Source organism: Thamnophis sirtalis, unplaced genomic scaffold (genome assembly GCF_051295495.1).
Source record: "Thamnophis sirtalis isolate CommonGarterSnake01/CBP01778 unplaced genomic scaffold, rThaSir2_p1.2 scaffold_13, whole genome shotgun sequence".
Classification (NCBI taxonomy): Eukaryota; Metazoa; Chordata; class Lepidosauria; order Squamata; family Natricidae; genus Thamnophis; species Thamnophis sirtalis.
The window spans coordinates 30,806,712-30,876,633 of NW_028261393.1; the positions used below are offsets into that span (position 1 = coordinate 30,806,712).

General features: G+C 49.2%; 2 protein-coding genes across 4 annotated transcripts; both read right to left on the minus strand.

Moving 5' to 3' along the window:
- Positions 1-11,452: 11,452 nt before the first annotated feature.
- Positions 11,453-29,657, minus strand: NT5C1A (5'-nucleotidase, cytosolic IA). Of its 2 annotated transcripts, XM_014061365.2 has the most exons (6): positions 29,322-29,656; positions 19,361-19,528; positions 18,911-19,040; positions 17,933-18,055; positions 14,374-14,558; positions 11,454-13,999 (listed from the first exon to the last, which is right to left on the minus strand). In XM_014061365.2, exons 1-6 carry the CDS (start codon positions 29,433-29,435, stop codon positions 13,634-13,636), a joined length of 1,086 nt encoding a protein of 361 aa, XP_013916840.1. In that variant the 5' UTR covers positions 29,436-29,656; the 3' UTR covers positions 11,454-13,633. The 2 variants fall into 2 exon arrangements, with proteins under 2 accessions (XP_013916842.1, XP_013916840.1); XM_014061367.2 differs by lacking the exon at positions 17,933-18,055 and having other exon boundaries at positions 11,453-13,999; positions 29,322-29,657.
- A 5,184-nt stretch (positions 29,658-34,841) lies between these two features.
- On the minus strand, positions 34,842-53,875 carry HPCAL4 (hippocalcin like 4). Of its 2 annotated transcripts, none has more exons than XM_014061364.2 (4): positions 53,768-53,875; positions 39,092-39,261; positions 37,896-38,111; positions 34,842-37,461 (listed from the first exon to the last, which is right to left on the minus strand). In XM_014061364.2, the coding sequence occupies exons 2-4, from the start codon at positions 39,251-39,253 to the stop codon at positions 37,264-37,266; spliced, it is 576 nt and encodes a 191-aa protein (XP_013916839.1). In that variant the 5' UTR covers positions 39,254-39,261; positions 53,768-53,875; the 3' UTR covers positions 34,842-37,263. The 2 variants fall into 2 exon arrangements, with proteins under 2 accessions (XP_013916839.1, XP_087584560.1); XM_087728434.1 differs by lacking the exon at positions 53,768-53,875 and adding an exon at positions 53,243-53,282.
- Positions 53,876-69,922: the final 16,047 nt, after the last annotated feature.

The window sequence follows — 69,922 nt, forward strand, 5'->3', positions numbered from 1 at the left end:
TGGGAAGTAGGAAGAATGAGGCAAAAAGCTTGACAATTAGAAAGGGCCAGGAATGAAAACGAAGGGAGAAGTTGGGGGGTTGGTTGGTTTTTCTTCTCCCTACGATAAAGGAGCCGGATTCTCCCTTCCTGCCATTTGTTCTTTGCCAGGGAATTCAACGCTTTGCCTGCAAGGATCGTGGGAGAAATGGGGGATTTTACGGGGAGAAGGGCTCTGGTTCATCTCAATGGGCAGAAAGTAAGAGGGAGGGACCCTTCCTCCCTACCTTCCATCTACCTTATTTTATTTTATTGAACTCCGTGGGAGGAAAAGCTCTCCTAGCCCCGCTCTGAAGTGAAGGAGTACATTCTTCCACGCTACGGCAGCCCTGAAGGGCCGGGAGATATTTGGGCAGCTCTCGTTTCAGTTCTACGGGCGAGGAGATGGGGGAATCGGGAAGATATTCCCTTCCTCCAACTCTTCCCCAGCTTGCGCAGGCTTCCTCCTCCGTTTCTTTTGCCCCCCCGATCCCAGCTGTTTCCCTTCTCCGTTCCTCCAACTCTTCCCCAGCTTGAGCAGGCTTCCTCCTCCGTTTCTTTTGCCCCCCCGATCTCAGCTGTTTCCCTTCTCCGTTCCTCCAACTCTTCCCCAGCTTGAGCAGGCTTCCTCCTCCGTTTCTTTTGCCCCCCGATCTCAGCTGTTTCCCTTCTCCGTTCCTCCAACTCTTCCCCAGCTTGAGCAGGCTTCCTCCTCCGTTTCTTTTGCCCCCCGATCTCAGCTGTTTCCCTTCTCCGTTCCTCCAACTCTTCCCCAGCTTGAGCAGGCTTCCTCCTCCGTTTCTTTTGCCCCCCCGATCTCAGCTGTTTCCCTTCTCCGTTCCTCCAACTCTTCCCCAGCTTGCGCAGGCTTCCTCCTCCGTTTCTTTTGCCCCCCCGATCTCAGCTGTTTCCCTTCTCCGTTCCTCCAACTCTTCCCCAGCTTGAGCAGGCTTCCTCCTCCGTTTCTTTTGCCCCCCGATCTCAGCTGTTTCCCTTCTCCGTTCCTCCAACTCTTCCCCAGCTTGAGCAGGCTTCTTACTCCGTTTCTTTTGCCCCCACCCGATCTCAGCTGTTTCCCTTCTCCGTTCCTCCAACTCTTCCCCAGCTTGAGCAGGCTTCTCCGTTTCTTTTGCCCCCCGATCTCAGCAGTTTCCCTTCTCCGTTCCTCCAACTCTTCCCCAGCTTGAGCAGGCTTCCTCCTCCGTTTCTTTTGCCCCCCGATCTCAGCAGTTTCCCTTCTCCGTTCCTCCAACTCTTCCCCAGCTTGAGCAGGCTTCCTCCTCCGTTTCTTTTGCCCCCCCGATCTCAGCAGTTTCCCTTCTCCGTTCCTCCAACTCTTCCCCAGCTTGAGCAGGCTTCCTCCTCCGTTTCTTTTGCCCCCCCGATCTCAGCAGTTTCCCTTCTCCGTTCCTCCAACTCTTCCCCAGCTTGAGCAGGCTTCCTCCTCCGTTTCTTTTGCCCCCCCGATCTCAGCAGTTTCCCTTCTCCGTTCCTCCAACTCTTCCCCAGCTTGAGCAGGCTTCCTCCTCCGTTTCTTTTGCCCCCCGATCTCAGCTGTTTCCCTTCTCCGTTCCTCCAACTCTTCCCCAGCTTGAGCAGGCTTCCTCCTCCGTTTCTTTTGCCCCCCCGATCTCAGCAGTTTCCCTTCTCCGTTCCTCCAACTCTTCCCCAGCTTGAGTAGGCTTCTTACTCCGTTTCTTTTGCCCCCCCCGATCTCAGCTGTGTTTTTTTTTTTTAAACCAAAATGCTTCGGCAGTGAAGCCCTTTCACAGAGCAAAGCAGAAGAAGGGAGGGGTGTGTGTGTGTGTGAAAACGGAGCCACAGCCGCGCCGCCGCCTCCTCCCCTTCCCTTTCTGCTGGACTTCCAAGCCCAGAGAAGGCGAGGAGCTGCAGAATCCGGGCTTCCTCTCACCTCCTGCTTCTTCCTGGTCGCTTCGCCCATAGCCAGGGGTGGGGTTTTCACGAAGGCGTCCTGAAACCCAAGCAGGGAGAAAAGGGAGAAAAGGAGCCCGAGCCGCCGAGCCAGCCCACTGCCCCGAGGAAAGTGGTGGTCCCAAGCTCTCCCTTTACCGGTAGTTAATCTGTGTAAAATATTTTACGTATACCCCGCCCACTTTTATACCCCGCAGGGGGGCGCTGTGCATGTAAAAAATGCATATAACCCGCGGGTTATATGGGTGAAGGGCCGGGAGATATTTGGGCAGCTCTCGTTTCAGTTCTACGGGCGAGGAGATGGGGGAATCGGGAAGATATTCCCTTCCTCCAACTCTTCCCCAGCTTGCGCAGGCTTCCTCCTCCGTTTCTTTTGCCCCCCCGATCTCAGCTGTTTCCCTTCTCCGTTCCTCCAACTCTTCCCCAGCTTGAGCAGGCTTCCTCCTCCGTTTCTTTTGCCCCCCCGATCTCAGCTGTTTCCCTTCTCCGTTCCTCCAACTCTTCCCCAGCTTGAGCAGGCTTCTTACTCCGTTTCTTTTGCCCCCCCCCGATCTCAGCTGTTTCCCTTCTCCGTTCCTCCAACTCTTCCCCAGCTTGAGCAGGCTTCCTCCTCCGTTTCTTTTGCCCCCCCGATCTCAGCTGTTTCCCTTCTCCCTTACTCGTCGCGGGTTATATGCGTGGGCGGGGTATACGGAAAATATTTTACACGATCCCGAAAACCTGCGGGTTATTCGCGTGGGCGGGTTATTTGCGTGGGCGGGTTATATGGGTGAAAATACGGTAAATCACATAGACATAAATAAGGGGTAAAACGCACAGAATTGGAAGAGGAAATTAAGAGGAAAGAGCTGGAGTTAACAATGAATCCAGGCGATACAAAGGTTAAGGAAGCAATCACCATATTAAAATCTCAATTTGACATGTTGATCTCTGACCAGGTAGCCACTAGTTTGTTATACGCAAAACACAATACTTTTTGTAACGCAAATAAACCTGGCAGATGGTTAGCTTATCAGATTAGGAAAAAAAGGAAAACTCGAAATATATCTAAACTGACTTACAGAGGGAAGGAGGTGTTTCAACAGGATGAGATTCAAAAGGTATTTCGGGAATTTTTTACAGAGTTGTATAAGGGGGATAAAATTAATGGTTTAGATATAGACAAATACTTAGACAAAGAGAAAATACCCTTAGTTAAAGAAGAGCACAGGCAAAAATTGAACCAACCAATAACCTTCGGGGAAATTTTACAGGTAATTAAGCAGTTAAAGTCAGGGAAGGGACCAGGTACAGATGGTTTGACAGCGGCTTACTATAAAAATTTACAGTCAGAAATGGTATTACCTCTTAGAGAATTATTTAATAAGATTCAAATGGAAGGTAAGGTGCCTCCATCTTGGAAGACAGCATTTATATCCTTGATACCCAAAGAAGATCAAGATACTACCCAACCAAAAAACTATAGACCTATCTCATTACTTAATGTAGATTATAAATTTTTTACTAAAATACTAGCAAATAGGTTAATGCTGGTTATTCAACAATTGATACACGCTGACCAAACAGGTTTTATACAAGGGAGACAGATGAAAAGTAATGTTAGATTAATTATTAATGCATTAGAATATTTGGGAAAGAACAACCAAATTCCTGCTGCGTTCATATTTTTGGATGCTGAGAAAGCCTTTGATCGAGTTAATTGGCAATTTCTGTTGAAGATATTGCAAAAAATGCAGATAGGAGACAGTTTTTTACAGTCAATCAAAGCAATATACCAACATCAAACAGCTCAAATCATAGTCAATGGAAGCGTAACAGACTCTTTTCAAATTGGAAAAGGTACAAGACAGGGCTGTCCTTTGTCCCCACTATTGTTTATTATAACTTTGGAAGTGTTGTTGAATAAAATATGGGGCTTGGACGGTCTAAAAGGAATTAAGATTAGGCAGCAAGAATACAGAGTGCATGCTTTTGCGGATGATTTGGTCATAATATTGGAACAACCGCAGGAATCCAGTATGGTTTTAATGAATACGATTAATCAATATGGTCAACTGTCTGGTTTTAAAATAAACTTAGGGAAAACAAAAATATTAGCTATAAATATGAATACTAAACAAAAGGAAGAATTAGGAGGAATGTTAGGATGTGAGGTAGTCAAAAAGGTCAAATATCTTGGAGCTAATATCTTAACCTCAAATGGGAAACTATATAAGTATAATTATGAACCACTTTGGTGGAGTATACAGATAGAGATGAAAAGATGGGAGAAATTGCACTTATCTTTGCTGGGTAGGATAGCGGCAGTGAAAATGAACATCTTACCAAAATTTTTATTTCTTTTCCAAATGTTACCGATACTTAAAAAAGATGCGAATCTTTTAGAATGGCAGAAGGGTATCAATAAATTTGTATGGGCAGGAAAGAAGCCGTGGGTAAAGCTGAAAATAATGCAAGATGCACGCGAGAGAGGAAGCTTGAAACTACCCAACCTAAAACTATATTATGATGCAGTGGTGCTATCTTTAATTAGTGATTGGATTCATTTAACTAATGATAGGATATTGAATATTGAGGGATATGATCTGGTATATGGTTGGCACGCCTACCTGTTATTCAACAAAAAACTGGACAAGAATTTAAAAAGTCATATTTTAAGAAATGCTTTACTGAGGGTTTGGAAAAAATATCAACATAAACTAAACAACAAGATACCCATGTGGGCAATTCCTAGACATGCAATTGAAAATATGAATATAGCACAAAAACAGGATAGAACTACTTATAGACAGCTCCTCATCTTGGAAAGGGGGGCACTACAACTAAAACCCTTAAAGGTATTGAAAGAGGAGAAGGCAGTTCAAACATGGTTCCAATATGGGCAATTACAGGCCAGGTGGAAAACAGATCAAAAAATTGGTTTTATCCAAGTGGAGGATAATCTATTTAAACAAATAAGAGACCAAAGTTTAATGCACATAAAGAGGATATATAATGTATTAATACAGATGGATTCGGAAACAGAACTAGTTAAAGATTGTATGGTAAAATGGGCTCAAAATATTGAAGAACCCATAATGTTGGATACATGGGAAAGAATTTGGGTAAGAAACGTGAAATTTACACAAGCTCAAAACCTGAGAGAAAATTTTTATAAGATGTTCTATAGATGGCATTTAGATCCTAAAAAGCTGGCTTCTATGTATCCGAATTTACAACCCAAATGTTGGAGATGTGGTTCTCTCGATGCTACATATTTTCATATATGGTGGACTTGCCAAAAGGTTAAGGCATTTTGGATAAAAATATGGTGGATTATGCAAAATATCTTTAAAAGAAGGATAAAGTTTACTCCTCAGTTATTTTCGCTAGGTATAAGTACTGACTTTACAGTGGTAGAGACTAACTTGATTCTGCACTTAATAACGGCAGCAAGACTGTTGGTGGCGCAATACTGGAAGAATGAAGACCTGCCTACAACTCAAGAATGGACATTGAAAGTTACACATTTAAAAAAAAAAAAAATTAGCCGAGATGTATTGGTTCTGGGAAGTCAGGGTGGGAGAAGGTTAGGGGCTTGGGGGGAGGGTGGGAGAGAGTGGAGTTTACTAAGTTGGAGGAGGGATGTTGGATGATTGTACATGTATACTGTTATTTTTTTCTTTTTTAAGTATACTGAAATGGAATTATAAATACCATCAACACAAAAGGGATTTTGCTCAGATGCCGAAACACATTAAGTGAATCAGAGGAAGAGTGGGAAGTAGAGGATAGAAGAAAGATAGGAAGAGAGGGATAGGAAGGAGGGGGAAGGGGGAAGATGAGGTGTATAAGGAGGAGTGGTAAAGGGAGAGAAAAGAAGGAGAAAGGAAGGGGAAGTAGAGTAGAAAATGATGGAGGGAAGTCAGGATATAGAAGAGTTGGAAGTAGAGGAGAGAAGAAGATAGGAAGAGAGGGATAGGAGAAAGGGTGAAGGGGGAAGATGAGGTGTATAAGGGGGAGTGGTAAGGGGAGAGAGTAGAAAGAGAAAGAGGAAATAGAGTAGTATGGAAGCGGAAATACACCAACGAAAGGAAGAGTGGGAAGCAGAAGGGAGAAGAAAAGTGGGAAGGGAGAGATAGGAGAGAGGGCAAGGGGGGAAGATGAGGAGGATGAGGATAAGGAGGAGTGAAATGTAGAGAGAGGAGAAGGAGAAAGGAAGGGGAAATAGAGTAGGAAAGGAAGAGGGAGGGAAGATAGGAAATAAGAGAGAGGTAGAAGAAAGAGGTGTATGGAGAGTAGAAGAGCTAATAATGGGTGTTAATCTTTTTGGGGCGTTGAGGACAAGAGGAACTGATGTAATCATTATTTAATACTACATGATATTGGCTATGTATAGTATACATGTGATTGTATGTTATGAAATGGAAATAAAAATATGTTTAAAAAAAAAAAGAAGAGCCCTGCGCATCTATCTGAAGCACACGGCGCCCCTCAGGCGTTCAGAGGCCCTCTTTGTCTCCTTTCAGGTGTCTACCCAGGGAGCCAAGGTTTCCCCGGCCACCATTAGCAGGTGGAGCAGAGCGGCCATCTCAAAGGCCTACGAGGCACGGGGACTTCAGGTCCCAGAGGGCATCACCGTGCACTCCACCAGAAGTGCAGCCACCTCAGCGTCCTGGGCCACCCAGGCTTCCATAGAAGAGATTTGCAGGACTGCCGCCTGGTCCTCTCCCTCGCCTTTCATCAGGCATTACCAGCTAGACCCTTACGCCTCCACGGAAGCGGCCTTTGGGAGGAGGGTTCTTCAGGGAGTCTTAGACTCTCAGGGGGCTCATTGATCCCTCCCAAGGATATCTAGCTTTGGTATGTCCCATGTGTGACTCCTCCCATGCCTCACTTCGGAAACTGTCAGTTGGTCTTACCTGAACTGCATGTTTTGAAGTTGGGATGGGAGTAGTCACTTCCCCCCTGTTTTTAGGGCACATTGCACCAGGAGCCTAAGTTAGTTCAGTGGTCAGGCAGGGCCAGGCAGGAAGGATGTGTGTGTGTTTTCTATCTGTCCCTTCCTTCCAGGTGCTCTGCCATGAACCATCGGTTAATCTGGGAGGTCAGAGGAGGAATGGAGGTGTGGCCTCAAGATTTACCTCAGTCTCCAGGGCAAAAGGGTTAATACCCATGTGTGACTACTCCCATGCCAACTTTGAAACATGCAGTTCAGGTAAGACCAACTGACAGATTCTTGGATCAGTGGTGTCCTCTGGATGCCCAAGAGAGGTTGTCAGCCCTCTTCCAGAGAAAGGTCTCTATTGGTGCCTGAAGACAAGCAAGATGGCCTCGATGGGGCACCGGTTGGTCCGTTCCATCCTCAGCGAAATATCGCTCTAAATCCTGCCCACGGTCACAGAATTGTTGCAGAAAATGACAGGCTTCAGACTTCTCAGGATACAGGAAAAGTTTATTTGGCAGCCAGGTTCAGAAAGCTAGCCCATGGCTAGCATTGCAAGTTCTGAACAACCTTCATTATCGAAGCACGCACTCTTATACATTCTCAAAGGCAGCGTAACACAGAAATACTTAACTCATTTCCTATTGGTTACCTTGAGGAAAAGCCTTATAAGGAGATGGGGGTCTTACTTCTCCTTTTGTTACAGGTATGGACTACGTGTCATTAACGAACTTTATCTGAACCTTGTGGTTTGGACTTTTGATATAGGGACGTTGTCAGGCCTGCAGCGGTTCCTTTAAGAATCTTTGGCCTGCCACACTCTCTCTTCTAGCTTCATCTTTAGTATGCGTATTCATTAAAGGGGGGAATAGCAAGGGGTAGAATGTGTTGTTTTCAAAATAAAAAATTTCTTCCTAGAAGCTCAAGGTTATTCCTTGTCTCTGAACCTTGGCACCTGACCGGAACCAGCTGGGTAGAGATGCCAGCGTGGAAAGAGAAGATTGGACCATGTGATGGATTTGTGGGTGTTGGGACAAGATCATGAACTTTTAACTGGGTGGAATCCCAGGAAGTTCTTCAGAATTGGGATTCCATAGTACGATGCCAAAATGTCTGTTTTATTATATTGGAACTTTAAGGATAGCTCTGCCTTGGACTCTGATTTAATTCTGCATGATATTTGGAACGCTGACATGTTGGCTAGAACATCTTGTGGTTAGAGAATTTCTTTTAAGCAAGCTTCTAACTATCTTTTTTATGCCATGTCTTCATTCTTATATTTTTAATCCATATTTTATTCTACTTTACTAGGATTTAATCCGTCAGGTCCCGGTGATTGATACTCATCAAGATCAGATAGATGTTCTCTAACCATTTTCTTGCTTATTAATTTCTATTTCTATTCTGTCTTTTATGGTTATGTTTTTGGTCAGTTAGGCTATAGTTTTTTTTGCATGAAGACTGATAGAAAGTATGAGTTAAGCAGTTCTGCTTTCTCTCTGTTGCCTGTTACTTCCTTGCCATCTTCTCTTTTAAGTGGACCTATTGTTTCCTTGACTTTTTTCTTGTTATTTATATGTTGAAATAAACTTTTTAAATTATCTTTATTTTTGTTGCAAGTCTTTATTCATTCTGAGCTTTGTTTTCCTGCCTTCATCTTTGCAAATTCGGGCTATCTGCTGATATTATTCTTCCTTAGTTATGTGTCCTCTTCCCATTTTTTGTACTTTTGTACTTTTTGTCTTTCAGTTCATCATAGAAATCTTTGTGCAAACATGCTGGTTTCTTCTTGGATTTCTTGTTTTTCTTTTTCAGTGGTATTGTATTGTACTGGCCTTCTATGATCATATTTTTCAGTGTTTTCCACACTTCTTGAGTTGTTTTCCCCTTTAACAATTTGTTAATTGTTTAGCAAAAAGTTCATCTATTTCTTCTGCTTGGTGGGTGGGCTGTAGTATACGCCTATAACAGGGATGTCAAACTGGTGGCCCGTGGGCCAGATACGTCACATGGTGGCCACATCCACCCCAGCTCTGCGAAGGGGAAAACGTCATGAAACGTCTCATGATGGCAACATGATGCCGTGAGTTTGACACCCGTGGCCTATAGCAACGTCATTCTTTTTTCCTTTTATATTGACCCCTATGGATTCTAGGTTTTCATCCTTGGTTTTGTGGGTTTCAGTACAGATGTCATGATCTTTTATGTATAATGGAACTCCACTTCCTCTTTCGTTAGGTCTGTTTCTTTTCAATAGTTTGCATCCTTCCATCCGTACATTCCAGTCATGGCTTTCCTCCCATCATGTTTCAATAATGGCAGCTATGCCATGTCTGCCTTCATGTACCCACACTTCAAGTTCCCCCCGTTTCTTTCCTAAACTTTGAGCATTTGTGTCTAGGCATTTGAGTCCTTTGTGTTTCTTTTATCTCCTATTTTGTAACTGGGTTTTCGTCCTTCCCATCATCCTTCATTGTGTTTTCTGTTTTTCTTTTTCTTCTTTCTCTTTATTCCCTACCTCCTTATATGATTGGCTACCTCGTGGTTTTTGCTTGGAATAAGATTCTAAAGGTCTTGAAAACTGCCCTCCCCTCCACCCTCTCAATTTAAGTTTAAAGCCCTTCTGATAACATGAGCCAGTTGTTGTCCAAATATGTTCTTTCCGGTTAACTTGTGAGGTGCACTCCAACCCTTGCCAGGAGCCCTTCATATCATCGTGAGGGTGAAGCTATGGCACGTGTGCCACAGGGGGCACACAGATCCCTCTCTGTGGGCACATGCACCATCACCAGCCAGCTGGTTTTCAGGTCTCTGCTGCGCATGCGTGGGGGGGAGGGTGCATGTGGGAGACACATGTGCAGGGATGGATGGTTGTGCACATGCGCAGGGGGCAGGGTACGTGTGAGGGAGTGCACATGCATGTGTGGGAAGGGCGGGGGAGCAGAGGGGTCACACACACATTGCATTATTTCTGTTGAAAAGCAAGACAGTTGTTAAATGAGTTTTGACCCATTTTACAATCCTTCCTGTCATGTTGTTAAGTGAATTGCTATGGTTGTTAAATTAGTCACATGGTTGTTAAGTGAGCAAAGTCAGTGGGTTTCTCACTGCAGGTCAGAAGGTCATAAAAGGAGACTATATGACCCCGGGACACTGCGACCATCATAAATATGAAGCAGTTGCCAAGTGTCCCAATTTTGATCGCATGACCGTAAGTCATTTTCTTCAGTGTTGTTGTAACGACACTGAAGAACGGCCATTAAATGGATGCTTCTAAGTAGGGGAGAACCAGTATTTTTTTTGTTACACAGGTCCAGAGCCTTGGAACGGAATTGAGGAAGAAATGACATTTCTTTTTGCTGCTTTGCAAAAACAGCTTCTGGCCTGTTAACTGCCCCTTCCTGTTTCCTCCCTCCCCCCACACTTTTGCACACACACCCTTCAATTGGCCCTCTATAAATAGAGGCCTCCTCCGGGAAGGCATGACAAGCAGGTAAGCTGTGGCTGGAGCCAAGCCTATTCTTAGCGCTTTGGCAGAGGGAGCTCCGTAGCCCCAAGGCGCCACCCTCCCCTCCCCTTCCCTTAAGCCTCTGCCTCTTCTCCTTTGGGGCGCTGGGACAGCCTCCTACTCCTGTCCAAAGGCTCCGTTGAGAAGATTTCCATGGGCACAGACTGAAAGTCAGCAGGGGGGAGTCCTGGGCATCCAGAGCATTGGCCGCCCATGAAAGAGCTGTGTGTTTGGGTGCTTGTTCCAAGGCACCCGGCTCTCCCCCAGGGATGGGGAAGCCCAGCCCAGCTGTCTCCTGCTGCTTGGTTGGGCTGCCTCCCTGTCAGAGATCACCCTGCAAACCTGCTGCAGGCGAGCCAGGATCAGGACGCTAGCAAAGCAGGGCGCAGGCTGAGCCCCAGGACAGCTAAACTGAGCGGTGCAAAGAACAAGCGGCTGGGGGGTGTTCAGAGGAAGTTATTGGGGCACTGATGAGGAGCCCAAGGATGTGGGGGTCCCTCGATTTCAGCCAGATGGAGGACCCAGGCTGCAGAAGAGGAGGATGGGGCCCTGGGCACCCCGCTGGCCCCAGAATCAAAGCCAAATGTTGCCTGCAGACATCACTAAAAGGGATGGAGCTTTGGTGACCCCTTTATGGCGATTGTTTTGATCCTCTTCTGGAGCTCCAGCTATAGGCAGTCCTTGACCTGCAACCATCCATTCTGTAACCATTCAAAGTTACAATGGCGGCGCACGAATGGTGGTTATGACCCGTCCTCAGAGTTCTGGCCATCCCAGCAGTCCTGCTTTCTTGTGATCGGGGTGCTTGGTAACTAGTACACATTTACAACCATTTGCAGCACCTTGCAATGGGGAAGCCAGCAGGGAAGGTAACCCCACCCACATCCCCTCTGCACTCACACCACACCAGGCACGTGGTCACTCCCATGCATCCTGCCCCACACGCTGTGCCTCTGGGCTGTGCCTCTTCCCTGACCTACACCCCCCTCTTGTCTCCCCCTGATCCCCCCCCACCCTGGCTACACCTCTTGCACATTCCCCATGCAACCTCCACAACCCTTGCTGCGCCTCTCCTCTGCAGCCCCTCGCACCCTTCCCCACCCGGGAGCAACCATTTACCTGGCTTGGGATTTGCAAGTATCTGCCAGTTTCCCCACTGATTTTGGTTGTGGAAAGCTGGCAGGAAGTTGCCTAATCTAGTGACCATGGGATCCAGTTAACGACAGCAATCTGGACTGCAGATTGCTTTCTGACTGCATAACTTAGTAACGGAAATGCCACTTCCAATTGCTGTCATAAATGAAAGACTGCCTATTGGCTCAGGTAAAAGCTGCAGCAAAATCCCCCTCCTTACACCATACAGTAGGCTTTCATAGGCTGGGCTTCACACCAGATGTTTGGCTTGCTGCAGCCGGGGTTCCTATGATATACAGAATCACATTTCAGCTAACTGGCCTGGGTCTGCAACACACCCAAAGACATAAGAGAAGGACCAGGGGCCAGGGGCTGTGTGGATGCAGCCAGAGGACTTACACCAACCAGTTTTGAGGAAAGATTGGTGGTTGAGGTCTTAGTGCAAGATTGCGGAAGGACAGCCCATTCCCAAGATGCCCTGAGAAGAGGAGAATCACCATGAGGGGCACATTCGCTGTCTTCAGTGCCAAAAGAAGAGCTTGGACTTTGACCACCATAGTTGCACCTGGGAGAGACGTTTCTCGGGAGAATAGCTCAGGTTTTGTCTGTTGGGAGGCAATATCCCCCCCCCCAATTCTACATGCTCCTAGACCTTATGTTTTAAAGATACATTGGCAGGTGACCAGGATAGTGAATAAGATACAAGGGAAGGTGTGGTAACAGAAGGTTTACTACAGATCCTTCCATCGAGTCAGGCAGATGTGACGGTGTTTCACTCACAATCATGAAGATGAAGAAAAATTATTTCTGCAAAAGGAAAGAATGGGGCAGTGAGTTCCATGGGGAAATTGTTTCTTGGATCTTTTCCCAAGAGTAATGTGCAGTCATACTGAAAGTGGAAGAAACTTCATTGAGGACACCTGCTTTGGGCAGGGGGTTGGACTAGAAGACCTCCAAAGTCCCTTCCAACCCTAGGATCCTTTGATTCCATTCTGGTCTGATGCTGTGGATGAAAAGCTCTCAGGAGCCCTTGGAGGGAGGCGATGGCTTCCACTTTTTAAATTTAATATATTTAGAGTGAGCAACTTGTTCAGACTACCTTCTGAGTTTCCACATTGAGTCGGGATTTGAGCTGTGGCTGTCTGCTTCTGGTCTCAGCCTGCAACCTCAAAGCTTGGAAAGGAAAAGAAAAAAGGCTTTGTGTGTTCTTCTCCTTCCCCCAAAGGGTGGTCAGTGTTGTAAAGGGAGCCCTCTCCCCCTTCTTGCTTGTGGAACACTGTGTGACTCTCACATGGAGCCCGAATTTACCCAAGGCCCATTTTTGCATTCAAAATCAGAGCCAAAGCCCACTTTCCCCACTTTCGCTCCTGCCTGGCTCACAGGAAAGACTGCATCCTGAATGACACGTGAAGTCGCTCCATGTGCTTGGCAAACAAGGCAGCTTCTGTGGCTATGAATATGCTTATAACCTCAGAACTCCTTTCCTGGCAGTGGCACTTTGGAGGGGAGGACAATGAATGGCCCCCTCCCCCTGTGGCCAGAAGGGACAGGAGGCAGGAGAATTTCTCTCAAATGATGAGCCTCTGCTGGCTCATCACAGGGACTTCCCTCTTCCCAAGCAGGCTCCCCTCGGCTGAATGCTTCAAGCTGGTCTCTGCCATGTAACCAGCAACAAATGGCCTTTTTGCAAACAAGAGAAGGTTGCAAGCAGGTCTTTTGACAAGGCTCCCATGGGCCTCGTCAGCAATTCCTGCATGCTGTACTTGTGAGAGTGTGACATATGTAAGTTCACCTAGCATAGGTCACAAGAAAATGTCCCCAGATGCAAAATGATCCCATTTTGGAGGAAGAGAAGGCAAGTTCTATCTTGAAGCACTCTTGATTACAGGAGGGACACTAAAAAGCCCCTGCAAATGCTCCAAGGGCCCTGCAGGAGTGTGTGGGACACAGCTATTGTTCTGGTGGGGAAGAGCATAAAGTGCAACATGTACAGGCAGCAGCAGATCCTTCATGGACCACCCCAACACCTTTGCTTCTAGTCATCCTAGAGGTTGGCGCTCAGCAACCGAGACGTCCTTCTCAACCAAGCGCTGACCCAGGCCAGGCCATCCCTGGGCACTACTTGGCGTCCTGAGCTACCTTTCTTTGTCCTGAGAGCTTGTACTTCTGGGCAACCCCATAAGGAACATGGGCGGCGACAGTGCCCATTTCTTTTGCTCCCTCCACGTGAAACATCTGGTCATCAAAGAAGATATGTGGTCGGATCTTCTCCAGCAAGGGGCCTTTGGGTGCGCCGGCCAAGAAGAGGGCCTCGTCCGTTTCTAGTCCCCAGCTCCGGAGAGTCTTTAGGGCTCGGGCCCCGGAACTGGCAGCACTTCGAGCCGTGACCAAGTAGGTGCGGATGGGGCATTCCAGGCGGAGGCCTTTGGTGTAGAACTTCTTCTGAAGCTTCCCCAGCACTTCTAGGAAGCCCTTCAGTGGCCCCTGGACAGAGGAACACACAGCATCAGCCCCAGCATGTGGCCCACTCCCCAGGTAGTCAGGAAATGGGGACCAGCTCAGGCACATCACCCTCTGGAAGGCCCCGGGGCCAGAAGCTTCCCTGCCCTCACCCCAGCCATGCCCAGATGGCCTCCTGTTCTTTGAATTTGCCAATCCTTCTTTGGGTCTAATAGAAGCTGTTACACTGAAATGGTGTTGCTGTCTTGTTTTGTTGGCATTTAGAATGTTTTTTCTCCCTTTGTTCTATCTAATGTGTTTGTTAGCAGGGCAGACATAAAAATAATCCTCTTGCTCTTGGCAAAAACAATAATGAAAAGGTTGATTTGGTCACAATGCCACCAGTCCCTGAGTCGCACCTGAGCAAGAGGCTTGTTCTCGTAAGTCTTCTCGTGCTCAAAGAATTTGTCTAGGCCGTGAGCCTTCACAATCTGCTCCGACTCATCTGAAAACAGCACAGCATCTCCATCAAAGGCAACACGAAGCTGCTTCTCTGAGACTTGCACATCTTTCTTGGGGGTGAAAATAGTGGCAGCTGCGATCCCTGGGAAGGGAGGGAGGGAGGGAGGAAAACATCCTTCAATTCCTGTCGCCCGATGCTCTTCAGTTGGAGCAAGAATAAGGTGACCAGATTTTCAGATTGGTAAAGAGGGACACCTTTGACCGGAGGGTGGGGAGGCTTGATTAAAAATTTTATATGGACCAACAAAAATTTTCATAAGACGCAAAAATAGTATTGTAATATGTTTTTTTATTTCAACATAACTACAATTTACAAATATAAATTGTAACTGTTGCCAAATATCAAAATTTTGATCACATGACCATGAGGATGCTGCAACGGTCGCTAAGTGTGAAAAGGGTCGCTAAGTGTGAAAAATGGTCATCAGTCACTTTTTTCAATGCCATTGTAACTTTGGTCACTATACCACCTTTCTTGCCACAGTTCTTAAGTGAATAACTGCAGCTGGTATTTTGTATTTTGGATAGAATCTTTTTTAAAATAGTCTAAGACAATTTAAAAAAAGAATCCACACAGAATAAATTGAAGTAAAACATTTCAAACTATTCCACACAGAATAAATTGAAGTAAAACTATTTTTAAAAATTCTATGGACAATATATTTCAAAGTATTGTGCATAGAATTTTTAAAAATGGTTTCACTTCAATTTATTTTGGATAGAATCCTTTTTTAAAATTGTCTTAGACAAATTTAAAAAAAGATTCTATCCAAAATACAAAATACCAGCTGCAGTTATTCACTTAAGAACTGTGGCAAGAAAGGTGATATAATGGGCTTAGTGACCAAAGTTACCATGGCATTGAAAAAAGTGACTGATGACCATTTTTCACACTTAGCGACCATTTTCACACTTAGCGACCATTGCAGCATCCTCATGGTCACATGATCAAAATTTTGATGTTTGGCAACAGATTCATATTTATGATGGTTTCAGTGTCCTGGGGTCATATAATTACCTTTTGACAAAGTCAAATGGGGAAACCAGATTCACTTATGTTACTAACTTATCAGCTGCAGTTATTCACTTAAGAACTGTGGTAAGAAAGGTGATATAATGGGCTTAGTGACCAAAGTTACAATGGCATTGAAAAAAGTGACTGATGACCATTTTTCACACTTAGTGACCATTTTCACACTTAGCGACCGTTGCAGCATCCTCATGGTCACATGATCAAAATTTTGATGTTTGGCAACAGTTACAATTTATATTTGTAAATTGTAGTTATGTTGAAATTTAAAAAAAATATTACAATACTATTTTTGCGTTGTATGAAAAAGTTTGTTGCTCCGTATAAAATTTTTAATCAAGCCCCCACCCCCAGTCAAAGGTGTCCCTCTTTACTGAAAATCTGGTCACCTTGCTTTTTAGGATGCTGTCTAGATTTGCCATAGCTTTCCTCCCCAGGAGCAAGCGTCTTTTAATTCCTTGGAATTGGGTATGTCTATTTTAATGAAAAGAAGGACCGAGGTATTGTATTGTGGTTGCTGCAATTAATATACTTAATAACTCCATTTTTATTCTTTATTTTTAATAATAATTTTCATAACAGTTGCTCCTGTTTTTGTAATTACTGTTTTATATTATTATTTTAGTGGATTGTTGTCACCCCTGAGAGTCATTTCTATTGAGATGTACACATTTGAACAATAAATGTATTTATTTTCATATTTAAGGAAAGCCATCATCTATAAACTAAGCAAAGGTGTAGCTTCCAAGATGTGCCCTTGGGATCTTGAAGTTGGTGGGAATCTACTCAGAGATTAATTGAGGAAAGCTTAATAACAGGGAATTCTTAACTTAAATCCACACAGAATAAAACTATTTTAATAAATCCTATGCACAATAAATAAAATATTATTTTAAAATACATTAAAAAGGAAAAGAAAAAAACCCACTTACCAGTAGGCAGACACTCCAAGTCAATCCAGAATGATGTAGATGTTAATACAAAGAACTGAGCAAATTAAAATGGTTAAATAGTCCCAGGGAAATAGTTTTCAAAGAAAAAAGAGCACCATTTTTCCCACACAACACGAGCAACCTCCAAACTCCATGCCCCTCCACTCTGGAAAATCCAGGAAGTAACAGTTGCTTTCCTCTCTAGCCAGGTGTTTCCTGCAGCTCTATGGTAATGGTTCATTTTTTCTTATAAAAGTGAGTAAGGGCGGGGGTGTGTGTCCGTTTTCTTGCTTTAAAGTTTTAATATCTTCAATGAAAGTACTGAGACAGAGAGAGAGGTTAGTTAGACAGGGTGTCTTTTGTCTTGCCCCGGTTAGGATTTCTTGCCCCGGTTAGGATTTCTTAAGCAAATCCACTGGGCTTTCAACATACATGAAGCCAGAAAAAAATCGGGACTTTTTTAAAACGCAGAGGGACACGTGAAAAATTGTTATAAAGCGTGCTTGCCACGCTGAAATCGGGACGTTTGGTCACCTTAAGCAAGAAGTTCACAGACTTCAGTGAGGTCTATTTCAGGCTTATCTGTGGATAACTATAGAGTTTGGGAAACAGTAAAAGGAATTTCCAAATCTCATTTATAATGGCAAAATCTCTGAATGATGTGTGAGATCAGTTGTCTCACTTTCTGTATCTTCTCCTTCCATCCCTCTGCCATCCTCCCCACCACTTCTCACATCTGGCAGGAGGATTCCCTAAAAGTCTCTTTCCTGTCAAAGTGTCCTCTAGATGTGTAAGCTTCTGACTCTTTGGGACTTAGCAGCTGGCCAATGCCTTTGATCAGTCTTGTGCCACTGAGCCAACAAGATCTTCACATTCTTTCGACTGGCAGAAATCACAACCTGATTCTAAGCAACCTGATTCTGATAAAGCAATCAAACTTCAGTTAAAGGTTACTTTGCCCCACAAAGGCCTCTCTTACATGCTAAGAGATTGCAACAGATGCTTCACCTCTGTTTCTGTCAGGACATGGAAAGCTAACAAGCACATAATGTGTGTGTGGGGCTGGGGGATGACAACCACTAAATCTTTTTCTAAAGTTCTGGTTCTTGGAGACTGCCTAGACAAGTCCCTGCAGTTTTCATGGCAATTCAGAAATTGGTTTGCCATTGCAAACCACCCAGCTGGCTTTGTGCCTAAAGTAGGACTAGAACTCACAGTCTCTTGCTTTCTGGCCTGATGCTCTAAGTGCCGCACCAAAATGACTCTTTATAAACCTAAACAAACGCATCTAAATGGCTCACAAGACTGTAGGAGTAAAATTGCAACGGTCATGATTCCTGGAGTAACAAGTGGTAAAGTTGGCTTTGCTTTGGATTTTAGAAAACGTGTGTCCCCACAGGTACCTACAGACTCAAATCTGTCTTATCTTCCCACTCCTTCAGTCCAAAAGGTCCCCAAACTTCTGCTATGCTTCCACACAAGAGCATCACTCACCCTCTTCTATGGCCTCACTCACTTTCTCACAGTCCGAGGATAAGTAGAGGTTGGTGTGGTAGGCCTTTAAGTAGCAAATGGGGCTAGTCCCACCAGTCATACAAAACCTCTCAATGAAGAGATCTGGGAGGAAAAGAAGAGATGCTTCATTGGTAAACAGGATCTAGCCATCCCCAGGCTTCTTTGTGGATCAAAATCCCTGGCCAGCACGTCTGGAAGACACCATGGTGGGAAGGGAGAAGGATCCTGGAAGTACCTGAAGAGTTGCCAAAACTGGCCGTATTTAATGTAACAGCACAAGCACTAAAGGAGACAGAGAGTTAATCTGGGCAGAAATTTGGCAGTGCAGTTCCAAAAGAAGAATGCCGTATAATGGTACCTTGGTACTCGGCTGCTTTGAAACTCATCAAATTTGGTTCTCAGTGCATTTTGATGTGAAATTTGTGTCCCAATACTCATCATTTGTTTGGTACTCAACACAAAAGCTAGAACCTACCTGTCAGTGTTGGCTGCCTTGTGACTCATCACATTTTTCCTTGTGGGAAAAATTTGTTTGGTACTCAACATTTTTGGTATTCATCATGCCTCCCGGAATTAATTATCAATGAGTACCATGGTTTCACTGTATATTAAAAACCTCTGAGAGGCTGTGTGCTGAAAGCCAGGCTCCTTAGTAGTTGCTCCTGAAAAGAGCTGTTCCTTGGTGTCCAAGACACTGTTTCCTATTGAGCCAGCAGAGTTGTGACACATAATGTGAAATGAATATAAGGCAGCCCATTTCCAGAGAATAAGCTCCCTAAGGGAGTGAAGAGGTAGAGTTTCCTCCTGTCTCGGTGGATGCACTGATGAGAGATGCAGGGCTGTACAAGTGGACAAGCCTTCCAAGCATTGAGCCCACTGCCCCATTTGGTGGACATCGGTGAAGGGATTAGTGGCTGGGTGGATGTTGGCAAGGGATCTTGCCTTCCGGTTACTTACTGTAATGGTTGATGCTGTTGATCAAGCGAACGCCCACTTGCGCATGGTTGTTGGTCACAAGGACAATGTCAAAAAGTTCCTCACTGTCTGGGAACAGTTCCCGCAGCTGGATGTTGACCGATTCCAGAGCCTGGGAAACCAGCGAGAGAAAATGGTTGGACCAGAGGGGTAACATGTTCACTTAAGGGATCGTCAGATAAGAAGGGCTCAAACTGTCCGTGGCTGCTTACTGACGTTGGCCCAACTAACAATCTCCAGCAAGTATGGGAGTCCTGCTCTCCAAGGCCCAGAGAGGGCCTGCAGATGGGTGGAAGAGCAAGATGGGGGAAAGCCCCAGATCTTACCTCTGAGGAAATGGCCAGGAGTGCTGACTTCTCCCCCACCCCACCCCCAATGTGGACCAGCATCTGCAACGTTGGCATGTGTGAACGTGAGCCAAAAAGACCATACCTTGACAAAAGGGAAAGCCGCTCCGGGCAGGAAGGGCTCCTCCTCATGCTCCAGCTGATACTTCACGTAGGCCTCCACGCCCTGCTCGGTGTAAATCTTCTGCTCTTCTTCCATGCGGAAGAGGGCTCGGGAGGACACAGCAATGGTGATGGCGTGTTGCGGCTTTGGCTGCAAGAGAAGAGTGGTGGTTGCATCCCCCATAAGAGAGGGCAACTGTCCTTGATGACTGGACCAAAGGGACTGAGGGTTCCCCCTCGCCCTTGAAGGCCAGAGGGTCAGCCAGGCCAGCTTCTCTCAATGACTCATTTTCATAATTAGCTACATTTCCGTTTGTGTCACTTCCATATTAGTTTGATAGCTTTGTAAGGTTCTGGTGACCCCTGGAACCTTACACCACCGGCTAGAGGGAGAGAGCCATCCTTGCCAATTTCACATAACTTCAAAGATTCTCTTGCTGTGAAAGGCCCCAGACTTCCTTCCCACCCGAGACCCCTGCAACACCCAGTCAAGGTCAGCCTTGCAGCCTCCTGAGCATAGCAGGGCCATGAAGTCACGGTGCCTCGTTTTGATAGAAATCTTGAGGTGTTTTTTGTGGGGAACGTCTGCATGAAACCTGGCATTGGGTACAACTGAGAAACTGGTTGCCTGCAGGGTATCTCTGCTGTTGTTATTAAGGAGTTCCCAGCAGCTTGTAAGAGATTTGGATATTATCTTGCTTGATATCTATGTTTTGATGTTATGTATTTCTATCTATTTTGGGGGCTAATAATAAAACTTCAAATCCCTTTAGTTACTGGAGTGATCATTGTTTCTGGATCCAAAAGAACCAATTGTCTGGGTGCCTAATTACTGCCCTGTGTGTGTGTGTGTATAAGCTTCTGCTTATATTAAGGTGACCAGACGTCCCGCTTTTGGCGGGACACCCCCGCTTTTTGATGCATTTTCCCGCGTCCCGCCCGCTTTTTAAAAAGGCACACTTTTTTTGGCGCTTGCAGCTCCCGCCCATCAGCTGCTGGGCTGGCTCATCGTTCTGTTCTATGCTACCACCTACAAATTTAAGCCAGCCCAGCCTGCCGCTCACTGATTTGATTGGCTGGACTTCAGCCAATCAGTGAGCTGGCCAACCAGCTCACTGATTGGCTGGACTCCTTAGCTGAGGACGCATGCGCGAGTCTCCATTTTATTTCGTCTTTGTTTTGGGCAGCTGCGCTTACTCACTGGTGGTGAGTAAATCATGTTTTGTATTAAATTTGGTACCGTGGGAATCGGGAGGCGCTGGGCTGGGGGAAGGAGACAGCCCCCTTGCGGAGTTCGCAGCCAGCCCCTGTGCTGTGCTGGAACGGGCGGCAAAACCTCTGGAACCACGTGGAAGTTCTCGGGCGGCTGCTCCCAGCTCTCCTGCCCCGGAGGGAGCAGCCGCTGCCGGCGGCGGAGGAGGAAGCAGCCCGGCGTCGCTGCTTGCCGCGCGCTCCCTCGCTCGGGGCCAGGCTTTGGTGCTGCCTTTCCCGCTCTGTGCGTGCTGCCCAGACCAGACCTCTCTTCCTTCCGTGGAGTCCGTTCGTGAATCCATGGGATTCGCCGCGGAAGGAAGAGATGTCGGGGGAGCGGCGCCGCCAGCAGAGAACGTCCCCTCGCTTCTGGGCCTCCCCGCTGCTGTCCCGATCTCTCTTCCTTCCGTGGAGTCCGTTCGTGAATCCACGGGATTCGCCGCGGAAGGAAGAGATGTCGGGGGAGCGGCGCCGCCAGCAGAGAACGTCCTCTGGCTTCTGGGGCTTCCCGCTGCTGTCCCAATCTCTCTTCCTTCCGTGGAGTCCGTTCGTGAATCCATGGGATTCGCCGCGGAAGGAAGAGATATCGGGGGAGCGGCGGACGCCAGCAGAGAACGTCCTCTGGCTTCTGGGGCTCCCCGCTGCTGTCCCGATCTCTCTTCCTTCCGTGGAGTCCGTTCGTGAATCCATGGGATTCGCCGCGGAAGGAAGAGATGTCGGGGGAGCGGCGCCGCCAGCAGAGAACGTCCTCTGGCTTCTGGGGCTCCCCGCTGCTGTCCCGATCTCTCTTCCTTCCGTGGAGTCCGTTCGTGAATCCATGGGATTCGCCGCAGAAGGAAGAGATGTCGGGGGAGCGGCGGACGCCAGCAGAGAACGTCCTCTGGCTTCTGGGGCTCCCCGCTGCTGTCCCGATCTCTCTTCCTTCCGTGGAGTCCGTTCGTGAATCCATGGGATTCGCCGCGGAAGGAAGAGATATCGGGGGAGCGGCGGACGCCAGCAGAGAACGTCCTCTGGCTTCTGGGGCTCCCCGCTGCTGTCCCGATCTCTCTTCCTTCCGTGGAGTCCGTTCGTGAATCCATGGGATTCGCCGCGGAAGGAAGAGATATCGGGGGAGCGGCGGACGCCAGCAGAGAACGCCCTCTGGCTTCTGGGGTCCCCGCTGCTGTCCCGATCTCTCTTCCTTCCGTGGAGTCCGTTCGTGAATCCATGGGATTCGCCGCGGAAGGAAGAGATGTCGGGGGAGCGGCGCCGCCAGCAGAGAACGTCCCCTCGCTTCTGGGCCTCCCCGCTGCTGTCCTGATCTCTCTTCCTTCCGTGGAGTCCGTTTGTGAATCCATGGGATTCGCCGCGGAAGGAAGAGATGTCGGGGGAGCGGCGGACGCCAGCAGAGAACGTCCCCTCGCTTCTGGGCCTCCCCGCTGCTGTCCTGATCTCTCTTCCTTCCGTGGAGTCCGTTTGTGAATCCATGGGATTCGCCGCGGAAGGAAGAGATGTCGGGGGAGCGGCGGACGCCAGCAGAGAACGTCCCCTCGCTTCTGGGCCTCCCCGCTGCTGTCCTGATCTCTCTTCCTTCCGTGGAGTCCGTTCGTGAATCCATGGGATTCGCCGCGGAAGGAAGAGATGTCGGGGGAGCGGCGGACGCCAGCAGAGAACGTCCCCTCGCTTCTGGGCCTCCCCGCTGCTGTCCTGATCTCTCTTCCTTCCGTGGAGTCCGTTCGTGAATCCATGGGATTCGCCGCGGAAGGAAGAGATGTCGGGGGAGCGGCGCCGCCAGCAGAGAACATCCTCTGGCTTCTGGGGCTCCCCGCTGCTTTCTGTGGATCAATGGGATTCTGTTAAGGTTACAATTGGATGTGTTGGACGAATCTTAAAAGATGAAACTTTTATTAAAACGTTTGACTTAACTAATAAACAAACTAATCCAACCTAAATGTAGAGGAGGAGAAGAAGGGGGGGATTTAAAAAGAGCAGAGGAAAAAGAAAAGAAAGCATGAAGAAAACATAAAGAAAGGGATGGGAGGGAGGGAAGGAAGGAAGGCAGTTTATGTTGAAACAGAAAATATTATATAAGGAAGAAAATGGAAATAACTTAGGAAAGAAGGAAGGAAGGAAGGAAGGAAGGAAGGAAGGAAGGAAGGAATTGCACTTAATATTGAATCAAAAGAGAATGAAGGAAAAAGTATTGGAAGGATTGAAAGAAGGAAGGAGGAACAAAGAATTACACTTAATATTGAAATGGAAAAGAAAATATAATGAATGAAAGAAGAAGTATAGGAAGGAAGGAAGGAAGGAAGAAACAAAGACTGTTGAAACAGAAAAGATAATATAAGGAAGAAAATGGAAAGACGTATAGGAAGGAAGGAAGGAAAAAAGGAAGACAATGTTGAAATGGAAAAGAATATAAGGAAGAAAATGGAAAAAATTATAGGAAGAAAGGAAGAAATGTACTTAATATTGAAACAGACAAGGGAATGAAGGAAAAAAATATTGGAAGGATTGAAAGAACAAGGTTTTCCTTGTATGGGATTGATAGTGTCATTCTTAAATTTATTCCCCAAAATTTTTCCCATTTGTCTAGTTCAATGTTATAGCCAAAGTTCTGTGCCCATTTTATCATTGGTTCTTTTACAGTTTCCAATTTCCTCTTCCATTTGATACTTCAAGAGGAATTTGTATATTTTCCCTATCATCTTTCTGTCCAGACTTTGAATAATTTTATTCAATTTGTGTGGTTCTGTTTCAATACCATATATTTTAGTGTCTTTATTGTATTTAGTTTTAATTTGGAGGTAGGTTAGCTAGTCACCTTTCATATTCTGATCTGCCAATTCTTCAATTGTTTTTAAATTTCCCTGTCTGTCAATTAGATCTCTGTATCTTAGAATTTTGTTCCAATCTGTAAAATTTGGGTGTGTCGTTCTTTCTGTTGGTGATAGCCAATTTGGGGTTTTCACATAGTGGATTTTTTTGATTTTGAGCCATTGTTGCAGTAAAATTCTAATTAAATGATTTTGAAAGTATTTGTGCGTTTTATGTTTGTCATTCATTCCATAAGAAATTATGCCAGCCTGCTGCAGGTCATGGCCTTCTAAGATCAGAATTCTTTTATTCTTTAACTCAATCCAATCCTTCATCATTGTCATTGTTACTGCAGTTGCGTATATATAGGCTCCCTGTGTGCTTCCATCCATCCCTACGAAGATCTGCTGACTCTGCCTGCCTGCTGGTAAGTGAGCTGGGTTTTTTCTTTTATTTTTTTAATGTATTTTAAAATAATATTTTATTTATTGTGCATATGATTTTTAAAAATAGTGTTATTCTGTGTTGATTCTTTTTTTAAATTGTCTTAAACTATTTAAAAAAAGATTCTATCCAAAATAAATTGAAACAAGCCATTTTTAAAATTTCTATGCACAATACTTTGAAATGGACTCAGGAGTCATGATTGACACTGAGTGAATTTGCACTTTTAATAATCAGGAAGATACAATGGCATTGAAAAAAGTGACTGATGACCATTTTTCACACTTAGCGACCGTTGCGACCATTTTTCACACTTAGCGACCGTTGCAGCATCCTCATGGTCACGTGATCAAAATTTTGTTTGGCAACAGATTCGTATTTATGCTGGTTTCAGTGTCCTGGGGTGACCTTTTGACAAAAAAAATTTTTTTTAATCAAGCCCCCCCCCCCCCCCGGTCAAGGACGTCCCTCTTTTCCAATCTGAAAATCTGGTCACCTTAGCTTATATATCCACAGTGGACTCATTGTACATAATTGTTAGGATTGGGCCTTTGTCTGGCAGACCCTGAGCCACAAGATCTAATCAGACTTTCTTGCAAAACTACACAACTCTGGAGGAAACGCATAATGCCCATTTCCTAGATGTGAACTGCCAGAGCAGTTTAAAAGTCCCAAGCAGTCCTAACATATTCTCCCAGTTCCCAAAAATCAAACTTTGAAATATTATTCTACCATTAAACATTCCAGTTGGATAGCTTTAAGTGCAACTGCTCACAGCCTCCCCAGTTCATTTGACAACTGAAATGACAACTTGGGAGCTACAAAGTGCTAAGTAGCAAAATAAATGTTTTTGTGGTTCTTATGAGGATGCTGGGTGATTAATGTATGAGCATTAAGCGAGGCTTTCTATTTGCCACGGGCAGAATTGGCTGGATGAGGAGTCCCAGGGCCAACTGCTCAGGCAGGCCATCCCCGGCTCAGCTTTACTTGCTCCTTGCTCCATGTGGACTCTTGACCTTTTCTGTCAAGAGTCCACATGGACTTGGCATTTATTTCTTGTGTAGGTATCTTGATTTCATTGCATCTATCTGTTTTATTAATGTTTTTAAGCTGCCTTTGGGCTCTTGCATTTTCAAAAGGAATAATTTCTTCAGAAATAGATTTGCTTACCCTTATAGTTTATTAATTAATAATAATGAAAAATGTGTGTGTGTGTGTGTGTGTGTGTGTGTGCTGGTGTTAACAACTAAATCCCTTCCTTCATTGCTGAGACAGTCAGGCCTGCCTGGCATAGAGGCCTCAGTTCAAACAAGGGGATGTGATGGTCAACTCGGCACAGGCACTTGAAGCATCCTCCCCCTCCCCCCAGGTGAGATCCTCACTTCTGGCCTTTCAAGAGGGCTTGAAGACCTGGCCCTGCCAGCTGGCCTGGCCCGGCAAGGGCAAAGGGGCAACTTGGAGTGGTTGATGGATTAGTCCTCCCCACCTTCTCCCCATGCACACTTGGCTCCCTTCCTCTCCATCTTATTTATTTGGATTTTAAATGCATGGTTCTTATTTATTGTTTTAATGTTTTACCTGGTATTTTAACTGTATGACTAAGCCCCCTAGAGTCACCTTGGTGAAATGAACAGCATTTATTGTGTATTGTTTTATTTTAATTATTTAGTCAAACATGTATAAGATGACAGATATAAGTATAAAGATTATTATGAATACAGGAAATGGAAACAAAGAAGTGGGGATGGGAGGCACACTGGTGTGCTTATGCACGCCCCTTACAGACCTCTTAGGAATGGGGTGAGGTCGACAGTAGACGTCTAAGGTTAAAGTTGTGGGGGTTTGGGGAAGAAACGACAGAGTCAGGTAGAGCATTCCAGACGTTGACCACTGTTGCTGAAATTGTATTTTCTGCAATCAAGTTTGGAGCGGTTTACCTTAAGTTTGTATCTATCCTGTGTTGTTGCGGTTGGAACTGAAGTAGTCTTTGACAGGTAGGACATTGTAGCAGATAATTTTGTGTACTACACTGATAGAACTTTAATTTAAAAAAAAACAAATTTAGTAAGGGGAGGGAGACAGGCAGCTGTCTCCCAGTCAAAAGGCTCTCCCTCCCTTCCTCCCTGGCCCCAGGGCCCTCTTCCCCTTGCAGCAGCTTCTCACTCCCAACAAGGCCAGAAGAACTGGAGGGAAGCGAAGGCCATTGTTCCTGTCAACCTTCAGCAATTTCACACCAGGAAGCTGCCAGGTGGAAATGCCACACATGGCTGCCACTTAGGGACTCCGTGAACTGCGTGTCCAGCCTGCCTACAGTGAGTTGGGCAAGCAGAAAAGTGCCACTGATTAATGCCAGGAAGTGTTGCCCTTCAAAGGAACAGCTTGTTGTGGACAAGGCTGCCTATGGCATCTCTCCCATCTGAAGAGCCAAAGTCCCTCTAAGACCGACAAAGGCGACTGCCTGGAGGAAGAGATTCCCAGCCCAAAACTCTCAGAAAGGTGCACAATTGAGAGTCAAAGGCCGAGACCTTGTTTATACCATTCATTCTGTGGCCTTTTATTTTGGCTTTACTGAACAGTCATCCCTCTTTGGGTCAAAGACAGGGTTTGCATGCCATCCAAACAACACAACCTAGTTAATGTAGGGCTGGGGACTTTTAACCCTAACAATGCCAGGATTGTTTGGGATTAAATGGTTCTCTCGGACAAGCAATGTTGTGCGAACACCAATATTCAATAAATGATGAGGCAATTTCCAAACTCTACTCACTGCTTGCTCCAGAAAAAGAAAGCAGGGTCCAAGTGGGTGTGAACATCCCAGCTTGTTTGTTCTGACACCAGCTGATGCCAAGGCAGTTCCTTCCAAATGCTGGCTGACTGCGGCACTTGCGGATTGCCTCCTGGGCAGACTGGCAAAGCTTCTTGCCCAGGAGGCAATCCGCAAGTGCCACAGGGGCAGAAGGGGGAACCTCACCAAGACCCTGGCTTGAAGGCATGGTGCATGAGAACGCTTGTTGGGCAGGTATGGGGTAGGGATATGGGGGGAGGTCAGTCCTAGGTTTAATGGCAGAAATTGGCAGATAACGGTTCCCGCCAGACAGAGACAAGCCCCCCACTCCACCCTGCAGAGTTTAAAGGGCTGCAAAAGAAAAAGGGCAACCTCAGTTCTCAGGTATGACTTGCAGGCCTTATTCCAGGCCTGCCTCCACTTTGGCTGAGTGATTCATTCAGTCACAATTTGTTGACTGTGTCTGCATTCACATGGCATGTTGTCATACGTTCCGCTTTATGGCTGGTCTCATGTTACAGTGCATGCTAAACCACAGCAAGCATCCTCCATTTCTAGTGTGGGTGTTGTCTGAAGCTGGCAGTCAGCATCGATCCGCTTTCTCCTGGCCAGTTCTGCAGTTCCATCTTTCTGCTGCTCCCTATTTCTGGCCAGAAGGTGCCCAACACCCTTCTAAAGAAGCTTTGGCGAACTCCCCACTGTCCACCAGCATTGCTGGGGAAGCTTCCTGGGCCCCTCCAGTAGCTCATTCCCAAATGATGGTAGCTGGGTTTGGGCGGGTGAGGAAGCCTCTGAAAGGGTTCTCACTAGCAAGATTCTGTTTCCACCATCGCTATCACACACTGGACATTATTGTATGGTTAGACTGACCGGGTGCTTGGTGTGAATAAAACTATCGTGGTTAGCAAAACATGTTTTAGGATTTAGTAGGTTGTGGAAACCAATTAAACATGGTTCATTCAGTGAGTCTACTGAGTGACTAGGATGGGAAAGCTGGCTTCACCTCTTGGAACCAAGGAAAACCTCCTGGTTTTTCAGCTAAGTTAGGATGTCTTTCTGAGCCACTTGCTGACTAAGGACTCCTATCATTCAGGCAGACCCTCTTTTGCAACAAGTACTTTACTGCCTTCAAGGTCACCTAAAATGCCCGTTGCTGCTTGGACATCCCAAACCACTTTCTCCCCATAGAGATCGGATGTTCTCCCTAAGGCTGATGTGGCGAAGGCTGAGGTTGAGCATAGAAGCCGAATGAGCCTGTTCACAGTGCCCTCCATTTCTACAGATATCATTGTTTCTCCTGAAATCCTTTTCCTCTTGAGCTGAGAACCAGTAATATTTCTGTACAGTGTGTCCCTGTAGGAATTTCAGGGCTTTGGGGGACGATTGTCAGTTCTGTAAGATTTATAAGAGATGGCAGATGCTAATGCTTATGTCCAGCTAGCAAAAAGGAGAAAAGAGGACAGCGGACGTCAACAGAATTGACTCAATGGCTTCTTGGGTTCTGAAGCTTTGCCTCTCCTCAAGCAGGCTATGATTCAGCAATGGGGAGATTAATGCATGATTTGGGGCAGGGCTCTCCACCCTTGGCAACTTTAGGATTTGTGGACTTCAACTCCCAGAATTTTGTTTTGCTGGCTGGGGAATCCTGGGAATTGGAGTCCACAAATCCTAAAATCGCCAAGTTTGGAGTCCTCTGGTCTGGGGGAAGCAGGTCATGGATATCCCAGATTCCCAAAACGTTCCAGATCAAGGGGCTACCCAGAAGAGGCTCCCTTGCAGAATGGGGATGGGTAACCCTTCAACCAAAGCTAGTTTGTTGGACATTGCAAACATCTATGAGAGGGAGGTGCTGGGCACTGAGAGGAAGGGCTCCTCAGCGAGCATTGCCTATTGGAAAAGAGGTTGGCCAGGTTGCTTGATCGAGTGGGGCAAATAAGGAGGGACGCAGGGCTGACTCTGGGCAGACCCTCACAGCAAAATACAGCATGAAATCCCAGGCAGATCATCATACGAGAGGACCTTTTACCGCGGCCAAAGGGACTCTGGGGTGCAGTCTTTCTTTCTGGCTAGGGAGGGTCCATTCCACCTGTTGCTGGGAATACTGAATGTTAAAGGTGCTGCTCAAGAAGAGCAATATTAATATTGTCATTAAAGAATAAAACCAGAATTTTCACTAACGTTTCCTGCAAGGGAAGCCTCTAAATTGCATTTGAGGAGGGTGATGGTGGCCTGCAGCTCCCTTCTTCTCAAACGGGGCGCTACCCTTGCCAGGGGAACACAAAATGATAGCCACAGAAATGAGCAGCAGAGAGATCTGGGCTCCCACAAGGAAGGCTGCTCCTCCTTTCTATCGTGAGTTCCTGTGGGGGGGAGCAATCTTGCAAGCAAGAGCAGTGCTGCCCTGGGAAAACAAGGCCAATTCTGCAGACCAGGGCCATCTATACAGGAAGCGTCTCTGAGCCTCAAAAGCAGCCACCTCTCTTCACACGGCTAAATGCCCCCTTTGGAGCCAAGCCACCAGGCGATGAGCCGTCCCGGCAACAGATTCTTTCACTTGCCCTGGCATTTCACGCTGCCTCTCACCAGACCAGCATCCCAAGGGCCCTGCATGCAAACAAGGAAGCCTTCCTCCACCCACCCCAGCAGGAAAAACACTCTTTCTTACCGATTTGGGCTTCTTTTGGGGGGAGAGGTTTTCATAAAAGGCCTTGTCATCCTCCAAACCACCTTGTTGTGGCTGCCCTCTGCTTTCTGGGCATCTGGGTCCAGTGGGCTCCATGGCTCATTCCCTCTACCCGTCCAGGAGCAGGCGAAGATGCAGCCAGCTGGCCACTTGCTTTCCTTCTGCCCAAGACCCCAGCTCAGCTGCAAAAAGAGCCAGCCGCCGCCTCTGCCAGCTGCAAAGGCAGGTTTAACCCGGCGGGAGCGGCAGTAACAACAGTCGGTGTGCAGGAGACGAGGCAGACGAGCCTGTGTGTGTGTGTGTGTGTGTGTGCGTGTATGTGTGTGTGTGTCGCTCAGAGCACGCTCTTTATAAGGAATCCCGTGAACCTCCTGGGCATTCTTGCTCCCAGAGCGACAGTCCGAGCAGCTGCCCAAGTCCTCCCCCCTTCCTGGCTTCCTTTCCTCAAACCCACTCAAATCTGTGGGCAGCCCCACAGGATGGGGACGGAGAGGCAGGACCCCTAGGGCGTGCTGCCCCAGAAGGAGGGGGTCCTCTGTCTTGGCCAAAAAGAGCCTGGACTTAAACAGCCTGGGAGAGGAGACCTATCTGGGCAGAATGCCCACACTCCAAGACTACATAAAATGGCATGCGGTGTGCTGAAAGGAGACCCTCTCAGATCCAGCAGGGCTCCCAGGGATCAGTGGCCACCCATAGGGGCCAAGATTTGCACCCATTCCTGGAAGAGAAGGTCTTGCATCACCTCCTGATTTTAGGGATCTTTTATTGTTGTCAAAAACAAATGTTCTTTTTGGGTGGAGTGGGGGAGGGGACAGAGATGTGGTTAACACAAACAGTGGAATAAATGGGCTCTTACTCCGTAACTAAAAAGAGGCTTTTTAAAGGTTCACATTTTCAAATTATCTGCATTCTTCCGGTTACTCTCTGTCCCCCCCCCCATTATTCCTGAGAGGAGAGGCATTCCCAGGCTTGCACCCCCCCCCCTTCTCTTGCTGGAATCTTCCTAGGACAGAGTGCTCATCCCTGCCATCCCTTGATTGACTGGTGCCCACTTGCCACAGGCTAGCCAAGGCTCCTGATTTCAAGGGCATTCAGGAGGAAGGATGCTTAGCTCCATGTGCTCTGCCTGTTCCTTTTCCAAAAGCATGTGGTCAATCACGGATTAAAAAGTGAACCTGATGGGGTTTTGGTCTAATCAAGTTGAAAGATCTGAGCCTAAATGTGACCACAATTGCTTAATAAGCTATTAAGGGAAATTAATTGCATGCGCTGAAAATGGGCCGTTGGCAATTGCCTGGAAAAAAGCAGCGCTTTAGTTACAGCAGTCCAAAATCCAGCTGCTTAGAAGGATAAGGATTCTCCTGCTTCGTTTTCATCGAGGGAGGCTTCCCCAAGTGTCCATTTAACTTGCTGGTTTAGTGGCTCCTGCCATGATTTCGGCTGGCTCCCTTTGTCCCACACTCTTGCCTTGCCCAGGGGGCCAGGATGGTGTAGCACTCAATGCTTTCCTCTTGCTCATCCTGCATTTATATCCCACTTTATCCAAGGTGACGCTGACTGGGGTCCACAAGCAACAGCTCCAGCTGGTGCAGTCCTGCACACAGCTTCTCTCCCCCCCCTGGGGGGGGGAATTTTAGGTGAGCCTCCTGGCAATGTGTTGCTCCTGCCGAAAGCGAAGGGCAATCCTCATGGAAACCGCCTTGGAGAAATAGTGGGACAAAAGCCTGACAAACTTGTTAAGGAATGAGTGGATCTTACTGGGAAGTGGAATTTCTCTAAAATGCCACATTGGCACTGGGCTGGCATCATCTGGGGAGGGCACCTTTTGCTGCCCTTTGGCAGTTTTAGCCTGAGCCTTGTGGGCAGCTCCATGGCTTCCCTTCTGGCTATCCTCCCACAGTTGCCTGCAAGGCAGACTCAGCCGAGGGTCTCCCAGGCAGAAATGGCCAAACTTCTCCTGAAGATGGGAGGAAACATCTCACAGCAAGGATTCAGGGGAAAGCAGGACCTCAAGCTGGTTTGTCCCTTCCCCCTGATGTGTGTGGTACAGCCACCAATCCACAGCATGCATGTACACACACACACAAACACACACACACTTCTTTCCTTTGACAGAAAGCTTTAGAGAGAGGTCAATGGTTCTCTACAGATCCCAGACACCTCTTCAATGGAAATCTTGTGGACATTACATGAAGAAGATATAAATTTCAATGGATCTTCAGAGAAAAACCCAAGTCTATCTGCACTGCCATCTGCATCTGTCACCTCCACTAGACCGATTAGATCCCACAGATTAGGCCTCCTCTGAATTTCATCCGCCGGCCAGTGCCGACTGGCGACTACCCGGAGGAGAGCCTTCTCTGTGGCTGCTCCGACCCTCTGGAACGAACTCCCCGTGGAGATTCGAACCCTCACCACCCTCCAGGCCTTCCGCAAAGCCCTTAAAACCTGGCTGTTCCGACAGGCCTGGGGCTAAAGAGCTGTTGCCCCCGTCTCGAATGGTATGACTGTTGTGTGTTTGTAAATTATGTATTGTTATGTTTCGTCTTTTATTTTCTGTCTGTATCCCCCTTCCCCGAGTTGAATTGTGAGCCGCCCCGAGTCCCCTTCGGGGGGAAAGGGCAGCATATAAATATAATAAAATAAAATCAATCAAATCACTGCAGCCAATACCATTCACGTGAATATTCTATATATTATGCAAAGCCAGAAAGAGTCTGTTCTGTTATTTGTGTGTTTTGTGAACCTACCTACTTCTGGAGTGAGTCTGTCAATAGCATTAATTAATTCCTTCTTATTGTCCCAGCAAACCATATCTGAGCTTCAATCTGTCCTTGCATGTATCTATGGCATCCATAGATTTGCAATGTTAAGTTAGCCCCACAATCCACCCCAACTGGCTTCCTTCAATCTGCTGCTAAACCAAGCACAAAGCTTGTGCAGTATGTGAATCTTCTACTTTACTTTGGGTATTTGCACCTTGTGTCTGTTAAGGCAATTTGGGGGGCAGGAAGCAATAAAACCAAAAAGAGCTGGTGTTTTGGATAAAGATCCAGAATGCTTGAGCCTCTGCAAGCTGTTTGCACATCCTGCACATGAAAGGTGAATGCAGAAGCAGTATTTAATTGTGAAAACAAACACCTCCCTCCAAGCAGACCTGGAAAAAATGTCCCCCTCCCAGTCTACAGTGGAGGCATCTGCTCTTCTCTCATCATGTTTTCAGCTCAGTAGTTTCCAGGGCCCTCTAGCGGCTTCAAGAGCCCCAGTGAGTCTGCACAGCAGTCCCTTGCAAAGAGCCACTCAGGAGTAGTAAGGCTACTCTGACTCAGGTGGTGGGCAGTTTGTGTGTTAGTTTGAAATTGCTGCTTTAAGAGGGCAGAGCAACAATGTGGATTTCTAAGGGCAGTCTGTCCATTTTCATTCACTCATTCCCAAAATTAGTTTGCCATTTGGCTGCAGCATCAAGTCACCCTCAGACACTAGGTTTCTGCTCCCTTAACAGGAGGGATGCAGTGAGCAGGCCTTTCTCTTGCACAATTGTTGGCAGGCAGCCAAGGAGGATGGCTGGACAATTGTTTTCTAAATGACGTTTGCTTTCACTCTTGGATCCCAAACTGCCCTCTGCTGTTTGCATCTGACACACAGCAGCCCTTTCCCACTTTGGAGTCTCACCTGAACTGTGGAGCCCAGGAGTGAGTGAGCTTTGGCCCAGGGTTGATGCAGATTGAACCTTCAGCCTCTCCTCCACCAGCCACCCATGTCAAACAGCCGCACCAGACCTGTAGCCAGTCAAAAGGTCCACCAGAATGGTTAGGTTGGCCCCTGGAGGCAATTTAAGAAGGGGAATAGCCCACTGCCCCCTCAATTACCCCTTTGTTGCCCATGACTGTCCCAATGGGCAATGGGGTCTTCAGCCACTGGATGGGCACAGCACCAGTTGACTGAACCAGTCTGGTCAAACTTGATTCCAGGTATTTGTGTTGATTCAGCAAATGTACTACACAAACCCAGCCAAAACATTGTATCGCCTACATTACTTTAACAGCTTTTTAATACTTGTCAAAGAAAGTGACTGCACAAATGGCATGACTTTAGTTCAACCTGAGGAGGGGGATCATTTTTGTGAACCTCAAGAATTTAAGGTGTTGTCCTCGTCTCAGAATTTTAACCAATCGAATGATGGTTCCCAGACTTTATTTAGTTCCTGAGTTGATCCATTTCTTGGCTTTGTGTTATGCCTTGAAAAAAAAGCCTTAAAGCCCTTGGTTCACACAGAGGCCCAGCGTGGATGCTGAAGAGGCCTGGCAAATGAAGCTCTTGGGCAAAGAGGCGGCCCCAGGACTGCCCTCCTTCTCTTGGGACTGGAAAGACCAGAAGGAAAAAAGCAACAGGTGGCCCATCCATTCACCTCTCTCCCTGTCCAACAGACACCCCAGGAGCACATCCTGGACTTAGGACTGCAATTGACCCCACAATTTTTGTTGCTAAGCGAAACATTTGTTAAATGAGTTTTGCCCCATTTTATGACCTTTCCTATTGCATTTGTTAAGTGAATCACCAAAATTGTTAAGTTGGTAACAGGGTTGTGAAGGGAATCTGGCTTCCACGTTGACTTTGCTTGTCCCAAAAGGGAACCAGGGGACCTCGGACACTGCAACTGTCAACAACAAGTCATTTGCCAAGCGGTCACCCGGTGGCTGCATCCAGCGTTCCATCATGGGACCATGTGACTCTGGCAACAGTTGTCAATGTGAAAAACAGTCAGAAGTCACTTTTGCTGTTGCAGTATTGAACGATCACTAAGTGAATGGTTATAAGTCGAGGATTACCTACAGATAAGACCATTGGAGAGGTGCTAAGGCTGGAATAGGCCCTCGGTCCATCTTGTTGGCATCCAGAAGCCAAGCCTGCTCTGCAGCTGCCCTGTTAGGCTGCCTACCTGGGAGGCAGGGGGAGGAGAGGCCAGGGGCAGCCTCTGAGGCCCAGACCCTTCAGAAACCCTCTTGCCCTTTTGGAAAATCACCCAAATTGGCTGCCAACTTCAGAGACTCAATAGACTGTGATTTTTAATAGGGCAGAAAAGTATAAATATGCCAACTGCTTTTAATTAATTTGCATTATTCTGAAGTAGATAAAACTTTGCTTTTGCTTGGGCTCCAAATCCTTGCTGGACCTCAGCCCTAGTGTCTGTGTGATGTGGCTCTCAGCCCAAAGGAGCTGCGCCACTGTAGTGGGGGCACCTGGGATGCCTCAGGTGGGCCGGCCTGGGGCAGGTCCTCCATGCTTTCTCCGTGAAAACACAGGGCACCTCCTTCCAAGCATGTGTTGCTCCCAGATGCTGACTGCTTTCACCTGCAATCTCCCTTTCCTGTAGTTTTTTCATCTGTTTCCTCACTGCAAATCATTTGGGAAAGCCGCAAAAGCAGGCAAGCCACACATGAGGTGAGACTGGAGACCCTCAAGGGTTCCCCTCCCTTCCCTGGTATGCAGAGACAGACCCGGCCCATTGATCATCCTTTTATTCAGAGACCAAATTGAAAACTCCCGTGGGATAAGGATACCTTTGAACACTTAAATAAAAATAGATTTACATGTGAGCACACATACACACTCTCCTACCTACCTCACAGTTCCTAAACAAGTACAATACTCACAACCACAATAAGCAATAGGACAATCTCCAAAAGCAATGTTCAGTGCAGGACGGGGCATGGAAGGGCGGGACACGGCAGCCGAAGGGATTGCCTTGGCACAGAGGGTGGCTGCCTTGTGGTGGCATGAAACCTTCCTGGGACTCTAGGCCAAGCCCAGCTCATTTCTTCTGCCCCACTCAAAGAACTGCCAAGAAGAGACCGAAGACGTCCATTTCAAATTCATCCCCACCACAAAAAGTGCAATTAACTGGAATTCTGCTTGGACAAAGTCCGTTTCATTCAACCTGGCTTATTTCCTCCCACACACAAACTCCAGGCCTTTGATTCACACAGCAAGCCAAAGCTAACTTCCCATCCCGCAAAACCTGTTGGGGAGCAAATGACCCACAGCTGTCTGTAACATTGCTCTGTCTGGTTTTTTTTTTTTTTTTGCCCAGTCCGTCCACTGCTTTGCGAGGGAGGAAACATTCTTCCCTCCTAAGAGTGCCTGAAATTCTCATCATACTTCTTCTTGGGGCTTCTGTACTTTTTCTTTTTAGCCACCCTAATCAGACACTTCAGTGCAGGGGGAGTTACTATCATCTTAGCCTTCTGGAGTCGCCAATTCACATTTTGCCCTAAATTTCACAGGGCATCAATCACAGGGCACTTCTGCTCAGCTGCAAACCTTAAATGCTATGGGGGGAGGGGAGAGAGAAGGGATGGAGAGTTGAAGGGCATCAGAGTTGCCAGAATCACTGGAGAGCTACGGCAGGTGCTCCCTGCCGCATGGGGAATACATGTGCACGCATGCAGCTGTGCAAGCACAAACCTCCTTTTCCTCTTCACCTTAGGAGCACAGCTAGTTCCCAGGTGGCAAGTTGGAAGGAACAAAAAGCAGCTTATTTATGTCTGTCCCACAACAGAGCATTTCTCCACAGAATTCCCAGCCTCTGGCAAGGCTCATCGAGAGTCCTCTCTGGTGCCCTTTACTTGACCCAACATTTTACTTTTAACACACTGCTGAGCCAAGAACAATCTTTCTGGGGGTCTCAGACTGAGGATCCTGCAATCTCCACCAACTAGGGGTTCTCGGCACCGTTTCGGCTCTTTGGAAGAGCCAGCGCCTCTTCCTCCCCCTTCTGTTAGAGCCCATTAATTATTACAAGGAACTATTAGCGGAAGCAAAAACGAAAGCAACCTGTACTTTTCCATATGATAAGATTAGTGCAGAAATATACTTTTTAACGAGAGCTGTAATGGTAAACTGAGGTCCTTCTGCTTCCAAAGATGGAGAGCCCTCGGCCAGCCCTCCCAAAACAAACCTCTACAGAGAGATGGGAATGCAGCTCCCCCATCCCCAGTCAGGACCTTTTGGCTGGCTGGAGGTGGGAATTATTAGAGATCCAGAAGGTAGATTTGTGCAGGAAACAAAGGTCTAAAGCTGGGGCTTTCCGAACTCAGCAACTTTAAGATCTGTGGACTTCATCTCCCAGAATTACCCAGCCAGCCAAAGCCTCAGCCAACTCTTCAATTCTGAGAGTCGAAGTCCACCAGTTTTAAAGTTGCAGAGTTTGGAGATCCTTGATCTAAAGTGTATGTGTGTGGGGGGGGGGGGAGTTATAGCTTTTTGTAAATTTCCAAAAAGAATTTTTGGCTCCCCCAGGCCAAAAACGGTTGCATCTGCTATTGGCTCTTCAGGGTATTGAAGAAGTGATTTTGGGGGGAAGGAATAGAGGAAAGAAACATCTCCTCTTTTTGGCCTGGGGGGGGGGATCCTCAGGACACTGAGTGGAAAACGCAGCCCTAGACCTATCATCAAACAGGGTAAAGATTTGTTGTTATGGGGGACACAATGGGGAGAGGGGGTGTAGATTTTTTTCTACCCCTAAGAGCTAGTAATGTAAGAGAACGGACCTCATAGCTGCAGCCATGTGGGTCTCGGATTCAGGCAGCCCATCAGAAGTTAAATTTGCTGCCAGAGTGTTGGGAAAACTTCCTGTCCAGGGAGAAAAGCAGAGGCCAGAGACTCCAGCCAGAGAGGAGCCAGTGGACAGAGGGGACGTCTTCTGGCTGAAAGGCTAAGGCACCTGGCCACAGAGCCATCGCCTGGACCTCCGTGCTGGCTGTGCCAAGAAGGGCAGGTGGCGCAAGTGCTGGGAAAGGCACTTGCAGACTCATGTGGGCAAAGGCAGCAGGCCTCCCTCCCTCCCTCAAGAGGGGGCTTGCAGCCCTAAAGAGAAAAGAAAGACAGTGCACAGCTGGGCAGGCTGACCGGAGTCCCAAGCCTTCTACTTCTGCATGTCACACTGCAGCAGGAGGACAATGGAGGGATCGCTCTTGGCTGCCTCCTTGAACTCTTCCAGGCTGATCTGGTCATCTTTATCCTTGTCCATCTTGGTGAATATCTTGTCAACCCGCTGCTGGGGTGTCAGCCCATCTTGATCCATCCGCATCATAATAACAGTACCCACCATCTTGTAGATAGCCTGAAAGACAGATGGGAAAAATGAGGCTCTTCCAGTGCTGATCACAAGACCTCATACCTATATTGCTACCCTCTCCCACACCTGCAATGAGCAGCCATAGGATAGACTTCTGGATGCCTGAAGGTAGGACCACCAGCATGGGATCAGCCTATGGGAGATATGGAACCATTGCATTGATCTGATCTTCACTTTGGGAAAGGACAACTTTGGGGGGATTGGGAGTCCCAAGGATTCTCTGATTTTCTTGGTTTGGTCAGGCCTGTTTTAGGGGGTTCCCAAGGGGGGGGACTTTATACAACTGTAGCAAATTGTGTCTCCTTTGAGTGATGATCTGCTGCGACTTCAGCAACATGATTTCAGCTTGGCCACCCCTGCATTGGCCCAATTCTGAACACCAAGCAAGCCTGAACTCCACCCGAGGGGATGTCTGCTACCTCGATGATCTCTAGCATCTCTAAGCGTGTGATCTTCCCGTCGCCATCCAAGTCATACATCTCAAAGGCCCAATTCAGCTTTTGCTCAAAGCTGCCCCTGGAAGTGACAGACAGAGCACAAATGAACTCCCGGAAGTCAATGGTCCCATCTCCGTTCTTGTCAAATGTGCGGAAAGCATGCTGAGCAAACTTGGATGCATCACCATAGGGGAAAAACTGCAAGAGGAAAAATGAGAGAGGTATCGTCACAAGGGCTTCTGTTAGCAACAGGACACCCTCAGGTGGTGAATCACCTATAGGTACCCCAACAGCAGCAGTCTCCCATCCCTCTAGAACCTCACCCAATCAATGCTGCCCAGAAACACCACTTCTACTCTGTTGCTTTTCTTAAGGTTCATTCCAAAAAATCACCAATGGCTTGAAGAGGGCATCCCATCCCTTGCAAAGCCAGTAGAGTGACATGGCTAATCTGTTGGATTAGGAGTGAAGAAACTCAGATTTATTTATTCATGGTCTACTGAGTCTTGGGGTCAAGTTGTCTTGTAAACCAGAAACTTGCTAGGTAACCCTGAGCCAGTTGCTCTTTCCTGCCTCGCAGGACTGGTGTTACTGCACATGATACAGGACATAAGAGCTGTGGCGGAGCAGTGGTTAGAATGCAGAACTGCAGGGCTAACTCACTGCCCACTGCCAGGAGTTCGATTCTGAATGGTTCAAGAATGACTCAGCCTCCCATCCTTCCGAGGTTGGTAAAATGAGAACCCAGATTGTTCTGGCTCTGTAAACCACTTAAGAGTGTAAAGTGCTGTAAAGCAGCATATAAGTCTAAGTGCTATGGCTATAATGACCACCTTGAGCTGCAGATGGGAGGCTTCACTAATAAGCCAACATTATTAAAGCGAGCTTCATTGGATCTATAGTACTCGGAAAGTAGAACAGACTAGAACATTCTTTATTGGCCAAGTGTGCTTGGACACACAAGAAATTTGTCTCCAGTGGGTAAGCGCTCAGTGAGCAACATGAGCAACAAAGTGATCAATCGTCCATCATAAGATACAACCAACACACTTTTTAAAATGGGACAGCCAAGTTTCCCAGCCTTTATGGCTACTCTGAGAGCTCTGATGATCAAGAGCACGCCTGGTTGAGACAAGTTGCTACCCCAACTCAGCTGCCCTCTCCCCTGCACACCATACCTTGATGTAAAGTTGCTGGAATTCCTCCAAGTTGAGGATCCCTGTGGGGCAATCTTTCAGGAAGCCCTTGTACCATTGTTTCAGCTCCTGCTCATTAAATTCGGTGCTCCTCACCAGGTCATCCAACATCTCTGGAGCCAACTTGCTGTTGTGCTTCCCCATTGTGACTTCTGGAAAGAGAAATCTGTTAGCCATGCCACTGCCCTGGCACAGTTTTCAGGTGCCTCTGTCTCCCTTCCTCTGCCATGTGCCCACTATGGGACATAAAGCTGCATGGGGTGGAATGTCCCCACTTTTCTTCTGATGGTGCTGCATATTTCATAACAAAAAGGGAGCCAAATGGTGATTCACTAACACCAGGAGAAAAACATGAAAAAGGACTGCCTACACCAAGCAAGCAGTCCACATTGTTCTAGGATGAAGCAGTATTAACTTTGCCATCTGAACAATGACACAGAGAAAAGCAACACTGATCTTCAGCATTTGGGCAGCAAATAGTTATTTGAGGTTGAACTGCAGCATTGCCAACTTCAAGGTAGCATCTCACATGACAACCAATCAAACCGTGAGGCAAAGGAAGGGGAACTCTGATATAAAAGATGACACAGAGGAAGCAAATGCAGGCTCAGTCATAAAAGGCTCAGATTCCTCTATACCACGGGTTATCAAACTGGCGCCCTGTTCTGACCTAGACTTCCTGATAGAGTAAAAAGCACACACTTGGTCCCTAAAACCCTCTTTTTATTTTAAAGGCTGTGAATTGTGTTCATTCACAACCTGTAATGAGTCCCAAAAAGCCTACAGTAGGCTGCCAAAGTCTTTCGGGATAAGGTTGATAAGCACCCACCTTTATCTTCTTTGAAACACTGCCAAAGACTTAATTGGCAATTAGCTTGGAAAGGCCACACGGAGTAAAGACTCCAAACAGAGCTTCAGAATTTAAACTGACCAGCATGAACCAAGTTGCTTCCTGCAAAGGCTCACGCCCATCCCAACTTCGTGAAGGGAAAAAACATCATGGAATGTCACATGATGGCAATGTGACACCGTGAGTTTGACACCCGTGCTCTATACGAAAGCTCAAAGTATGAGGAACTAACAGGGAGAACTTGAGGGTAATACAATATTGTTGCCATTACTTGGCAGATTGGTCGGATGAAAATTGACTGGAGTGTATGTACGCTAGTCTAGAAGGATATAAACAGTTCAAAACAAACATACCTGACAAAAGAGGAGATGAAGTTGCATTATATGTAAGAAATCACTACACTTTTACAGAAATCCACAATACCAATTGTGAAAGCCTTCTTGAATGCATTTGGATTAATATACAAGGAAAAAGGAATGACATGGCCAGGGGATATAGTACAGGCCATCCAACCAAGCAGAGGAAATAAATGAACATTTTCTTACTCATCTACAAAATAACAGAGCTTGCAGCTCTTCTAGTCCAACCCACTGCACAAGCAGCAGACCGTAGATCAGTGATGGTCAACCATTTCAGCACCAAGTGCCCAAAACAGAATGCATGCACGTGTATGAGTGTGCCCCGGAGTGCTAGAAGCCTGAAGACCAGGTGGCCAGTGCGCATGCACACACCAGAAACCACAATAGCAGCTGGCGACGGTGCATGCCCAAGAGAGGGCTCTGCATGCCACCTGTGCCATAGGTTCACCATCACGTCCCTATACAATTTCAGACCGCTGGCTGACCAGTCTCTGCTTAAAAGCCTGCAGTGCTTAAAAGCCTGCACTGCTTCTGAAGGGAAGCTGTTCCACTGATTTTCCTCAATCTTGGGAAGTTTCTCCTTACTCCCAGGTTCCTTCTCTCCTTGATTAATTTCCATCCATTGTTTCTTGTTTTGCTACCTGGTAATAGGTTGACTCCTCTTATGTGTGGCAGCCCCTCACATATTGGAATGCTTCTATTACTCCACTCCTTCAAGGGACTAGACCAGGAGTGTCAAACTCGATTTCACTGAGGGCCACATCAGGTATTTAACCTCGGGGGCCGGGGAGGACCTGACGTCTCTCATGTCGGAGGCACCTTTGGTGGCCTGAACAGTCTGCCAGCAGAGAGAAAATAGATGAACTCTTTGCTAATCAGGTAGCTGAGATGTGCAGGAAACACATGGCTGTAGTAATGGGGGGGGGGCAGAGGGTGCTGCATGTACACTGAACTGCACAGCACAAGAATTTTCTCCCCTTCAGCTAGGAAGGGCTCCACCTCCCTTTCTTCCAAATGCTGGCTCTGCCAGTTAAGACAGGCGACAAGAAGCCTTCCTGTGTTTTGGCTTGTGAGGCACATGATTGTTGTGAGAAATGGCACAGGGAACAGAAGCTAGATTTTACACACCACCAGACACTCTCACACAGCCCGGGGGCAGGAACCTTCTAGGCAAGTGTGGTGGAGAAAAGGCTTTGAGGATGCCACCCTCTGCCGGTCCCTCTCACCCACCGATTTCTCACTTCTGGGAACCGCAAGAATCCTGAATGACCTGCTTCCTTTCCCTGGAAAAGCAGATCCATGGGTCTTTCAGGGGCTGCCCCTTGGGAAAAGAGGGAGCATCTGAAGCCCCGAAAGCTGGGCCAGGATCACATCAGCTAAACTTCCGGCAGGAGAGTAGGCATGGGACGCCCAGTAGGCAACGATCAGCTCAGGCAAGCCTCCTTCTGGGGTCCTCCCCAGTTTGGGGAGTCAGGAGCCCCACTGTTCATTGGGGCTCATTCACTGACAATTGGCATGAATGAGGGGAAAGGAGACCCGATGACTCTGCCAAACCAGCCCTCAGACGAGATGGAGAAAGAGCGTTGGTACTTACCTGATACGCCTCTTCTCATAATGGGGGGAGGAGTATCCAGATTGGGTTGACCTTGTCCTCTCATTGATTGGATTGAGTCAGATAAACTCTCTTTGGGCTACACCCCTTGGCCACCAGGAAGACCCTAGTTATTGGCAAAGAATTCTATCCGACTCATTGCACCATTCACTCCAGACTCTTATTTCAGTTATTAGCTTTTATTGTTATCAACATCAATATTTATATAATTTCTATAAACAATGAACATAACTCTTGTCATACAAACGTAGTCAGGGAGGGGCTGGATACTCCTCCCCCCACTATGAGAAGAGGCGTACCAGGTAAGTACCAACACCCTTTCTCCATAGTGAGGGAGGAGGAGTATCCAAATTGGGACATACCAAAGCCTGCACGTCCCTAGGGAGGGAGACCCCTGAGGCCACATGCCCCCCACTCATACCTGTTGAGGTGTGGCCCCTGCCCCGAGGACCGCCTGCAACATCCTGTGGCCAAACGAGGCTTCTGCTGAGGTAAAAGAGTCCAATTTATAGTTCCTAACAAAGGGAGAGGGGGAAGCCCACGTGGCTGCCCTGCAGATTTCGGCCAAGGATGCCTGCGTGCCCCAGGCCGTGAGGTGGCTGCGCTCCGTGTGGAATGAGTTGTGATATGATTTGGTGTCTGTATACCCTGTGATTGGTAATCAGTGGTAATGCAGGTTCGCAGCCACCTGCCTATTGTGCTGGCAGTTACCTTGTTACCAAGGGACTCTGATTGGAAGGAGACAAACAGGACTTTGGATTTCTTGCTTGGCTGGTTCTCCTGAGGTAGATCCTCAGAGCCCTCCTTACGTCCAGAGTGTGCCACTTCTCCTCCAACGGGTGAGAAGGGTCTGGGCAGAAGTTGGGCAAAATCAGTTCCTGGGCTCGATGGAAACAGGAGCACACCTTGGAGATGAAGGATGGATCCAGTCGTAACACCACTCTGTCTTGGTGAAAGACGCAGAGATCCTGCCTGGTGGACAGAGCTTGCAGCTCGGATATCCACCTGGCGGAGGTGATGGCCACCAGGAAAGCCACTTTAAGAGTCAGGAACTTAAGGGAAACTGTTCATAAAGGCTCAAACGGAGCGCCTGTTAGAGCATCCAAAACCCTGTGTAAGTCCCAGAAAGGGTACCTGTGTACCGTGGGCAGTTTGAGATTGGAAGCCCCCTTGAGGAATTGCCTGACCATAGGGTGGTGAGTCAAACTCTGGTTCCTGCCACCCAGGAGAACTGACGAGATGGCTGAAACCTGTCTCCTATTCATGTTAGGAGCTAACCCTCTGTCCAGGCCCGCCTGGAGGAAGTCCAGAACATGTGGCACCATGGCCTGGATAGGATTGTACCCCCGGGAGTTACACAATGAGGCAAAGGCCCGCCACATAGAGCTGTAGATGCGCTCCATGGAGGGTCAGCGGGCAGTCTGGATAGTCTGTATCACCTTGGCAGAGAAGAGGTCAGGATGCTCTGCTCAATTGCCAAGCGGTCAACTGGAGCCATTGAAGGTCTGGGTGCTCCAGTAACCCCTGGCTGAGGGATATCCTCTCCTGGGGGATTCTCCAGGGCCTCTCTACTGACAGTGACTGGAGATCTGCAAACCACGGCCTCCGGGGCCAGTGAGGGGACAACAGAACCACTTCTGCCCCCTCCCGAAGGATTTTCCGTATGACCCTGGGGATCAGGGGTAAGGGAGGAAAGGCATACAGAAGACCTCTGGGCCAGGGGCTCTGCAGAGCGTCCATCGCTTCCGCCCCCCATGTCTGGTACCTGGAGAAGAACCTCAGGAGCTGGATGTTGAGGGGAGTGGCGAATAGGTCGACCTCCGGGTGCTCAAAGCGCTCCGCCACCTCCTCGAATATTGCCGGCTGCAGCCTCCACTCCGAGTTGTCCATCTCGGCCCGGCTGAGCCAGTCGGCTCTGGTGTTGTCCCTCTCCCCCGCTATGTGCTCTGCCTCAAAGACCGGAGGTTCCTTTCAGCCCACTGTCCCAGACGTTTGGCCTCCTTCATGAGGACCCTCAATCTGGTTGCCCCTGTCTGTTTAAGTGGGCCTTGGTGGTGATATTGTCTGTGAGGACTAATATGTGATGGCCCCTGACTGAACGCTTGAAGTGTAGCAGGGCCAGGCGAACCGCCCTGAGCTCCAACCAGTTTATGTTGTGAGTCCCTTCCGCCTGAGTCCATTGTCCTTGCGCCATCTGAGCCAGCAGGTGGGCGCCCCACCCGCTCAGACTGACGTCCGTTGTTACCGTCATGCGGTCTGGTGTCCAGAAGGATTCGCCCTTCGTAATTGCCAGGGACATCCACCAAGTCAGGGAGCGGGAGACCTCTGCAGGAAGAAGTACCTTGGCCTGTGAGCAGCTCGTGCGCCTTTGCTGGAAAGGCAAGAGGAACCATTAGAGGTTTCTGGTGTAGAGACGAGCCCACGGGACGATGGCAATGGCAGAGATCATGGTGCCCAGCAGTTTAGACAGAGTGGCTAAGGGCACCCTACGCTTCCTGGCTACTGAGGATGCTAGCTGTCTAAGCACTAGCTGTCTTTCAGGTGACAGAAAGACCATGACCGTCTGGGTATCTATTCTGGCTCCTAGGTGGATCAGACTAGTAGAGGGGTGGAGGTGGCTCTTGGATAGATTCACCGTAAACCCGTGATCTCTCAGGACTGTCATGGTGATGTCTAGATCCCGTAGGGCACCCTTAAAGAAAGATGACTGCAATAACAGGTCATCTAGGTAACATTGGATGTGCACCGGGACCTGCCTCAGGTGCACTGCCAGAGCTGCCATTACCTTAGTGAATACCCTCGGGGCCAAAGCCAACCCAAAGGGCAGGGCCCAGTATTGAAAGTGGTGTCCCATGTAGCAAAACCTGAGATACCTGCGTTGTTCCTGGGCAATGGGAATGTGCAGGTAGGCCTCTGTGAGGTCTATGGCGGTGAGAATGTCTCCCTGCCTAACCCCCTCCAAGATAGAGTGCAGAGAGTGCATCTTGTACCTCCTATAACAAATGGAACGGTTCAAGCATTTCAAATCAAGGATCGCTCTCCAGCCCCCCGAGGCCTTGGGAATGACAAAAAGAATAGAGTAGTGCCCCTGACTCTATTACTCTGGAGGCACCGACTGGATTGCCCTGATTTCCAACAGGTGTTGGATGGCCTCCTGCATTAGTAACCTCCAGATCAGGTTCTTTGAAACCGGGCACATCCGGAAGAAACTCGGGGGACTGGAGAGGAATTCGAGTGAAAGGCCATGCCTGATGGTCTTCTGCACCCACTTGTTGGAGGAGGTGAGGTCCCAGCGGTCGGCGAAGTGCACTAAGCACTCCCCAATGGGAGGAGCGCTGGGCTAGATTTAATTTTTGAGGAAGGAGCACCCCCTCCGCCTCCTCCGCCCCCTCGAAAGGGCCGCTTCTGCTGCCTGCCTCTCTGCTGTCTGTCTGAGTACCTCTGCCTAGCAGGGAATCCCCCCCCGGTACTGCCTGTTCCCAGAGTACCCTGCCTCTGACCCCATGAAGGAATCCTGACCCCGAAAGAAGGATCCAGAGTCTTGACCCCGGGAATAGGAGCGTCTGGGGTATGGAGCCGTCCTGAAGCTGGCCTTCTTCGGGGCAGTGGGCAGGACTTTCCTCTTGTCCTTGTTCTTGATCAGGAAAAGCTCCAGAGCTGAACCAAAGAGGGAGTTCTCCTGTGAAGGGGGCCAATGCCTGGCACCACTTGTTACGAACCTCCGCCTGCCAATACCGTAGTCACAGCAGTCTGTGTGACGCCACCAACGAAGCAATCGCTCTGGAAGCAAACCTGGCTGCAGCTAAGGTGGCATCCGATGAAAACTGGATGGCTGCCACCAGCTTGTTGATGTCCTGATGCGACCGGACATCTGCTATGGGGGTGCATTGCTGTAGCTCCTACAGCCACAGCAAGGATGATCTGTTAATGAAGGAGGGTGTGGTGGCTACTTTCACTGCCCAGGCAGCTGCTTGGTGACCCCTCTGCAAGGTGAGGTCTGCCTTCTTGTCCTCCAACTTCAAGGCATCCTCTGGCTCCCCGGGCATGTTGGTAGAAGTATGGAGAGCCATGACCAGAGCATCGATGGAGGGCTGTGCCAGCAGCTTAGCCAACTCCTGTTCCACATTAAAGAACACCCTGTCTGAGGATGAGGGTGAGGGACCAGTGATGGGAGATGCCCAATGGTGCCTGACCATGTCAAGGAAGGTTTTGGGCGTAGGGACCATGTCCGCCTTGATGGCCTGCTCGTGGAAGATGTTCTCAGCTGAGAAGCCCTGGCATTGAGGTGGCACCTCTGTTGCCCTGCTGCCTAGCTTAGCTGTTGTCTTGGCCTTGAAGAGCAGGGACTTGAACAGTGAGGGCTGGAACAACCCGATGAATGTAGGTTTAGGCAGAGGCATGTCTTCGTCCTCAGACAACTTGTCCTCCCTGATCTCGCCTTCCTCATTTTCCAGATCACTGTCCTCCTGGGATGAGGCTGAGGAGCTGGGAAGCTCTTCCTCCTGGGCTTCTAGGTATTCAGGAACCCGGGGGGGGGGGGCTGTGGCTGTGGCTGTGGCTGTGGCTGTAGCTGTTGGAATGCTGCTGCCATGCATTGCTGTAAGGCCTGCATCAACTCCTGAAAGTTGGGAGCCCCTGTGGAGGGTGTCTGGCTGGAGCAGGGCATGCCTAAGTGAGGAAGTCCAGTGGGCAAGGCTGACCCCATAGCAGGATGGGGTGGGGATTGCCACCCCTGAGTAGAGCCCCAAAGCCCTGAGGTGTCTATAGGGATCCTTGCTGGCATGGCTGGATTCTCCTCTGTGACTCCACTGGGTAAGGGAGTGCCTGGAGCTTTCCCCCCTTTGCCTGGGGTGGCCTGATGGCCTTCTTGCAGAGCCTCTCCAAAGTCTTGTGCCTTCGCATCTCGTACTTAGAAGACTTGTGACCCCCCCCCTCCTCTGGATCTGCCCTGGGGAGAGGTGCTTCCTTTTGGATTTAGCCTTCCCTTCCCCACCCCAGGCAGTCTGGGGAAGCCACTGACCTGGATGGTTGCTCCTCTGCCCCTCCGGTGGGGCTGCAGGCCATGTTTGCAGCTGTCTGGGTTTCTTCTTCATGGGAGCTGCTGGGCACCACCATCTTGGACCATGTGGGTCCTCCCAGCTTCAAAATGGCAACAGAGGTGCAAGTTTTAAAAAGTACCTGCAGAGCTGCTTGTGCTCCAAGGAGCTGCCGCACGCCATCTCAGCCCAATTTCTTCTTTCTGCCTCCTCTCCGACACCGCTGTGGCCAGGAAAAGCCTCTTCGAACCCTTCCCGGTCCTCTGGCCATGTGGAGGCAGCACTGGCACTCCATGGCATTTGGGAAGCCGCGATTCGTCACTCAACCCCTGTGGGGAGCGACGGAGCGCTCCAGTGCGTGTAGAGCCTCTGTGGCAGGGCTTGCCTCCAGGAGGCTTGTGCCCTCTCCTCCTGCTTGCCCAGCAAAGGTCCTCACTGAGTGACTCCGGTCTCATTCAGTGGCCAGGGCAGCGTGCCACCCCAAGAGGCTTGTGGCAGTCCCGTTCCTGTAGGAGGAGGCTGTGCGCGGTGCAGGGAGGCAAGATGTGTCGGGTCCAATCTTATTTTCTTTTAATCCTCTTTATAAATGCTGGAGATCCAGAATGGTGCACCTTCCAGTGAGTGGATTGAGTCAATAACTGGGGTCTTCCTGGTGGCCAAAGGGCATAGCCCAAAGAGCTTATCTGACTCAATCCAATCAATGAGAGGACAAGGTCAACCCAATCTGGATACTTCTTCTCCCTCACTATGGAGAACACAGGGACCCATGACTCCCTTTGTGCCACCCCTCTCCCCGGGGGAAGATGGGGCCATGGATTAACCCAGTGAGACGCCTCCACCGCAGCGAGTGCTTTGCATGGTCCAGGAACCCGGCTCTTCTCCGCTGCCCCTGAACAAAGCGCAGTTCCTCAGCTGCAGCTGTCCAAGGAGAACCAAGGACCCCGAGAGCCTGCACCACTGGAGGGCCCAACAGGAGCCCCAGGAGATGGCCCTGGGGAGGGCAGCCCATTTTGCCCTGGAGGCAAGAGGTCTAAAGTGCACAGAAGTCCAACATTTGGGGGACCCCGCAGCCTTCTCCCCACTGGCCAAGGGGCCTGCTTGGGATGCTGTTGACAGCAACGCTTAGAGGATTGCAGGCTTCCTCCTGGCACCTCCCCTCCCCCCAGTAAAGCAGCCCTTGGAGGGAATAATGGGGGCATCTCTAGGTCCAGCAGACCCCTGCAAGCTGAGCGTTTGGGGGATCGAGAGGAGGCTTTGGCACAGAGGGCGTGCCACCTGCTATGGGAAGGGCCCTGCCCTGCCCCCTTTGCAAAGGGAGAGCGGCTGCTAGACTGCTGTTTCCACTTCTCAGTTCAATTTCTCTTCCACGCTCTCCTTTCAGTGCCAAGGAACTGACAACACAACACTTACTTTGTTTGCCCTTCTCTCTTGAAAGGCACAGATTTTTCTGACCTTCAGGGAAGTTAAGGGCAAGGAGAGGAGATCTTGTTTTTCTTGTCAGGTCTTTGTTCCTGAAAGTGCTCGGGAGGCTGCTGTGCCAAGTAGCACTAAGAATTACAATTTCTTCTTCGCCACCCACCATGGACCATAATAGCTCATTTTATGCACATTCCACAACCCAGCCACCAGCCACCGTCAAGCGATGCAGATGGGCGTAGAGAGGAATTTTGTCTGCAGACCAAAGACTGACCCAAGAAACGCCATTTCTTGGCACCCGGCCCAGGTGGCCCAGCAGCAAAATATGATGCAAACAGTTTTCTCCTTGTGGTGGTTCTGCAGCAAGTGAGGGCAGAAGATATACTGCCCCTGAACTTGGATGTTTCATCACCATGCCTAATAACAATTGTGACTTTACTAAGGCGACCACCCTGGTTTCTGAGGACAAATTTTGTGATTTGCTGTCTGACATTCTGGGCAACACAGGTAATTTTACAGACTAAGCTACAACCATTCACTTTTTCCCGACCTGCAGTCACATCTTGAGCAGGCCAGTCTTCATAAAATTCTTGGCTGCTGCTATGTATTTCATGTGTCTCTTTCCTTCTACTGCATTTCACCCAGAACCTCTTTATCTGAGGGGGGGGGCTTCGTTTATTCCACCTTTTTTCCCAGGTGATAGACACCACACTCTCTTCTCCAATTATTCCCAGACAGCAACTCTGCAAAGAGGCACCGTGGCTAAAATCAGGAGGGTATTTAGACCTCCCTTTCCCCACTCCTTAACCAGCACATCAGAGGGCTCTCTTGGACCAATTGCGTTGGAACCATTGTCTGCTATGGCAAAGTCTAAGGAGATGGAAACAGGAGTTGCTCCCTGAGGCTCAGCTACAGGATGGCTGCTTTGCACCCTTAGCTGCCACCGCCGCCTCCTCCTCCTCCTCCTCCTCCCCCTCCTCCTCCCCCTCCCCCTCCTCCTCCTCCTCCTCTCTCCCAGGCTGGATACCTGGTGGATGATCTTTGGAGGACAGAAAAGAGAAAGAGCAGCCATTTCACTGTCCCCTTCCTCTGTTGCGCATGGCAACAGATGCGGTGGCTGTCATGGCAACTGCTGCATTGTTGTGAGATTGACAGCAGCAGCAAGCATCTTCCCTGCCTGAAGCAACTGCCCGACTGGCCCTTTCATCCATGCACCTCTTCTTTTTCGGGCAAGGGGTTGCTCTCCTTCACTGGGTGCAGTTAAGCAGAAGCTGCACCACCATCTGTGAGGTCTGCTTCAACAGGGACTTCCTCACTGAACAGCAAGTTAGTCTTGATGGCAACAATGACTCCTCTCATTCCCATTATGTCTGTATCCAACACTCTTCAGGCCAAATATAGCAAGCATTGACTTGATCGGTAACACAAAGCAACACATGGTGAACTCACAGGAGCGAATCACCTGAGATTGTGCTGGACATCTGAAATAGAGGAGGCAATCTCCCAAAAACCTTACAGGTGGCCTTGGGGGACTGAGGAACTTCCAGGCTCTTGACAAATCTTGCAGAAAAGGTCTGCCAGATAAACAGCTGACTAATTGAATGTGCAGCTTCTCAACTGTGCTACGGAAGAAAGCAAAATAGGGGACCTAAGTCCTGAAGCCCTACCTGAGCAGAAGACTAGCAGAGCTTCTTTCAGAACGGGAGGCTGACTTGAGTTGCAACACAGCTTTTTGCTGAATTACTTGAATGAGAAATGTTTCATTATCAAGAAGACATCTATGTGTACATGGGGAGGGGGGTTGCCCTTTCCCAAGGAACTCCCACAGCTTCTGCTCCCCAGGCAAACAGAGATGCAGCAAAGACCAGTCGGCTGTCCCAACCACCATGCCAAGCAGGTTCTCCTTTCTATCTGACTGGGCAACTGCTTCAGATGCCAATCCTGTCCTTGCTCTCTCCATACCGTCAGCAGCAAAGGTATCTTGGAGTCAACTGTTCCACCTGATGGACCATCATGCCCACATCTCTGGGCTGCCTTCCAGCTCCCTATTAGCATCTGAGATCACTCTGCTATTTAACATGCTTCTGTTACATAGAATGGCTGCCAGGCTCTACGCCATTCTGCCCTTTGTGCTTCTTGGCACAGGTGCACCCTCGGAAGGCAAGCACAGCCCCACAGGTATGGCCACCACTGGAGTGCAGCTATGCTAATCACTCCCCTTTCTACTTTGATCCGTGCCCTATGTTGGTCCAGACAGCGGGCTGGACCGATTGTCTTATTTTTTGCTTCAGGAACTGTAATAGGTTGCAAAGGAGTGGCTATTTGCATAATTCCGCATAAGAGATAGAAAAATGGTCTGCTAAGGATGGTGTTTTGTCTTCCCTTCAAACTCTCCTGGGTCTCTCTGATTTACAGCTAGATGTGGTGCTTTTAAAACCAAAACGCAAAGACCACTTTGCTTGAGGTGTCATTTTACCATAAGTGGTTGGCTTCCTCCCGGTGGCAGTTTATACAGACCTCTAGAACAGGCCTGGGAAGAGGCAGTAGTAGCCTTCAGGGCACCCCAAGTCCTAATGCTGAGCCCTCCCATTTAGCCACAGGTTGCCTTTCTTGGACCTCTCTGCATATTGGCTGTTTTCTCCATAATCATGCTGGACAAATACTGAGCAAAAATAGACAAGAAGGGTAAAAAAAAAAATCACTCCTCCAGGAACAGAATCTCCAGCAGACACAGGGATGTCCTGTCTGGGGCTGACACTCTTGCCTTTGGTGAGAGAGACCCTAACCCAAAGAGATGCCCACGGAAAGGAAGCCAGTACCTCTCAGAGCAAGAAGCAAGCTCTCCAAATGACAAGGTCAGCCTCTTCCAATTCACTATCCTGGGTGCCAACAGACACAATCCTCATCCAGCATGTCCAAAGACTGGCAAGGAGAGGAGCCACTGTGGTGGCCCAAGAACAGGAGGATCTGGGCCAAAGGAGGTGCAACTGATACCTTTTAATAGTCAGCTAGTGGGAAAAGCTACTGATCTGCTTCGTCTTAGCCTCCCTCTGAGTTTTCGTGTTAGATCCGTGATCTCGGAATCAAACTGAGAAGGGCCCTTTGAGGTCAGCGAGCCCACCCTTGGCTCAGTCTACAGGCCAACGCCCCTGACAGATGGTTGTCCAGCCTCTCCTTGGATCCAATCCAGGAAGGGGACACTGTGGTCTCCCTGGGGAATTGGCTCAGCTCTCAACTTGTCCTTCCAGTTGGGAATCTTTTCCATTTGGTTGGAACCTGCCTTCCTGTTGCCTGGAACAGCGTATTGTTCCGAGTCCAGCGCTGTGGTGCTCCAGACGTGGGCCATACCCATCCTCTGGGGGTGCTCTTTTGGGAAGCTGGATGCTTTTTAGTAGGAAAGAGCTGGGCCTCGACACCCCTAGGACTGCCGTGCATTCACAGCAGGAGCCATGAAACACTCCACCCCCTTCGCTTTGCCACAGGAGAAAACGCTGATCTCATTCAGCTTACAAGATGTTCTGAACATGAGAAAATGCTCCAAAAGGACTCCCCATTCTGGCTGCTGCTTGGCATTTTCTGGGCAACGGAGATCTCTGTACAGACCTCCAGGAATTCATCCTTTAAACTCCAGGAGGAAGAGTTTCAGCAAGTGGACCTCTTTCCCCTTTCCCTCTGACTTGCCCTCAGACGTCTGCAGACTTTTTTCTTGCTCTGTTTTCCAGTCTGGTGCCCAGAGGCATCAAGAGATGGCCCTGACTGTTCAGGGCAAAAGGGCTTGTGTTGCTTGTGATCCAAATGATTTGATGACCAATAAAGACTTTAATTTAAGCTACATTAGTGTTCTTATGCTGGTTATTCTCTGGGTTCACATAAACAATTCAATCAGAAGCTAAATCCATTGGTGTGGGCCCACTTACTGAGCCCCATCCAAAACAATACCAAGGTAGCTCTCTTGTGTTAATGCAGCTGGCTGGGGTTTGTAACTGATCCATCTAAAGATGCTTATAAAGACCATCCTGTACAGTCACTTGCAAAATAAGACATTCTGCCCATTCTCAGCCCACACCAAGGGCCTCTGCTGAACCCGTGGCTTCTTCCCTAGCAGATAACCCTGCCCACTTTTACCCCCTCGCCCTCCGATCACCATCCTGCTGGATAAGATGGATAACTGGCTCTTAAAGATAGCCCAGAGGAGAGCAGGCCCACAACTGCTGCCCTCCCAGGAAAGGGTCTGACTGGCTCTTCCAGTTCCTGACCTAAAGACAGCCTGGGGGGGTGGTGGCAATTACACCCAGACTGGCTCATGGTTGGCCAATCGGGTCATTGGCTGCAGTCAATGAAGAGCACCCAGAGTGGCAGTCAGTCAGCTTCCCTTTCATAAAGATGTTCACACCGGGTATTTCACCTACATCAGCAAAGGAGGAGCCTGTTCTGTCCCCCTCTTTGAACTCAGGCACAGCTGGATCTCCAGAAGATGCTATGCGGGTGCTGTCCTTGAAAATGCTGGCAGGAGGGTTTCAGACCAAAAAACCCCTCGCCTGCTTCCCCCAGGAGCCTCCTGTTGCAAGGGGCGCATACATGTGTGTGAGACACAACAATGGTTTGCTCACCAACCCCAGCTGCAAGTTTTTGGGACACAGCAAGTCTTTTCATCAATTCCTCTGCCCAGCCAATAGTTGCGAAGACCCTGATAGATAAGGGAAGCCTATGTGACCTTTTGGATGCAGAGAAGCAGGTTACAGTCAAAGGTCAGCACATCCTTCTCTAGGCCATTGTAAAAATGCCTGAAAAGCTGGAAAATAGGAATATGCCTCTCTTCCCCCCCAACCCCCCAACCCCGACTTCAGAGAAGAGGCTCACCATTTCTCTCCCTGGCTGAGAAGAGGCAACATCGCAGCTCCTTTGCCTCCCCTCCTCCCGGTTTGCAAAGGCAAGAGCGTCACCCTGCACCCCCCACCCCCGCCAAACGGGGAGTTCCTAAGATCAGGCGCTGCCTTGCTGCAGAGGGGGCGGGCAGGCGGGGGTGGGGGGCGAGGGAGGAGGGAAAGGGGGCCGCTCCGCATCTGCTCCTTCCCTCCCTCGGGCCTGAGGGTACCGCCCGCTTCGCGTCCCAGCGCTCGGCTCCACAGCGGCCGAGGAAGCCTGAAGGCGCGAGCCGCTCTTCTGCCCGGCACTCACCTGCGCGCACCTTGGCCGGAGGTGTCCTGCGAAGCCCTCGGGCAGGAACCCACCGCAGCCCCGCCAGGCAGAGGCTCCGCGGCCGCCCTGCCAGGGATGTGGCCCGCCTGCCACCCCTCATCCCGGGGGCGGCGGAATTGCGCCAAGCGGCCCCTCCCGAAGCGCCGGTGCCCTCCCCGCCCTTCTCCCGGCGGCGGCGCAACTCACCTGGCGGTCACGGGCCGGCCGGCTTGCTTGCTTGCCTGCCCTCTCTCGCAGGCGCACCCGGTATGGAGCGGGAGCCGCGAGCGCTCCACCGGGAAGCGGAGGAGGAGCTCCGCCGCGCTCAGCCCCACCTGCGCCGCCGCCGCCTTCGGTACCTTCCTTCCCCGCCTCCCCTGGAGTAGAACGTGGCTCGCCCGCCGCCTTCGCAGGAGCCTCATTGGTTGCGCCGAATGGCACTCACGCCTCTTTCGCTCCTGGAGGGGCAGCGGAGGGCCCCGGAGCCCCCTTAGGGGCGTTGGTGGGGCGGGCGGCCGCGGCTGCTCGCTGCGGAGCCGCCGCTCCTGCAGGAGCCGCCGAGGGCTGTCGAGCCTGCTTGGTGAAGCAAGGGCTGCCTGTCCACAAGATGGCTGGGGGGGGGGGGGGAGTACGGAAGGCCACCCAGATTCACCTGAAGGCTCCTTGCTGCAGCCCCCTCTCCCTCCCTTCTTCTGCCCCCTTTCTGAAAATTTGGAGGGCCATTGGCAATAAAGAGGCTGCACTGGCTCGCTAGCCGTTTCCCTGGCCGCTTCGAATTTTTGAAACGTTGAAATCGTTTCCCGTTAGAAAGAGAAAAGAAGAGAATCCTTTATTGGCCAAGAGGGATTGGACACACGAGGCGTTTGTCTTCGGTGCAGATGCTCTCAGTGGGCATAAAAAGACACAATACATTCGTCAAGAATCCTAAGGTGCAGCACTTAATGATAGTCACAGGGCACAAATAAGCAACCAGGAAACAATCAACACCAATAGAAATCCTAAGGATCCAAGCAACAAAGTTACACTCCTGCAGTCATAAGTGGGAGGAGATGGGTGATACGAACGATGAGAAGATTAATACTAATAGTAATGCAGCCTTAGTGAATGGTTTAACAGTGGTGAGGGAATTATTTGTTTAGCAGAGTGATGGCATTGAGTGGGGGGGAGGAACTGTGCTTGTATCTAGCTCTGGTGTGCACATGCTCTATAGCCTCATTTTGAGGGTAGGAGTTGAAACAATTTATGTCCAGGATGCGAGGGGTCTGTAAATATTTTCATGTCCCCCTTTTTGACTCATGCAGTGTACAGGCCCTCAATGGAAGGCAGGTTGGCAGTAATTGTTTTTTTCTGCCGTTCTGATTACCCTCTGAAGTCTGTGTCTGTCTTGTTGGGTTGCAGAGCCAAACCAGACAGTTATAGAGGTGCAGATGACAGACTCAATAATTCCTCTGTAGGACAGAATCAGCAGCTCTTTGGGCAGTTTGAGCTTCCTGAGTTGGTGCAGAAAGAACATCCTTTGTTGTGCTTTTTGATGACATTTTTGATGTTAGGTGTCCATTTTAGGTCTTGAGATATGATAGAACCTAGAAATTTGAAGTCTCTACTGTTGATACTGTGTTGTCTAGTATTGTAAGAGGTGCTAGTATAGGAGGGTTTCTCCTAAGGTCTACCACCATTTCTACGGCTTTGAGTGTGTTCAGTTCCAGATTGTTCCAGTTGCACCACAAGGCTAGTTGTTCAACAGCTAGTATATAAATAGTAGCTGTCTCATGTAACCTTTAGGTGGAGGAGCCCAGCAGGGGCAGAGATAGATTGCAGGTGCATTGGCCCACCAGCTGTGAAGCCTGTCTTATCAATCACATTACCAAGAACACCCCCCTTGCTCTACCATGTCTTTGGTTTGCCTTGGGATATGTGTATCCTCCTATCTCTGTTCTCTTTGGGGGGGACTGCCCCCCACTGCTCAAAGCAAGGAGCTCAGCCCTTCATGGCCTCCTCTCCATTCCTCCTGTCCTTCCAGTTGACAGGCAGAGCCATCCTGCTGCTCTTTCTAGGATAAGCAGTTGCACCTTGAAAGTTCACTGGAGCAGAAACTGCTACCTACAGAGATAAGTAGTGATTGTGTGTGATTGTGTTGCCATCAAGCCAGGGTCCACTCTTAGCAACCAAATCAATAGATTTTTCCCCCAGAGTGATCTGTTCCTAACCTGATCCTTCCCTGCTGTGTTGGAGTCCATGCTTTGCAGCTGGTCACCTCTGGAAAAGTGGTCTTTGCATGATGAATGGGTTGATCTTGTTTTCCTGCCTGTCTGTGGCATTCTCAGGAGTCTTCTCCAACATCAACGTTCAGAAACATCAGTACTTACCTATCTTGCTGCTTCTTCAAAGTCCAGTTTTATATTTTATGGGCTGGTGCTGGATATAAATAGCGGCCAAATGAGACCAGAGGGGTGACTGCTCCATGAATTCTGGGTTCCACCACAAAAGCGCGTAGGACAAAATCGCGCTCGACAAAAGCGCGCTGTGACGTCATCACAGCGCGACGAAAAAGATCGAAAAAATGTAAAAATAAAGCTAAAACCTTCCCCTAACCCCCCCAAACCTAACCCTAAACCTAACCCTAAACCTAACTCTTAACCTAACCCTAAACCTAACCCTAAACCTAACCGTTAAAGTAACGAAAAACGTAACGCTAACCCTTATCCTAACCCTAACGCTAACGCTAACGCTCTAAAGCTAACCCTAACCCTTAACCTAACCCTAACCCTAACCCTAACCCTTACCTTTATGTGAATCGGCTTGCTTTAATTTAATTTTTATTAATTTTTATTTGAATTTTTCGATCTTTTTCGTCGCGCTGTGATGACGTCAAAGGCGCGATTTTGTCGATCGCGCTTTTGCCGTCCGCGCTTTTGACGGGTCACGGAATTCTGGAGGTTGCTTTGTGCTTTTGTAGCATAAGCTCACGTGGTGAATCTACTCCAGGTCTGGGGCCTCACTGCTCAGTGCCTGCCTGGGTTGGATCATCCTCTAAGCATCACTTTCCAGAATGGAAGATACAGCTCCTGTTAGCGAATTTTGCAAACTCAGAGAAAGTGTTTCTATGACAACCAGGCAAGATCTCTGTCCTGACATCCTCAGCACCCTTTGTGGCAGCAATCTAGATTGGTGGCAGTTTGGGATTTTTGGGGCTCCTTTTGGATAACAGTGGAGGGGGGGTGAGGTGGCTTTTGTACTGCTGCTGCCCCCGTTCCCTGGGTGATCCTCTTCCAGACCCCATCTGTGTCTTGGACCCAGGTGTCCTTGCAAGGTTGAGGCTGGTGTCACCCGCCACAGACACTCTCCGCTGCTGCCATTCTCAGCTCAAAGGAGGAGGGAAGTGGAACAGCCCTTCTCCAGGGCAGAGGCCTTCCACCCTCTGAGGACCAGCAATCTGATACAGCAACATTTAAGCCCAGCAGGAGCAGCTCGGCTCAATGGCACCTTGCAGAAAAGCCACCAAGTGGGTAACTCCTAGGGCACGTGTGACCCACTGGCATCCCAATATCACATCGCTCAATTTTTGGGTGATTATGGACATGAACAGTAATAATATCTTCCCAGAGGCCTCCTCCTCCCATCCTGAAACTGCCGCTAAAATGAACCCCAAAATGAATCTGTGTCATTAGATGGCCTGAAGAGATTTAGCTACAGCCCTTCCTTGTTCAGATGTTGCCTACAAGACCTACCTGGACCACTGCCCATTGGTCAGAAAAGGTATAGTTGTCAGAGTCATCCTACTTGAATGGGGGAAAAGTTACCTGCTGAAGTGCACCTGTTTTTTTGTCCTGGTTACCGAGGCTGTTCCTTCTGGCTTATTTCTAGAGTCCCTGGTCAACTCACTAAACTTTTTAAGACTCATGATTGAACAGGAAGTGCTCTAGGAATTTAGAGATAATGATAAAATAAGAAAATGAGAGGCGCATTCAGAGAGTTGTTGGTTCTGAGGGATTCTGTATGGGGTGAAAAGATAATGTCCTAAGCAGTTGCTGAATGCTTTGGTCACTAGTTGTTGCCTGCTGTGGAATGGCTTCCTATTGAGCAACCAGAGGCTGGTGCAGCAGGGCAGCCAGCTTTCAGGGTTAAGCTGAAACCCAGAAAAGAAAAACAGGGAGAAATAAATCTTTCTATTAGTGGAATCAGGTAAGAAGACCAATACAGACAACTTTGCAGTTGTAACCTGCAGTGCTTGTGGCATGTCTGTGTTCCAGCCTGAAAATAAGCATGTGTTTGCAGCAGATGCATGAAGGAAACGAGGAGCAGCAACTTGCCATCTTTCAATTCATGAGGAGAATTGATTTATTAGATCAAGCAAAGCTGACCCTATAACAAGCGCAGACAGAGGAAAGAAATCTCCAGAAGGAAGGGTACCAAACAAAGGAATAAGGGCAGTGGATGAAAATGACAAGCAGATATTCACTAGTTTCCACAGGAACGGCTGTGAGGTAAACGGAGCAAGTTTTGAGCTTGAGAGAAGAAGAAAAAAACAGAGACCTCTAATCAAAGAGAGAAGAATGGATGCCTGAAGAGTGGGATGATCTCACAGTGTCTGGCAAGAAGACTAAAATATCCCTGGAAGCTTTGATTAATTGCCATGAGGTTCAGAAAGAAATGGATGCTAGGGATTGGGTTCGGGGAAGATGGCTCTGTGATGCCCATCCATGCCTTTCAACTGCTCTGTATATCCAACTCTTTTTCTTAGAAACCTGACAGGATGGGATTTAGAGGTAAAGGTTTCCTCAGTCCAGTTGTGACTGACTCTGGGGGGGTGGGCGAGGCTGGGGCTCATCTCCGTTTCTTAGCTGAGGAAGCCAGGATTGTCTGAATACATTTCTGTGGTCATATGGCCAGCATGACTATACTTGGAGGTGCACAGAAGAAGTGATATCTGATATGTGCAAGACAAGAATGGCCGCCAGGCTTTTTCGCTCCGGCTTGGGTGGTCGAAAAGCACTGGAAACCCTTCGGAACTAGCCTGGAGACCATGCGGGAGGGGGTTCCTGTGGAAGATTGCGATTCAGGAGACCCGAAGAGGCAGTTAGCTGGGGGGGTCGCCGCTTTCGGGCGGCTCCTGGCCCGTGCAGCCGCCCTTGGCGGCTCTCGTGCTGCTCGGCAGCGAGGATGGTGGTGTCGTGCTGACGGCGGCGTTTTCAGCTGTCTCGCCGTCTTTCGGCCTTGTTTTCTCGACCGTGGGGAGCCCCTGGATCTATACCAGATTCGAACTTTATGAACCGCTTGCACGATATTAATACCTGCGCAAATTTTTATTTATGTGGAATGTGTGTTTGTATGCATGTGGATAAATGATCCCACGTTTTTTAAATTAATTTTAATTCTATATTCTCTGTTTTATTGTACTATTATATGCTTTTAACATTATAGTGGGATATGTATGTGGAGAATGCCTGTGTGGTATATATGAGAGGACTGAGAGTGCGGCCTGGAGCCCCCTCCACTGAGTGCAGAAGCAGAAGTGGATGGGGGCCTGGATCCGCCTCTCGTCCTAGAGTACATGGTATGAATGGCCTGTCGAGAAGAACGGGGGCCGTGGGAGGGGAGGAGGGGTCTACGGGGATGGGGATCGGCCGGAGCATCTCGGTTACGACCGGGAGGGGCAGGTATGACGGGAGCTACAGGGCTACCATTACCGGGGAAGGAGGGTTCGCTATGTCACAGCGATCCCTTGTTCTGGCCCTGAAAGCTCAACTCAAGGACCTGGTGACAAGAGAAGTCAGGGCCCTGGTCTCAGGTTGCTGTTGCTAAATGCCAGGTCTGTGATTCATAAAGCTCCCCTCATCCAGGACTTAATATTAGACAAGGGGGCAGACCTGGCATGTATTACTGAAACCTGGCTGAGCCACGAGGGAGGAGTCCCCCTCTCAGAAATGTGACCAGAAGGGTTTCAGGTGCTCTACCAACCACAACACTAAGGAAGGGATGGGGGAGTGGCAGCTATTATCCCAGAGTCACTAGTTCCTCGCAGGATCTCTGCTCCAGAGACTGTTGGGTGTGAGTCCCTTCTAGTGAAGTTGGATCTAGGGGGTCAAGTGGGCTTGTTTTTGACGTACCTACCTTCCAGCTGTGTTGCAACAGCCCTGCTTGCACTCCTAGAGTCAGTAACTGGACTGGCGGTTGAGTTCCCCAGACTGATAGTACTGGGAGACTTCAACCTGCCATCTCTGGGCGAACGCTCAGATGGGGCTCAGGAATTCATGGCTTCCATGACAACCATGGACTTGACCCAGGTAATTCATGGTCCGACTCATATAGTGGGACACATGCTTGACCTTGTGTTTCTCTCGGGGCAGTGGAGACGTGATCTGGAACTAAAGGGTATAGAGACCTCGCCCTTGTCATGGTCAGATCACTTCCTGCTGGGGCTTGATTTTTGGAAGCTACTCCCCCACTGCAGGGAGGTGGAGCCGATTAAATGGTTCCGCCCCAGGTGCCTGATGGACCCATTGGGATTTCAGACGGAGCTTGGAGAGATACCTGACTCCCTTGCCCTCAATCCGACAGAGTCCTTGGTTGCTGCTTGGAATACAGCGGCGGCTGAGGGACTAGATTGGATTGCGCGTTTGCAGCCTCTCCGCGGCAGTGGATCCAGGAGGGCACCTTGGTTTACCGAGGAACTCCGGGAGATGAAGTGCCAAAAGAGACGCCTAGAGCGACGCTGGAGGGCTAGTAACTCCGAATCCAGCCGAACACAGCTAAGAGCCTTTATTAGGACTTATTTAGTGGCGATACGGGTGGCAAAATGTACTCATTTTTCCACTCTTATTGCGTCCGCAGAATCTCGCCCGGCTGCCCTGTTTAGGATAACCCACTCCCTCCTGAAAGGGAAGGACATGGGGGAACCCTTACAGGGAAGGGCTGAGGAATTTGCTCAGTTTCTGTCGGACGAAGTCACTCAGATTCGGACGGACCTTGACTCCACTTGGACAGTACCAGCGGAGATGCCGAGGGAGGACCTTGATCAGATTTCTTGGAGTGAGTTCCAGCTTGTCACTCCTGAGGAAGTGGACAAGTCCATGGGAGCGATGAGTGCCTCCACCTGTTTCCTGGACCCGTGCCCCTCCTGGTTGGTCTCGACCAGCAGGGAGGTAACACATGGCTGGCTCCAGAGGATCACGAACACCTCTCTGCAGGAGGGATCTTTCCCGCCACCTTTGAAGGAAGCGGTGGTAAGACCCCTCCTTAAGAAGCCTTCTCTGGACCCAGCTATCCTCAAAAACTATTGTCCAGTCTCCAACCTCCCTTTTTTAGGGAAGGTTGTTGAGAAGGTGGTGGCTTTTTAACTCCGACGGACCTTGGATGAAGCAGACTATCTAGATCTCTTTCAGTCTGGTTTCAGGCCTGGTTATTGCACCAAAACCGCTTTGGTCGTGCTGACCGGTGATCTCTGGCGGGCCCAGGATAGAGGACATTTCTCTATCCTGGTGCTCCTTGACCTCTCAGCGGCCTTCGATACCATCGACCATGGTATCCTTCTGCGACGGCTAGAGGAGGTGGGAATGGGAGGCACCGTTTTACGGTGGTTCTCCTCTTACCTCTTGGGCAGGTCGCAGTCGGTGTTGGTTGGAGGACAGAGGTTGACCCCTAGGCCCCTTAAATATGGGGTGCTGCAGGGTTCGGTCTTGTCCCCCCTTCTATTTAATATCTACATGAAGCCACTGAGATCATTGCCGGCATGGGATTAAATACCATCAATATGCGGATGATACCCAGCTGTATCTCTCCGCCCCGTGCCAACTCAGTGTAGCGGTGGAAGTGATGTGCCAGTGCCTGGAAGCTGTCAGGGCCTGGATGGGAGTGAACAAGCTTGCACTCAATCCTGACAAGACCGAGTGGCTATGGATGTTGCCCCCTAAGGACAGTCCAGATATTCCATCTCTAAGCCTGGGGGGTGAAACTTTACACCCCTCAGAGAGGGTCCGCAACTTGGGTGTCCTCCTGGACCCACAGCTGACACTAGAACATCATTTGTCAGCTGTGACTAGGGGGGCTTTTGCCCAGGTTCGCCTGATGCACCAGTTGCGGCCCTACCTGGACCGGGAGGCACTTCAAATGGTCACTCACGCCCTTGTCACCTCAAGACTTGACTACTGTAATGCGCTCTACATGGGGCTGCCCATGAAAAGTGTTCGGAGACTACAACTGGTCCAGAATGCAGCCATGCGAGCGATATTGGGTGTACCGAGATACACCCATGTCACACCTAGCCTCCGCGAGCTGCATTGGCTCCCTATCGGTCTCCAAACGCGCTTCAAGGTGCTGGTTATCACCTTTAAAGCCCTACATGGCGTAGGACCTGGATATCTGCGAGACCGTCTTCTGCCACATACCTCCCAACGGCCGATAAGATCATACAGGATGGACCTTCTCCAGGTGCCGTCGACTAGACCAGTGTTTTTCAACCACTGTGCCGCGGCACACTAGTGTGCCGTGACATAGTGTAAGGTGTGCCGTGGGAGAATTACTTTATATATAGTCAATATAGGCACAGAGTTAAAAAAATTTAACATTTTCTAATGGTGGTGTGCCTCGTGATTTTTTTCATGAAAAAAGTGTGCCTTTGCACAAAAAAGGTTGAAAAACACTGGACTAGACAATGTCGTCTGGCGGCTCCTCAGGCCTTCTCTGTAGCTGCTCTGACCCTATGGAACGATCTACCCCCAGAGATCCGGACCCTTCCCACTCTCTCGGCCTTCCGAAAGGCCACTAAAATCTGGCTATTCCGGCAGGTTGTTGACCTCATGAATGAGGTTCAGCCCCGCCTAGTTTGAGTGCATGAAGTGTTTTTTAATCTGCTTTTCTTCTCTATTTTTTAATTTTTATCCTTTTAGAGATGTATTTCTGTAAGCTGCCTGGAGTCCTTCGGGATTGGGCGGCATATAAATTCATTAAATTTGAATTTGAATTTGAATTTGTTAGATACCAGAAATAATGATAATGGTTTTCACCAAGGTCCTCTGTTCCAGTAGGAACAGAGATTCAATCTGATTGGTCAAAGGGTCTATAAAAGGGCTGCTGTCAGACTGAACCTTCGCTGGATTGTACATAGTTGACTTGTACTAATAAAGAGCTGTTTATTACTCTGAAGCCTGAGTGTACTTTCAATCATCCAATCTAACACTGGTGACAAGGATGGGATTGGAAGGCAACTAGGCAGACAGAAAGAGCATGACAATCCAGCAAGTAAATCCATCCCAGAGTTCAGCACAGCATTGAGCAGCCATCTTTGAGCAGCAAATTCAAACATGCTCAGAAACACAAGATGACAATGCACACCTCACCAACTCCGTACAATCCAGCCATCGAACACTGGGAATCCTACATGATGAGGTTTGATTGCTTCCTCGAAGCCAACTACCTCATGGGCATTTCTGAAGGCCAGAAAAAGAATATGTTCCTGAGCTACTGTGGACCAGAGGTGTTCGAGATGGCGAAGGATTTGTCCGAGCCAACGCTCTCCAATTGGTCGCTTGGTCGGTTCTGCAACAGACACTAAGGACACACTACACTCCCAGACTGTCTAAATACCTCCGGAGGCATGAATTCAACATCCGTAATAAAAAAGAAGTGGAATCCATCAACGAATACATTGTGGCGTTCAGAAAGGCGCAGCGTACTGTGAATTTAGAGACCTTGATGAACTACCACTTGACCGCATCACATGTGGTGTTAGGGACATTGGCCTGCAGAGGAGGTTATTAGCAAAGTATAATGTCACGCTCCAAATCGCCCTAGACGAAGCCAGGGCTACAGAGTCTTCAACCCTGCAGTGCCAAAATAGTCCAAAGAGAATAGAATAGAATAGAATATACTTTATTTGTATGCCGCCCTTTTCCCTGAGGGGACTCAGGGCGGCTCACAATTCAGGGGGAGGGAAGGACAAGACAAGTACACACATGAAGACAATACATCGTTAAAAAGCACAACAGTCATACTATTCGGGTGGGGTTGAAGTCTTTAGCCCCAGGCCTGTCGGGACAGCCAGGTTTTAAGGGCTATGCGGAAGGTCTGGAGGGTGGTGAGGGTACGAATCTCCACGGGGAGTTCGTTCCATAGGGTCGGAGCAGCCACCGAGAAGGCTCTCCTCCGAGTAGTTGCCAGTCGACATTGACCAGCTGATGGAATTCGGAGGAGGCCTAATCTATGGGATCTTATTGGCCTAGTGGAGGTAATTGGCAGTAGGCGGTCTCTCAAGTACCCAGATCCAATACCATGAAGGGCTTTGTAGGTGACAAGTAGCACCTTGAAGCGCACCCGGAGATCAACAGGCAGCCAGTGCAGCTCGCGGAGGATAGGTGTTACGTGGGTGAAACGAGGTGCACCCACGATCGCTCGCGCGGCTGCATTCTGGACCAGCTGAAGCCGCCGAATACTCTTCAAGGGCAGCCCCATGTAGAGCACATTGCAGTACTCCAGCCTAGAGGTCACAAGGGCACGAGTGACTGTTGTGAGAGCCTCCCAGTTCAGGTAGGGACGCAACTGGTGCACCAGGCGAACCTGGGCAAATGCCCCCCTGGTCACAGCTGACAAATGGTGTTCAAAAGTCAGCTGTGGGTCCAGGAGGACTCCCAAGTTGCAGACCCTATCTGAGGGGCGTAGTATTTGACCCCCCAGCCTGAGAGATGGAACACTTGGCCAATTAGTGGGAGGGAAGCACAGCAGGCACTCGGTCTTATCTGGATTGAGTACAAGCTTGTTAACCCCCATCCAGTCTCTAACAGCCTCAAGGCCCTGGCTCATCACGTCCATCGCTTCATTGAGTTGGCACGGGGTGGACAGATACAACTGTGTATCGTCCACGTACTGGTGGTATTTTATCCCGTGCCGCCGAATGATCTCGCCCAGCGGTTTCATGTAGATATTAAAAAGTAGGGGGGACAGGACCGAACCCTGCGGCACCCCATATGTTAGGGGCCTAGGGGTCGATCTCTGCCCTCCAACTAACACCGACTGCGACCTGCCCGAGAGGTAAGAGGAGAACCACCGTAAGACAGTGCCTCCCACCCCCACCTCCTGCAGTCGTCACAGAAGGATACCATGGTTGATGGTATCGAAAGCCGCAGAGAGGTCAAGGAGTACCAGGATGGAGGCATGGCCTCCATCCCTGGCTCTCCAGAGATCATCGGTCAATGCGACCAAAGCGGTTTCTGTGCTGTAGCCAGGCCTGAAGCCCGACTGGAATGGATCAAGATAACTGGCTTCCTCCAAGGACCGCTGGAGCTGAAAGGCCACCACCTTCTCAACAACCTTCCCCACAAAGGGGAGGTTGGAGACTGGACGATAGTTGTTTAGAACGGCTGGATCCAGAGATGGTTTCTTCAGGAGGGGCCTCACCACCGCCGCCTTTAAAGCGGGGGGAAAGACCCCTTCCCGAAGGGAGGCGGCAACAACCGCCTGGATCCAGCCCCGTGTCACCTCCCTGCTGTTAACAACCAGCCAGGAGGGGCACGGGTCCAGCACGCACCCACAGCTCTCATAGCCTTGTCCACGTCCTCAGGGGTAACAGCTTGAAAATCAATCCAGTGATGACCTACCAGATTATCCCTTAGTGCCTCGGCTGGTTCTGCAGGATTGGAGTCCAGGTCCGCCCGAAACCGAGCAACTTTATCCGCGAGGAACTGGACGTAGTCCTCAGCCCTGCCCTGCAAAGGATCACCCGTATCCCTCTTATTTAGGAGGGAACGGGTTATCCTGAACAGGGCGGCTGGGTGCGACTCAGCGGAAGCAATCAGAGTGGCAATGTAAGTTCTTTTTGAAGTCCTGATTGCCCGGATGTACTCTCTGATGCAGGATGTTAAAAGTGCTCGGTTCGATTCGGATTTACTGGATCTCCATTGGTGCTCTAGGCGTCTCTTTCGGTGCTTCATCTCCCGGAGTTCCTCAGTAAACCAAGGGGCCCTCCTGGATCCACTGCTTCGGAGCGGCCGTAGAGGCGCAATCTGGTTAAGAGACTCCGTCGCTGCCGAGTTCCAAGCAGCAACCAGAGTCTCCGCCGGACTGCGGGCAAGGGTATCAGGGATAACCCCAAGCTCCGTCTGGAACCCCAAAGGGTCCATAAGTCGCCTGGGGCGGAACCACCTGGTCGGTTCCTCCTCCCTACAGTGGGGGTTTGGTCTCCGAAAGTCAAGCCTCAGTAGGTAGTGGTCTGACCACGACAGGGGTACGATCTCACTTCCCCTCAGACCAAGATCACAAGTCCACTGCTCTGAGAGAAATACGAGGTCGAGCATGTGACCCGCCGAGTGGGTTGGGCCCCGAATTACTTGGGTCAAGCCCATGGCTGTCATGGAAGCCATGAACTCCTGCGCTCCATCAGAGTGTTCACCGAGCGAAGGCAAATTGAAATCCCCCAGAACCATAAGCCTGGGGAACTCAATTGCCAGCTCGGCTACCGACTCGAGGAGCGAGGGGAGGGCTGCTGCAACGCTGTTGGGAGGCAGGTACGTTAACAGCAGACCCACTTGACCCTTGAGGTCAACTTCACCAGCAGGGACTCACACCCGACAAGCTCTGGAGCAGGGATCCTACGAGGTACTAGAGACTCTCGGATAACAATGGCCACACCCCCACCCCTTCTCTGAGCTCTCAGCTGATGGAGCACCTGAAAACCCTCTGGGCACATCTCTACGAGGGGGACTCCTCCCTCCGGGCCCAGCCAGGTTTCAGTAATACATGCCAGGTCTGCCCTCTCGTCTAAAATTAAGTCCCGGACGAGAGGAGCCTTGTGAACTACAGACCTGGCATTTAGCGACAACAGCCTGAGACCAGGGCCCTGATTACTCGCGCCATCTGGCCTTGGAGTGGGACTCATAGGGCCGGAAGGAGGGATCTCTGTAATGTAGCGAGCCCTCCTTCCCCTGTAATGGCCAGCTCTAAAGTCCCTGCCATATCTGCCCCTCCCTGTTAAGACCGTAATGTTCCGGCCCACTCCCGTGTCCGTAGTTCCATCAACCACCCCTATGGCTCCCGCGTTCCTCGACAGGCCCTCCGAATCAAACACACTCATTTGTTCACCCAAGCAGTCCCCACGTAGTAATTAAAACACATAGAATACAGTAATAATAGGATAATAAAAAGTGGGATCATTCACTCAATCACATGCAGGTTCCATACACTCACCATACCAGTTAAAAATTGCGCAACCGTACAAAGTTCGTACAAGGCTTATGCCAGGATAGGAGAAGAGGTCTTAATGTTCTTAGCCTTCTCCTCTGCAAGGTCCAGTAGAGAGGGCAAGGTCCAAAGAGGGCTCCTCTGCCCCACTCCCTTCCTCCGAGTCCCAAAAAGGTGCCCAAGGCCAAAGGTCCAAAGTCCGTGTTGGGCGAGGTGGTTGCAAATGGAGGGGGCAGGGCATAAACGCCAGATTTTAATAAGCAATAGCTTCGTAGTCTCACCCCCTCCAGGTCAGGATGTAACCCAAAACAAAAGCCAACAATGGTCCATGGAAGGTATGTAGATGGTATGCAGGGGAGTGTCTTGTCTTCCCCTTTTCCTATAGGCCTGAGAGGGTCCAAAGTCTGGGGGTGGTTGGAACAGGTTGAGAGAGAGGAGGGGGGTGCGTCGGTTGTTAAAACGCCAAGTCCCCACCCATATTTCTGCCATCCTCTATCGCGCCTTCCGTAAAATGAATGCACCGCAAAAACACAGTCCATGGCGTCCTAAGAGTTGTAATTAGGTGGGCGCTGTCCGAGTTGGTATTCCAGGGGCAGTGATGGGTGGCAATGCGGTCGGAGGAGGTCGGATGTTAAAGGGCCAAAAACAGATGGTCACCGGCCAGGATAGTGGAGAGGCAATGCTAGGCAAGGGAACAGGAGGAGGCTTCGCAGCAGCGAAGGCAAACAGAAGAAAGGATATTGCCAAAGGACAAAGCCCGGACACAAAGAGTGAAGGGGAGAGGCTGCGACGACGATGACGAGGGAGCCGAGCGAAATGGAGGGAAGGGGGGGCATCCAAGGAGGGCTACGGCGGCGGCAACCACAGCCAGCCGCCCTATCCGCCCGGTCCCCGGTCAGTCCAGATAGATCCCCGCTCTCCGGGGCTATGATGGTGAGTAGTAATGTCAGATTAATAGGGCCCCCAAAGCTCACCGCTCAGCTAGATAAACTAGCAGTCACCGAAAAACAAGGTAAAAACGCCGCCGTCAGCAGCACGGCGTCGCCATCTCCCCCTCCAAGCAGCGCGAATAACTCCGAGGCTGCCGAGAATTGCACCATCCGGGAATGCCCAAGAGTGGAAATTCTTCAAGATGTTCAGTCCTCTCGTGTTCCCTGGGCTCCAGTCCACCCAGGGGACCTTTTAAGGTGGATTTTCAGCAGGTTCCGAAGGCTCTCCAGGGCTTTCTTCACCAAATTTCTGCAGAGCGAGGAAAGCCTGGCAGCCATTCGTTTGGTTGCGCGCGCAAGAGTCCGCGGAAGAGAGCAGGCATGCATCACGAGGCCACAGAGCCTGAAGGCTCGGAGAACGAAGATGACAGCTACCGCATGCGCAATGACCACATCAAGCTGGTGCAAAATTTTGAACCATGTTTCCCACCTTGTGCTGGCTGCAGAGGAAACCACTTCAGAACACATTGCCATTTCCACAATGCCATCTGTCAATGCTGCGAACGCAAGGGGTACATTGCCAAGGTCTGCAGAAATGATTGCCCCGCTACAACCTGGAAGCCCAGAAGCATACCTAACCGCCAGCAGAGGCCCAATCAAGGGGCATGGCAGCCGCCACCACGGCGAACAGAAGGCGACACCACAGTCACCTACCACACCTCCATAGGCCAAGTCTGCACGAAGCGGCCAAAAAAGCTAACAGTCACAGTCCTCATTGAGGACTCTCCATGCAATATGGAGATTGACCCAGGGCCATCTTTGACCATAATGTCTTGGGCAGCGGTCAAACAGGCTATTCCTAGCCTTAAAAAGCATCAACTGTGGGTTCCAGACACCTGTCTTCATGACTACCAGGGGAACTGAGTCCCCATCGTGGGCCTGGGGACTTTCCAGGTGAGGTTCAAGACTTTCTGTGGCCAGCTACCAATGACAGTAGTCAATGGAGACCTACAGAGCCTCCTGGGACTTAACTGGTTCGAAGCCCTGGGCCTAGAAGTGACTGGAATCAACGCCATATAAGACGAAAGCACTGAGGAATTCCTTAAGGAGTTCGAGAACGTCTTCGGCACCGGTCTAGGTAAGTATAAGAGGACTCCAATATCTTTTAACTTGGACCCCAATGTAGCCCCCATCAGGCTAAAACCCAGGAGAATACCTTTCACTCTCCGCCCTAAAATTGATTTGGAACTAGACAAATTGATTGGCCAGGGAATTCTAGAGCTCGTAGATCACACATGCTGGGAGACCCCTAGAGTGACACCTGTCAAGCCTGATGGGTCTATCCGCATCTGTACGGATAACAAATGCACAATAAACAAAGCTTTGCAGCAAAGCGCTTATCCTGTATCCATTGTACAGAATTTACTACACTCATTAGGCCCCGGAAACGTTTGTGCAAAATTAGATATGACGCAGGCATACCAGCAGTTGCCTGTAGATGACACCATGGCAGAGGCCCAAACCATTGTGACGCACAGGTGCATTCAAATGCACCTGCCTTCAATTCGAAGTTAGTATAACCCCTGAACTGTTCCAAAGCGTCATGGAATGGCTTTTGCAGGGGATTCCAGGAGTCGTCCCCTATTTTGATGATATATTGGTGTCGGCTGCAAATAAGGCGCAATTATTTAAAAGATCAGGAACTGTTCTGGCCAGAATCAGAGACAAAGATCTCCGCCTCAAAAAAGAAAAATGCCAAATTAATGTGCCAAGGGTTGAATTCCTAGGGTACCTCATCGATGGCTCTGGGATTCACCCGACCAACAAAAAAAATAAGGCAATCCAGGACACCCCTACACCTCGTAATCAGACCAAACTATAGGTGTTCCTCGGGCTCCTTAACTTCTACAGTGTTTTTCTAAAGCAGAAAGCCACGGTTGCGGAATCTTTGCATCAGCTTCTGAACAAACACACCAAGTGGTCCTGAAGCAGCCGCATTTGCCGCGATGAAGAAACTACTGTCAGCGGACATGTTTTTGGTCCAACATAGCCAGACCCTGCCACTTGTCCTAACATGCGATGCTTCCCCGTTTGGCATTGGAGCCGTCCTCAGCCACTGCATGTCAAACGGAACCAAGGCACCCATCGCCTTACTACTCACAAACATTGTCTGCTGCCAAGCGGAACTACAGCCAACTGGACCATGAGGCTCTGGCTGCAGTCGCCGGCATTAAATGGTTCCTCGAGTACATCTACGGCCGTGACT

Excerpts from the sequence above, each read along its gene's own strand:
- HPCAL4 (XM_014061364.2), bottom strand. The coding sequence starts at position 39,253 with ATGGGGAAGCACAACAGCAAGTTGGCTCCAGAGATGTTGGATGACCTG. Across the intron at positions 38,112-39,091 it reads TCCAGCAACTTTACATCAAG|TTTTTCCCCTATGGTGATGC; the intron begins GTATGGTGTGCA and ends TTCCTCTTGCAG. Across the intron at positions 37,462-37,895 it reads AGATGCTAGAGATCATCGAG|GCTATCTACAAGATGGTGGG; the intron begins GTAGCAGACATC and ends TCTGTCTTTCAG.
- NT5C1A (XM_014061365.2), bottom strand. The coding sequence starts at position 29,435 with ATGGAGCCCACTGGACCCAGATGCCCAGAAAGCAGAGGGCAGCCACAA. Across the intron at positions 19,529-29,321 it reads CCCAAAAGAAGCCCAAATCG|CCAAAGCCGCAACACGCCAT; the intron begins GTAAGAAAGAGT and ends CTTCTCTTGCAG. Across the intron at positions 18,056-18,910 it reads CAACAGCATCAACCATTACA|ATCTCTTCATTGAGAGGTTT; the intron begins GTAAGTAACCGG and ends TTTTCCTCCCAG.